This window comes from Ochotona princeps, chromosome 24 (assembly GCF_030435755.1).
Source record: "Ochotona princeps isolate mOchPri1 chromosome 24, mOchPri1.hap1, whole genome shotgun sequence".
Classification (NCBI taxonomy): Eukaryota; Metazoa; Chordata; class Mammalia; order Lagomorpha; family Ochotonidae; genus Ochotona; species Ochotona princeps.
The window spans coordinates 36,374,254-36,446,342 of record NC_080855.1 but is presented as its reverse complement, the minus strand read 5'-3'; the positions used below and the strand labels follow the sequence as shown (position 1 = coordinate 36,446,342).

General features: G+C 44.3%; 1 pseudogene; it reads right to left on the bottom strand.

Moving 5' to 3' along the window:
- Positions 1–30,166: 30,166 nt before the first annotated feature.
- On the bottom strand, positions 30,167–69,170 carry LOC131483180 (TBC1 domain family member 12-like; annotated as a pseudogene).
- Positions 69,171–72,089: the final 2,919 nt, after the last annotated feature.

Here is a 72,089-nt window from a genome sequence, read left to right as displayed (position 1 = left end):
TACAATCACTGCTCCAATGATAGCCTTTACGGCATCTTGGACAAAGATCTGGGGCCTGCAAGGATTGCGGGGGTGATCTTCCTTGTCGCGGACTTTTGGGGCATTCTTTTTTAAAATGTCCAGGCTGTCCACATCTGAAACAGGTTTTGGGAGGCACCCTAGGGTGGGGCTGAGTGTGTTGAACAGTGGCTGCTATCACTTGCCCAAGGGCATGGGTGGAGTCAATATGTCTGCAAATTTTAAGATAATCATGCAGGGATGCTGTGGACCTGAGAGCATCCTGGCAATATTTATTAGCATTCTCAAAGGCTATATGCTTAATTACTGGCATAGCCAGTTCCACGTTACCAAAGATCTTAGTAGCAACCTGCATAATACGGTCCACAAATTTTTGAAAAGGTTCTGTAGGGCCTTGCAAGACCTTGGAAAGCTGGTCTCCTGTGTTAGCATTAGGCAAGGCCTTCCAGGCTCCAAGGGCTGCATTTGCTATCTGTGTATAAACTCCTAGGTCATAATTAACTTGTTGTTGGATGCCCTCAAAAGGTCCAGTGCCAGTAAGCATTTCAAGGCTTCGATCTGCGTGTCCCCCAGCTGCGTTCTGCTCAGCAAAAAATCTGCACCTATCTTGAAAGTCCCCTCTCCATAGGAGAAAGTCGCCACCATCGAGAGCAGAGTGGCACAATCGCATCCAATCACTAGGAGTAAGATTCAAACTCGAAGAGGATTCTATGAGTGCAAGAGTAAAGGGTGCCTGGGCACCATAATCTTTAACAGCCTGCTTTACATTTGAGGTCTTTAAATTGAAGGGGCTGATGCTCCCGGCGAGGGCGACCTCCTCGAACTGGGACCTCTATTATAGGGAAGCATCGAACCCCACCCACCGGCTGATCAGTGAGGCCGTTACTCCATGGCCGCGTGGGGTAATTATTGGGTGAATGGCCCACGGCTTCCTCCTCAGGAGGAGCGGTAGGGGTCACAAAATTAGGGGCATATGGTGGTGGTCTTGAACTGGACAATTTGCCAGAGGAACGTGCACCTATTCCTGCTTTCTTTAACTTTCTTTTAATGGCCCTAATTTTCTGCTTTAAGAAAACCTTCTCTTTATCCTTAATTTTCCGCTTTAAGAAAACCTCCTCATCTCGTTTGTCCTCACTCTCTTCCGAGGAAGAGGCCTCGTTCTCATCTGAAGAAGAGGCTTCACTCTCCTCTAAAGAAGAGACCTCACTCTCCTCTAAAGAAGAGGTCTCACTCCGGGTGACCTCACTTGAGGCCGTCTCATTCCAGGCTTCCAAGGACCGTAGAACTTCCCACCCCTGGATTTCTTCAAAAGTAGTCTGTACTTCTCTTAACTGTCTCTCAACTTTCACTTTATCAGTAAACAATGAATCACGGACTAAGCGCCACAAAGAAAAGTTAACAATGGGGAAATTATCTGGGTCTTTTTGTAAACAGGATTGTAAATTGGCCTTAACCTGTTCCCAATCGGGAATACTCAAGTTGCCTGAAAAAATAAACCAAAGACTGCTAGATTGAATGGCTTTAACAAAATTTCTAATCATTTTAAATTTAACTGGCATCCCCAGTTGATGTAGAAGTTCTTCAAGCTCGGTGGCCAATTTATCCCGGGAGAAGGCAGAACCCATTTTATCGTCCTTTTCACTGGATAAATTAAACACCAAGACCTAACTATACTTCAAAATAAATCTAAAACCTGACTATATTTCAAAATAAATCCAAAACCTAGCTATATTTCAAAATAAGTCTAAAACCTAACCATATTTCAAAATAAAACTAAAACCTGACTATATTTCAAAATGAAACTCCCTCCCCTACCAGTTTAGGAGAGACTTACAATACGTCCCACTTACCTGAATCAGCTGGCCAGCCTCCCGGGACGATCCTTCGTCATATCCTCTCTTTCTCAATCTCGGTGGGACCTCCAGATGTTGGCAACACCCGCGTCGCCACATACCCCAAGCTGAGCGGAGGGACTAGGGTTACAAAAAAGACAACGCAGAGAGACAAGATAACACGCAGTACACAGAATGCCGATCAATGATAGATTGATATATTGATCTTTATTGCAACTCCAGGCTTTCTTTTATACACTGACTAGCTCCTCCCAGTGTTTATCCAGTCCCCAAATGGCCACCCTAAATCCTTCGAGTTCCTCCCAGTAGTGGCCACCCTAAATCCCTTGAGTTCCTCCCAATGTTTATCCAGTCCTCTAGTGGCCACCCTAAATCCCTTGAGTTCCTCCCTGTGTTTATCCAATCCCTTTGCAGATAACTTGACAAATAGGAAGCAGGAACTTGTGGTTAAGCCAGTGGCTAGATGTATCAGGCCAAAATTGCTCATCCTGTTACCCTCTGAGAAACAAACTAAGCTGTGGAATTAATCCTTGGGAGACCGGGGCCTGCAGTGGATCAGTCTTCACCCTGTATGCCCGCTCTCACCCCTCCCAGGATCTGGTATCCAATAGAGGTGGAGTTCTGGTAGGAAGCCAGGCTGTTCCACATCCCATCCAGCTCCCTGCGTGGTGCCTGGCTAAGCAGTCCAATCATGGCCCAGCTTTTTTTTTTTTTTTAAACTGTGCCCTCTATGATGAACCTCTGAGTCACTGGGGACATACACAACACTGGTGGACAATCTTGATCTCCCAAATACAAATTATCAAGCCCTGAGTTAATAGCGAGCAAGTGGCAGGGCATGTCACAGTGTTGGTTCTGTCAAGCAAGTTAGGATAAGGTCAATGGTTGAGGCATCAGTGGATCTAGTGAGTGTTACCAAAACTACAGAGTTAGTCACTGGCAATAGGATAAAGAACCATCAGTAAATTAATATTTATTAAAAGCATGGATGGTTGATGAGTAGAAGATTTAAGTGTGGAATGAAGGAAAAAGAGAAGAGAAAGGTGATATCCCCACTCCAGATTTATTCTTTGGTTATTGGAAAGACAGTGGTATCACAAAGAGGAAAGGGAAGTAAAAATAAATTAAAAAATAGGAAGGAAGCGAGCAGAGAGTGGATGGCACAGGATCTCTCAGCTGAGTAGTGTTTGTGGGACATTCAGGTGGAAATGGAGCTGTTCGATGTGTGAGGTGGAGCAGCAGATAGTTTGGGAAGTAAACTAAAAGAGGGGTGGTCTCCTTGGTCCATTGCATTCACTGCTAAAGGAGAATGTCTATGCTGAGAGGAGCTATGTGCCTAAGACCACCTTTTTTTTTTCCTTTTTTTTTTTATAAGATTTGTTTATTTTTATTGGAAAATCAGATATACATAGAGGAAGAGAGACAGAGAGGAAGGTCTTCTGTCCGATGATTCACTCCCCAAGTGATCGCAAAAGCCGGTGCTGTGCAAATCCGAAGCCAGGAACCAGGGCCTCCTCTAGGTTTCCCACACGAGTGCAGGGTCCCAAGGTTTTGGGCTGTCCTCCACTGCTTTCCCAGGCCACAAGCAGGAAGGTGGATGGGAAGTGGAGCTGCCGGGATTAGAACCAGCACCCATATGGGATCCCAGCGTGTTGAAGGTGAGGACTTTTGCCGACAGGCCATGCCCCGGGCCCTAGACCACATTCTGATAAAAGGATATTTACACTTCAGAGTGAAAAAGTACTTTCCCTTGGTGCAATCTTTCCTGAAGGACAGACCTAACTCCTATGAGCACAGTCTCAGCCTTTTCCATGAGAACACGAACTTGACTGTTTTCCAGGTTTATCTCTCATTGACCAGCCTTTGAGCAGCTTGGGGGGAGCAGGCAGCTTATTGCCTTTCTCTGACTCAGTGAAGAGCATACTCCATGGGGGCTTCAGTGACCTCCTAGCAATGGCCAGTGAGCAGGCAGGGAAGGGAGAAGGTCCTGGACAGAAGGTGAGGGTAGAGGTGAGGATGGAGGTAGAGGGTAAAGGAAGAGAGAGGAGTCAGGAGTTTACCACTTTGTGCTGCCAGAGACTGCTCCCAATTGTGACCACTTCCAGTACGTCCTGAAATTGGAGCTGGCATTGGAGGTGAGAAGCAAATTCTCAGAAACCAGGAACGGTCCTAAGCTGTAGCACCAGCAATGATGCAATTTTATGTTTGGGTTCCTGGGTGTACAGAGCATCTACATGTAACACCAGTGAGCTTTGAGCTTCCAGCTCCATGGTCAAGAGGCAGTATGCTCTGTGGTGCTGATACAGCCATTCACCTCTCAATAAGTAGCATTAGTAAAGGGAGTCATGAACAATTTCAAAGATAATTTAGCACCAGAATTGTCTTTAGTTCAGTCTAGTATGTGTGTCCAAACACAAATTCACCCTGGAGTCTTCACAAAGCTCTATCGTGGCATGCACCCTTTCTGTCAGTGACGTCAAGATACTTTCCTGCAGCCTTCCTCCCAACCACTTACACTGCAAGACCCTCCATTCTAGGGACACTCCTAGGATTACGAGGCTGTGGGCAGCCACGCTCAGCAGCATGACCAACTAAGTCCCAAGGAAAGGCAGGTACAATCCTCTGAGCCCAGTCATGGCACATTTTCTGTAAGACATCAGTCTGTGGTTTGCTTTCTTGTAGTCAATGTGAGTGAAATGCAGCAAAATCATCCATTTCTTTTCCCTGGTTTAAAGGGTGGATAAGTGGCTCCTTTATAGGTTCAGAGGGAACTTCAAGCTTCTGCCTGAGATGCATTGTAAGTAGAGAATGGGGAGAAGCAAGTCTTTGTTCTAGAGCTTGAGGCTTGACCAGAAGCAGCAGTAGAATGGTTTTTGAGTGACTAAGGGGAAGAAGGGAGGGTAAAGAATTCACAGGTGAGTGGGACAAGAGAAGTGGCTTCCCTATCTCCTGGCACCTGCTAGCGAAGGAGAGCTAATACTCTGATTTTCATACTGTAAGGAACCAGAAGGAAGTTGGAAGAAACTTGGCCACCACTCTTGAGTTCGTGTCTAGGGAGGGGCAAGAGGAAAAACAGGGTACACCTAGGAGAAGGTGGCAACAAAATCAAAGCTGAAAAAAAGTGTTTTTTGCTCATGCAGTAAGGAGAGCTCTACTGCCAAGGCTGGGCAGAAAGACAGGTGGGAGGGCAGTACACAGTAAGAGCTTTTCCTGGATCATTCTGTGCATGCAGCAGATGAAGTAGAGCCAGGAGCGATCAGGCTTGCATTGTGGGGTAGGACGAAGATGAAGGAGGATAAGCGATTGAACAACAAGTGGAAACTCCTAAAGGATGAAACCATGCATGACTGCAAGACTCTGCCTACTGGATCCAAGGAGAAAGCACAGTCTTACCAATACTTGTCAATCACCAGCACATTGGTTACTCACTTTCCTGACACTCCAGCCAACGTACCGAAACTGCATGGGGTTGGTGCTGAAGAGACTAACACCATGCTGGTCAGAAATCTCTGACTTCTGCTGGGGAAACTTCTGTGCACTGATAGAATTCTGGAATGAATTGGAGAAGTTGATGAATGGCAGAAACAACACCAGAAATGTTGAATCTCTCTCTAATTGGAACATCGCATTAGTGCAAATTTTCATATTTGAGGATGTTTATAGAAACTTTTCCAAAGTATGAATTAGAATAATATTTGATATATGAATAAGAAACCAGCATAATAAGTAGCACTGTTTGAAAGGTCATTGGAGGGCCATGGATCTGCTTGTAGTATGAAATTTTTGTTCCCACATCAATTGGAGCAGGTAAGCATACTGCCCTGAAGTGTCATTGCAAGTAATAGTATTTGGATTTTCAACCTGTTTGTCTGGCTCTGCAGTTCTGATCATTTGGCCTCACACTTGTAAGGCTGGAAGCAGGTTTTTTAGGTTCTTGAAACCAAAGTAAACTGTCTGTTGTCAGAAGAGGTCTGGGGCATGAGATAAGCTTCCCGCTGGTACCTGGATGGAAGCACTCTGCCAAGATGCTGAGCCTGATGGGGTCTGCTCTGTAACTCAGTGCACATCTTGGAGGGGAGGTAGACAGGAACAGCAGTGTTCTGGTTCATTCTGGCCCCACATGGAAATGCCAAATATATTTTGCATGAGTTTCAGGAACCCTGAACCTGAATGTTGTGTTGAGCCATTGTGAATTGAGGCTTTGTAGAAATAAAGTGTTCCAAGCTGGGGAATAGACGGAAAAGAGGGAGACAAAGTGACCTTTGTGGATTTTCAGTTATACCTCTGAAGGCTTACTTAGGATGTTTTTGTCATTAGTGTAAAAAGTTCTCATCTTAACAGCAAGTAACAGATGTGATTGTATCTCAACGAAACTTGATACATAAAACAGGTGGGAGATGATGTTTGCCTTATGGACTACTTTTAGCTAATCAGTACATATCTTGGTTTATTTTATAAGGCCTGAGATATGACTCATTGGTATGGTTATCAAAAATACATAAATAACATCTTTACCTAGTATTCCTTAGGAGTACAGGGTCTGGAACAGCAATGAAAAACTATCATGTTTCTGATTCGCATTTTCTCTCAAGAATTTAAACAAAACTTCCATTTACATTTTGAAAAGAAGATTTCCCAATTACCCTAAACAAAATAATCTCAAGAATATTAATGTGTGAGATGAGTTGGTCAAATGTACAAATCAAGTTACAAAGGAAATAAGCAGTTAGCAGTAGTTGAACATTAGTTAATTTTCAATAACCTTGCAAAAACGATCACAGTGTGTGTTTGGCAAAATGTGCATGATTTTGCTTGACACACTTTCATTCTGTGTACCAGCATTCAAATAGTGGCTTCTGTCCACAGCATCAGATTCCTGCTAGTGCAGATGTGGTAGGGAAGGAGATGATTTTACAAATATGTGAATCTTCGGGTCTCTGTCACCCAACGTGGAGACTCAGATTAAATTACCAGCTCCTACCTTTTGCCTGGCCCAGCCATGGCAGTTTTTGTCATTTGGAAATAATGAGTCGATGGAAAGGGCCTCCTCTCTCTGCTTCTCTGCCTCTTTAATATTTTTAAAATAAAAATGAATATCATAATATAAAAAAAGAAAGAAAGAAAAACGTTCTCATCTTTCCCTACATCAGCTTCTCAAACTCCAGATCATTGTTTTCTGTTGGATTAAGCTGTTAGTTTTGTAGATCCTGCAGCAGCCACCAAGTCAGAATACCTTACCTGATTTAAGTGGTTCTGCCATTAGGCTGGTAGAGCCTTTCATTTCCTTGAAATCTTTTGGTGAGGACAGGGTGTAGAGGTCCTGGTGGCAGAGGCTCTAGGGCTCAAGACAGCAGGAAGGGATCTGTGCTTCCCACTGTAAAGATCACGGAGCCCTAGGCAGCGAGAGTGACAGCTGTCAGCCAGCATTCCCACAGGGTGGAGGCATACATTTCACTGATATTGCTCAATACTCATACATTGCAAGAGGTGGCTTAACACACTGCACCACATTACCAGCTCTGAGAAACATGTGAACAACTTCACTGAGACAAACCTGAAAAGTATCCTTTGGTTAATTTTAGTACATTTGTAACAAATGCACAATTATTAACACAGTCTCAGTTTAGACTGTTTTCATCAGTGAACATGGGAAATGCTGCCCTTTGCTTTCTGTATAATGTTTAGTCTAGACTTAATTGTGCCTGAGGCAGATTCTTTGTGATTAGCAATCACTCTTGCAACTTTATTCAATTGGTTCTCTGATATTACAGATGAGAACTCCTCAAAGTGAACAAAGAGCATTTAATAGGAATGCAATTGTATAATAATGCAAATGACATTATTGTGGCTATAGACAGAAACCCCAATTTAAGTTTAATTTTCAGGAATGCTGAAAGAGGAGGAAATGAACATTGAAAACTGATGTGTGTAGTAAAACAGAATCGGAATATATGAGCAAATGTGGTTATACTGCTGCATATACTGCTGCACCGGTCTGAGTATTTGCGCCTTGTCCTGCACCAAGACCTATTGATCCATTGAAATCCTGACTTCCCAGGGGATGACTATTGGAGGTGTGGCCTTTGGGAATTGATGAATCATGAGAGTGCAGCTTTCATTCATTCCATTAGTGCGCATACAAAAGAAACCCAAGGGAATTCCTTCACGTTTTCCACCACGTGGCAAATGCAGCAAGAAGGTGCTGTCCATGAAAGGTCTTCACTGAACACCATGTGGATGGTGCCTTCCTCCAGTATTCCTGAACCAGCAGAATTTAGACTAACACATCATGGCTGCTTACAGGCCTCTTAGTGATGTAGTGTTGGGGTGGAGCAGCCAGAGGAAATACAGAATTTTGTGTCAGTGTGTAGTTTCACCTAAATTCATAGAAGCTAATCCGCTATGAAAATATTTGTAAAAAGATTCATTTATTTTTATTTGCAAAGACAAGGAGAGAGAGAAAGATCATCTGACCCCTGGTTCACTCCCCAAAATTCTCCAATGGCTTGAGCTGAGTCAATTCAAACCGAGGAGCCAGGAGATTCTAATAAGTCTCTGCCATGGGTGAAGGGTTCCCAAAACTTGGGCCAGCTCTAATCACTTTCCAAGGCCTCCAAGGCCACAAGAATGGACATAGATTGGAAGTGGAGAAGTCGAAACATGAATTAGCTCCCATATGGAATGTCATGCTTGGAAGTGGAGGATTAGCCAATGGAGCCATTGAGTCAGCCCCTATCGTTATACCAAGTTCTAAGCATGGTAATATATTTTTTTCCTTCTTAATTTTTAAAATTTCTGATTCTTGATGAACTTAGAGACTAAGTATAGAAATGCATGCTTGTAGCAGTCAGAATAACTGCAGTAGCAAATAATTAAGTTAAAATATATGTGTTACATCAAAATTCTTATTTTGAATGTTATAAAACTTCCAGTTATTTTAGTTACCGATAAGAATGTTGCATTAATTGTTGCCATAAGAAAGTAAATGTTGGTATCTTTTATGCCATTTTAGCTGCTTTTAATTGTATAATTCATTGCTGCAACTGTACTTACAATGTTGTGCAGTCATCATCATGATTTATTTCTGGAACTTTCCACTGCCCAAGTGGAAATACTATATACTAAGTGACCATGTCCATGTTGAATTTGGTAAATTTTACTATGTTGCTATAGACTATTTTGGTTTGTAAATTTTACTGATTTGGAAAGTAGAGACTTCATGCACAAGTTTGCTTACAAATGCTAGCTGTAGTTAGGCTGGAGACTGAAAGGAACCAGGAACAATTCTGCGGTGTCAACAGGGTTGAAGTATTCAAATTATAAACCTGTCACTTCCAGGATCTAATTTGGCAGGACATTGAAATCAAAATCTGGAGCCAGGAATGCTATTCAGGTACTCAATCATGGGTGTGGATCTCTTAACTATTAGGCTAACTTAATGTCCACTTCCCTCAAATGTTTTGTAGTGCATAGATATCTTCCTTTAAGCAGTAGAAAAATGTTAACTCCTTTTACTTTAATGAAATCATTTGGTCTGTCAACACTGATGATGTAAAACTACACTCTACATTTTTCTTACAGGTTTTACTGCTCAATTTTGTGGGTGACCACATGTGGATCGCCCTATGTGTGATGTTTGAAGGCCAGTGCCTGGCATGAGCTACATGCCTAGAAAACTTTGCTGACTGCAAAAGGAGAAGGAGAGATGTGTGAGAGAAAAGGAGAGACACAGAGAGAACAAATACAGAGGAGTGGGCATTTGGCCCAGCAGTTCAGCTGCTGGATATGATGTGCACACAACAGATTTCAGCAATGTGGGGTCCTGGCTTCATCCCTGATCCAGCTTCCTCCTACAATGTAGATTGAGGGAGGAAACCTGTGATGGCTGTGATGGCTGGAGTGACTGTGCCTGTGCTATCCCCATGAGAGACCTGGATCAAGGTCCTGGCTTCCAGCATTAGCCTGGGCCAGCCATGGCCATGGCAGACATTTGGGAATGAACCTGAGAATCAGAATTGTCATTTTCTCAAATGAACATAATAAAATAAAGTAAAAAGCTATAGATGGTGACTCAAAAATGGGACAATTGTGGTGCTGAGAAAGCAATTGTATATCCCTCAGTTTGCATTGGATCAAACTCCTAGTTAATTTTGTAACTAATATTGGGAACAGGAAAATGTAAGTAGCAATGTGTGGCTGTGAACACTGTATCTGATATCGTTTGGGCTGTCCAGTAATCGTTTTTGTGAATATTTTGTCCGTCAAGGTATTTTGTTGCCCAAACTGATTTTTGGTACATTTTCACAATCTTTCCAGTATCCATTAAAATATATAGTTAAAATTATGATCAGCCTGGTGTGGCTTTGTGATAATATGTACATTGTGATTCTAACCAAAGAAAAAGTGTACAGGGCATTCTATGTAGCTGGAGAATTGTGTAACACAGCTCGAAAGAGAACAGACTGATTGGTACTAGACTGTGCTCCTTATGTCATGGCTCTGTTGCCTGCTTACTAGCACATTCAAAATGTGGGGGCTCAAGAATGAAAAGACTTTTGAGATGGTGTTATGAAATAAACACCTCAAGTGCTCACTCTTGATTGTAGTAATACATATTTCATAGTGAACACAAATTCTTACACTGTTGACTCATAATCCCATAAGAGTCTCTAGGGAAAGTTCCTGGATACACTGTTCTCATGTGTTTCTCAGTGAATAAATTTAAACAGTGGCTCAAAATTGCCAAGGAGATTTTAACCAAGAAAACCTGTGTTCAAATAATTTTTGTCTTGAAAATCTTAAATGCATCTTCTCATTGTCTTTTGTCACAATATCTTTTGATCAAATCCAGTGAAATTCTCTTATTTTTTGGTGGCATTTAGGAGTAGGTTACTTTCTTTGTCTAGGTGCCTGATGATTTGTTCCCTTGGAGATAAATAATACTTTCTGAATCATGATCATTTTCAGTTGATATTCCAAAGTTATATTTTATTTCATAAAATATTTTGTCATATTGGTTTTACAAATTTTCTTCCTTTTCTCAGTGTAAGTTTTTAAAAGATTTTGTTATTTTTAATGGAAAGTTAGCTTTACAGGGAGAAGGAAAGGCAGAGAGGAAGAGCTTCCATCAGCTGGTTCACTCCCCAAGAAGCTCAATGGCAGAGCTGAGCTAATCTAAAGCCAGGAGCCATGAACTTCCTCCAGGTCTCTGACATATGTGCAGGGTCCCAAGGCTTTGGGCCATCTTCTGCTGCTTTTCCAAGCCATGAGCAGGGAGATGGAAGGGAAGTAAAGCAGCTGAGGTGTGAAGCAGTGCCCATATAGGATCCCAGCGCATGCAAGGCTACAGTGATGAGGCCTTTCTTTGTGTTTTAAGACATGCTCTTGTGCCCCGCAAACTAGACTAGTGGCAAAAGTTCTTGCCTTACACTTGCCAGCATCCAATACGGATGCTGGTTCTAATCCTGGCGGCCCTGCTTCCCATCGACCACCCATTTTGTGGCTTGGGAAAACAGTGGAGGACTGTCTAAAGCCTTGGAACCTTGCACTTGCGTGGCAGGCCTGAAAAAGACTTGTGGCTCCTGGCTTTGGATCAGCACAACTCTGGGAATTGCGGCCCCTTGGAGGGTGTATTGACATATGGAAGATCTTCCTCTGTGTCTCTCCTATCCTCTATAAATCTACCTTTCCAGGCTTGGTGGCATGGCCTGGCAGGTAAAGTCCTCACCTTGAACACACCGTGATCCCATATGGGCGCTGGATCTAATCCCGGAAGCTCCACTTCCCATCCAGCTCCCTGCTTCTGGCCTGGGAAAGCAGTCGAGGATGGCCCAAGCCTTGGGGCCCTGCACCCGCATGGGAGACCTGTAAGAGGTTCCTGGCTCCCATCTTCGGTTCGACACAGCACCGGCCATTGCGGCTCACTTGGGGAGTGAATCATCGGATGGAAGATCTTCCTCTCTGTCTCTCCTCCTCTCTGCATGTCTGACTTTGTAATAAAAATGATTAAATCTTTTTAAAAAATTTACCTTTCCAATAAACATAAACATAAATAAATCTTTTTTCACAATTGAAATTTTCTTATTTCACAAATAATATTATTTGTCCATCTCCTATAAATTTCACTTTCTCAGATTGAATTTTTTGGGGGGGATTTTAGATTTTGCTTTCTGCAATCCTCTTCATGTATTATGTCACTGTAGATTCACTTTTGTATTAACGTTTTTTTTTAACTTATTTTTTTAAAAGATTTATTTATTTTATTACAGTCAGATATACAGAGAGGAGGAGAGACAGAGAGAAAGATCTTCCATCCGATGATTCACTCCCCAAGTGAGCCGCAACGGCCAGTGTGAGAGGACTTTAGCTACTAGGCCATGCCGCTGGGCCCTAACTTGAGTTTTTGTGACTGAAATGAATTGTTTCTTTTTTCTCTGTTCTAGTCACCTGTTTCCAAGCTGTCACAAGTATAACTTTTATAGTTTTATCATTATCTTATAGTATTTTAGCTTATTATGAAGTATTTGCTTCAGTGTTCATCTTTATTTTTTATGTGTATCTTTTGATGAGCATGACTGCCTCTAGGGTCATTATTATTCTTTCATACACTTATTGCTTCTTTTCTGCTTTTAGTTTTTATTTGCACAGATTATGTACTAGTGGAGTTTTAGTGAATTATTCATATTTGCATTATACATGTAATATGTAATACATATAATATATATAATATATACATGCATATATACTTGAAATAGCTACCAGACTGAAAACATCATCCCAAAGCTGTTCACCTAGAAATTCCTTCAACATTTGATTGCATTACCAGTTAGCATTACCAAAGCCTTCACAAAATGAGTTAATTTCTGAGGGTTCCAACAGTAGTCTCTAGGCTAGAATGGCCTGAAGCCTCTCTGTTCCCACACTCCTTAAGTCACACTCATTACACTAACAAGGGTCTGAAGCTATTTGGTGTGAAGCCAGTTAATACAGCACCAACAGAATTAGTGTGCTCATGTGTTGTTTCAGACAAAACTGCAACATCAAAACACACCATAAATTTGTTTATCAGGGCCCAGTACAGTAGCGTAGTGGCGAAAATCCTTGCCTTGTAAATGCTGGGATCCCATATGGTTTTGCTACTGCACTTCCCAACTACACCACTTCCTATCGAGCTCCCTGCTCATGGCCTGGGAAAACAATAGAGGAAGGCCAAAAGCCTTGTGACCCTGCACCCTTGTGGGAGACCTGGAGGAAGTTCCTGGCTCCTGGCTTCGGAATGGCTCAGCTCTGGCCATTTGGGCCATTTGGGAAGTCAACCCTCGGGTGTGAGATATTCCTTTCTTTGTCTGCTTCTCTCGTATATCTGCCTTTCCAATAAAAATAAATAACTCTTTAAATAAAAAATTAGTTTAGCAAATAGCATGTTAAACAGGCATCACTCATAATACTCAATGACTTAGTTTAAACTGAAAACAAAATCTAAACTTAACAAGTTTAATGTCAAATTACCAATGATTAGTAATTCATTATCTACTATGCCATTCAAGTTGGACTGAAAGAAAGTTAATTTGGGCCAGGTAAGTAGCCTCCTGGCTAAAGCCCTCGCCTTGCTTGTGCCGGAGTCTGATATCAGCGGCTCATATCCAAGGGCCCCTCTTCCCATCCTGCTCCCTGCTTATGGCCTGAGGAAGCAGATGAAGACAGCCCAAAGCCTTGGGTTGGTGCATCGAATGGGAGGTCTGGAAGAAGCTCCTGGCTCCTGGCTTTGGATTGGCTCAGCTACAGCTGTTGCAACCATTTAGGGAGTACATTAACAGACAGAAGATCTTCCTCTCTGTTTCTGTACCTCTCTATATATCTGACTTTACAACAACAACAACAAAAATCTTAAAAAATAGTTATTCTAGCTTTTCTTTTAATCTTATTTCCATTGATTAGAAGAAAAAAGACATCTAGTTTTGTAAGTCATGGATTTAGTACATATTAAGATTTCAAATTGCAATTGGAATTAACAATTTCTTCTTCTATAAACAGCAGGGAAATTTAAACATATATATAAAGCTTTGTCAAGTAGTGTGCTGCTTCAGAATGCTTGTAACTCATTACCTTTTGCTCTTATCACTAAAATATCTCATTGATATTTTGAGTACTCCCAAAATCAAGTAAAGTGCAAAGAAGTTTGCTTTTATCATTTATTTAGTTTTCTTTATGTTAAAATACTAGATGAACAACTTGTTCAATGAGGGGGACAAATGGCAAAATTCTTTGAGTCATAGGAATTTCTTTTTCTTATTATATATTATTTTTAATTCATTAATTACATTGTATTATGTGACACAGTTTCATAGGTACTTGGGTTCTCCCCCACTTCCCAAACCCTCTCACCATGGTGGTTCCTCCACCTTGTTGCATAACCACAGTTCAAGTTCAGTTGAGATTCCCCCATTGCAAGCATACACCAAACATAGAGTCCAGCATCTTATTGTTGTCCAGTCAAGTTCAACGGCTTCTTAGGTATACCCTTTCTAGTCTGAAGGCAGAGCCAGCAGAGTACCATCCCGATCAAATAAAAGCACTAACATACCATCAAAAAAATTTACATCATTATAGAATTAATTGACATAGTAATGAGTAATCAATATATTAAAAGTAAATGCGAGTTCCTAGCCACCTTCTGTGACCACCTCACTTACATTTCAATTTTAGTTTATACACAACATATAACATTCATAACATAACATGTTATACATAACATCATATCATATTAAATTAAGGCAAACATGTGGTATTTAACCCTTTGGGATTGGCTCATTTCCCTTAGCATTATGGTTTCCAGTTTGGCCCATTTGGCCACAAAGAACTGCATTTTGTTTTATTTAATAGCTCAGTAGTATTCCATGGAGTAGATGAACCATAGCTTTCTTATCCAATCCTCTGTTGATGGGCATTTTGGTTGCTTCCATGTTTTTGCAATTACTGATTGTGCTGCTATGAACATAGGAGTGCATGTTGGTTTCTCATAAAACAAGTGTTCTGGATATATTCCTAGGAGTGCTATTGCTGGATCATATGGTATGTTGATTTTGAGTTGTTTGAATGTTCTCCATACCGATTTCCGTAGAGGCTGTACCAGCCTGCAGCCCCACCAGCAGTGGAGTAGGGTTCCCTTTTCCCCGCAACCTCGCCAACAAGTGTTGTTGGTGCTTTTATTCATGTGGGCCAGTCTTACTGGTGTTAGGTGGTACCACATTGATGTTTTAATTTGGATTTCCCTTATTGCCAGGGAACTTGAGCATTTTTTCATATGCTTGTTTGCCATTTGGGTTTGTTCCTTTGCGAAGTGTTTGCACATTTAACGTGCCCATTTTTTGAGTGGCTTGTTTGTTTTGACATTTTGGTTGTTTCGTATATCTTTGTATATTCTGGAGATTAGCCCTCTATCACCTACGTAGTTGATGAAGATCTTCTCCCATTCTATGGGTTGCTTTTTACTTTGTTGATTGTTTCTCTAGCTGTACAGAAGCTTCTTAGTGTGATGAGGTCCCATTTGTTTATTCTGGTCTCAATTTCTACTGCTTTTGGAGTCTTTTTTAGGAAGTGAGGGCCTACCCCTAAGTGTTGCAGTGTGTTTGCAACATTTTCTTCCAAAAGTTTGAAGGTTTCTGGATGTAGGTTTAGATCTGTTATCCATTTAGATCTGATCTTAGTGTATGGTGAGAGATGTGGATCTATCTTTGTGTTTCTGCAGGCTATTTACCAGTTGTCCCAACAGCATTTATTGAACAGACCCTCCCATTTGCCTGGATTGTTGTTTGTCTTTTTGTCAAAGATTATTTGGCTTTACCTGTTTGGGTTCCCGTCTGGTGTTTCTATTCTGCTCCATTGATCTTCCTTTCTATCTTTGTGCCAGTACCACGCTGTTTTGATAACCACTGCCCTATAGTATGTCCAGAGGTCCAGAACTGTGATTCTCCCTGCCAACTTCCTGTTCTTCAGAGTGGTTCTAGCTTTCCGTGTTTTTTTGTGTTTCCAGATGAACCTTTGGATCATTGTTTCCAGTTCCATGAAGAATGTTTTGGACAATTTGATTTGGATTGTGTTGAATGTATATATTGCTTTAGGCAGTATAGACATTTTAATGATAGTGATTTTACCTATCCAGGAGCATGGGATGTTACTCCATCTTTTGAGGTCTTGTTCAATTTTTTTTTAAGTAGTTTGTAATTTTCTTCAAATAGGTTTCTTACATTTTTGGTTAGATTTATTCCCAGATATTTCATACTTTTCTCTGTTATTTTGAATGGTATCTTGCTGATTAGATCTTTTTCCATCTTGGGGCTGTTTGCATACACTATGGCTGTTGATTTTTCTTCATTAATTTTGTACCCTGCCACTCTACCAAACTCTTGTACAAGTTCTAGCAGTCTCTGTATTGAGTCTCTTCGCTGTTCTACATAAAGAATCATATCATCTGCGTATAGTGAGAGCTTGACTTCTTCATTTCCCATTTGGATTCCTCTGATTTCTTTTTCTTGTCTTATGGCCTCAGCGAGTACCTCTAGGACTATGTTGAATAGTAGTGGAGAAAGTGGACATCTCTGTCTTGTTCTAGATCTCAGTGGGAAGGGTTCCAGTTTTTCTCCATTCAGTATGATGCTGGAGTTGGGTTTTTCATATATGGCTTTGATTATGTTGTGGATTTTTGATCTATGCCTACCCTGATTAGGGTTTTTAGTAGGAAGTGGTGTTGGATTTTGTCGAAAGCTTTTTCTGTGTCTATTGGTACTATCATGTGATTCTTGTTTTTCAGTTTTTGGATGTGGTGTATCACATTTATGGATTTCAAAATGTTGAACCACCCCTGCATTCCAGGGATGAATCCTACTTGATGTGGATGAATGATCTGTCTGATGTGTTTTTGAATTCTGTTGGCTAGGATTTTGTTGAGAATCTTAGCATCAATGTTCATCAAAGAGATAGGTCTGTAGTTTTTCTTCTCTGTTAGTTCTCTGTCTGGTTTTGAGATTAAGGTAATGTTGGCTTCATAGAATGAGTTTGGAAGGGTTGCTTCCTTTTCTATTGTTTTGAAGAGCTTGTAGAAGATTGGGTTAGTTCTATTCGGAATGTTTTGTAGAATTCTGTAGTGACGCCGTCTGGGCCTTGGCTTTTCTTTGTTGGGAGGTCTTTAATCACTGATTCAATCTCTGCTTCAGTTATGGGTTTGTTTAGTTCCTTTGCTGCCTCTGGGCTAAGTTTTGGCAGGTGGTGTAAGTCTAAGAACTTTTCCATTTCTTGGTGGTCTTCTGATTTGTTGGAGTACAGTGCTTTGTAGTAATTTCTAATGATGTCCTTAATGGTTGCAGTGTCTGTTGTTATGTTGCCTTTTTCATCTTTGATGCTGTTAATTCTTGCCTTCTCTTGTTTTTTCTTTGTCAGTCTTGCCAGTGGGGTTGTCTATCTTGTTTATCTTCTCAAAAAACCAGCTTTTTGATTCATTGATTTTGTGTATCACTTTTTTATTTCTATCTGGTTGATTTCCTCCCTTGTTTTGATGATTTCTTGTTTCCTGTTGTGTCGGGGGCTCTTCTGCTTCTGCTTTTCCAATTCCTGGAGGTGTGTGTTTAGTTCCTGTATTTGGCGCCTCTCTTGGGCCTTGACATGAGATTCAATTGCAATGAGTTTACCCCTTAGCACTGCTTTGGCAGTGTCCCACAAGTTTTGGAATGTTGTGTCAGAGTTTTCACTGGTTTCCATAAATTTTTTGATCTCATCTTTAATTTCTTCCCTGACCCATTTTTTGTTTAATAGCATATTGTTCAGCCTCCAAGAGTTTCTGTATTTCCTTGGTTATTTTGAATTGCTGATTTCCAGTTTCATTCCGTGGTGGTCTGAGAGGGTACATGGTATGATTTTTATCTTTTTGAAGTTATTTAGGTTTGCTTTGTGTCCTATCATGTGGTCGATCCTGGAGAAGGTGCCATGCACTGCTGAAAAAAATGTATAATTTGTCGCCTTATGGTAAAAAATTCTATAAATATCTATCATGTCCAGTTGTTCTAATGTTTGTATGAGCTCTGTTGTTTCTTTGTTGAGTTTTTGTTTTGTTGATCTGTCTATTGTTGTTAGTAGGGTGTTAAGATCACCCGCTATTATTGTGTGCATATCTATGTCTCCCCTTAAGTCCGTAAGTAATTGCTTCACGTAGCTAGGTGCATTGGAATTTGGTGCATATATGTTCACAATGGTAATTACTTCCTGATGGATCAGTCCCTTCACCAATATATAATGTCTTTCCCTGTCCTTTTTGATGTGTGTCAGATTGAAGTCCACATCATCTGAAATTAAGACAGCTACCCCAGCCTTTTTTTCTCGTCCATCAATGAAATATCTGTTTCCAAACTTTCACTTTCAGTTTCTTAGAATCTCTTCTGGTTAGCTGTGTCTCTTGTAGGCAACAGATAGTTGGGTGCTGTTTGATAATCCATTCTGTTAACCTATGCCTTTTGATTGGTGAATTCAGGCCATTTGTGTTGAGAGTTAAAATTGAGAGGTTGTGATTTTGCCCTGCCTTACTTGTTTTTGTGGGTGTTGATATCTGTGTAATTGCCCTTCCTTGTGTGGACTTTAGTGGGGACACCTTCCTGTTTGCCATCTTTGCTTATGATTCGCCTCCTTTTTTTCTGGAATTAGTGCATTTCTAAGGAGATTTTGTAGAGCTGGTTTTGTGCTGGCATATTCTTCTAATTTCTCTTTGCTATGAAAGTATCTTATTTCGTTCTCAAATACGAATGAGATCTTTCCTGGGGACAATATTCTTGGTTGATAGTTATTCTGATTCAGGATTTGGAAGATCTTTGTCCATTCTCTTCTTGCTTGTAAGGTCTCTTCAGAGAAGTCAGCAGTGATCCTGATTGGTTTTCCCCGGTATGTGATCTTTTCTCTGCTTTGTACTTGTCTCAGGATTCTTTCTTTGTCTTCATTGGAGTGGAACTTGAGCACCATATATCTGGGTGAAGATCGCTTTGGGTCATATCTGCTGGGAGCCCTTTCACCGTCCTGGATTTGGGCTGGGTTCATGTTCCAAGTGTTTTGGAAGTTTTCCTGTATAATTTCGTCGAGCACCATTTGCATTCCTGACTCTTTTTCCGCTCCTTCAGGAAGGCCAATAATCCTAATATTTGATTTTCTGAGGTTGTCTTTCATTTCTTGTATGGTCTTATTGGCTTTGTTCAGACTTGTCTCCAGCTGTTTAATGAGCTGGGTTTGTTCGTTCTGTGTGTCTTCCATTTCAGAGATCCTCTCTTCTGCTGTATTTATTCTGTTGGTTAGGCTCTCAATTTTGTGCTCTAAGTCAAGAATTTTACTTTTCATTTGTTGTATTTCTGTGACTATGTAGTTCTTGAATTCCTTGAAGTCCTCCCAATTCTTCTCATTGCCTCTGACATATTTTACCATTGTTTTTTTGAATTCCTTGTCTGGTAGATCTTCCATGTCTTCATCTCGCATCTCCGAAATAGACATTGGCTTTTGATCCTTTATTGGTAGGGTGTTGGCTCTCTCATCTGGGTCTACCTTTTCTGGTATTTTTTCCCATTGCATTAGTGTTTCTTTTTTGAGAGACCTAGGAACCAGTGTGCTGAGGGGTCTCCAAGCACTATCCCATAGAGATCGGAGTCTGCAGGCGTGGAGTAGCAGGGTGTGGGAATTTTCAAGGCACTTTTGGTGTGTCTCCAGAACACTGGACTTCAGGGCGCCACTTCCAGGGCCCAGTGGATTCAAAGCGCACTCTCAGCTCGTCCCCTACAGGTATGCTACCACAGGGCTTGGGGGAGTGAAGGCACTCTGTGAACGCACCCTGTGTGCGGGACCACAGGGCTTGGAGGATTCTAGGTGCTTTCTCAGTGTGTCCCCAGTGCCAGGGACTGCAGGGCATGGAGGTTCCAGGTGCTCTCTGGGAACGCTTCCTGCACGCAGGTCCACAGTGCCCTCCTGGTGTGTCTCTCAATCATGGGACTATAGGTTGTGGGGTGTTCCAGGTGCTCTCTGGAAGCACCTCCTGCTCAGGCCCGCCCACCCCAGCGCTTGCAGGGGACCGACCGCCTCAGCGCTAGCACAGGACTGCCCAGCACAGACGTTTCCTGTGGGATAGCACCGCCCAGCTGAGAGCCAGACCGCAAAGGCACAGGGGAGTATTCAGTGTGCCTTTTGCCTTTCTCCTCAGTGCACAGGACCGCTGTGCGTCACCTCCCAGACACAGTTTTGGCAGTTTCAAGGCACTCGCCCTGTGTCCCCAGACGCTGGAATCTCAGGGGGGGAGGGGCGGGGAGATGAGCACCAAGGGTGTTCAGACTCTGTGCATGCCCCTGGGGTCCAACTCCTGAAGCCTCCGACCCACCACTGTCCCCACCCAACTCACTCAAACCTCAGGTTCTTGCAGTCTGCTTCTTCCTCTGGTGGGAACCCTTGCCGCGGGTGCGTCTCCTGGAGACTGCGTCTGGTGCAGGTCCTGGTGGGTCCCAATGGGACCTGGAGACTGCAGCGGTTGCAGGTCCTGGCGGGGCTTGGCGACTAGGGTAGGCAGATGCCAGCATGTCCTGATGACTTCGGGTCCTGATATCTGCAGTGGGTGCAGGTCCTGGCGGGTCCTGGCGACTAGGGTGGGCAGCTGCCAGCGGGTCCTGATCAGTGCTGGTCCTCACGGCCACAGCGTCTGCGGGTCCTGAGGTCTGCGGGTCGACTGCGGCTCTCAGCAGTTGCACTCAATGGTCACTGAGCAGGTCAGGAGCAGAAAGCCGTCTTCCCTGCCCTTTGTTTTGTTTTTCCCTGGTTGCTCTTCCCAGTTGTGTAGATTTTTTTGGCTCCACACTGCCCAGGGAACTTCACGTTCTTCTCCCTGTAGCTCTATGCTGCTCCACTAACGCTTTTGTCGCGTTCTAGCCCTCTCTGTCTATGAGCTCCCTCACAGTCTTCCTCCTATTTCAGCCATCTTGCGAGTCTCTCCATAGGAATTTCTTAAGGAAGAGAAAGAATTTTCCTTTTAAGTCCAGACAGAATATTATGGAGAAAATGCCTAAACAAATAGCAGTCTCCCTCCAAAATTCCCTTGTTCCCAGTAACCCAAAATTGCCCCAAACTGTGAATGAAATACAATTACCATGACTTTCCTAACAACCGTAGTTACTCATCCTTTGCCTATGATGCCTTCAAAGAGTTTGAGCTGGAGACAATATCTATACGATCATATTCTTGGAAGAGAAAGCAGTATGTAAGAGTCCTGCTGTGACCTCCAAGTGCCATTGTGGCACCTGTGCCATCATCAGTCTTATAATTTTAAAGATTAACTTTTCCCAGCAGGACTATTGTTCTTGTATCCTTCTTTAATATCCCTCATTATAGAAGCAAAGATCTGAGCCCATTTTTGGTGCAATTCTGCTTCAGAATTGCAGTACTATAGTGGAACTCTTTTTTATATGTATGTGAAATCTTCTATCAGCTTTGTTAGGAATGATGCTATAGGGCCAAAACCGATAGCGTAGTGGCTAAAGTCCTCACCTTGCATGTGCTGGGATCCCATATGGGTGACTGTTCTGATCCCAGCTGCTCCACTTCCCATCCAGCTTCCTGCTTGTGACCTGGGAAAACACTGGAGGACGGCCCAAAGCCTTGGGACCCTGCACCATAGATCTTGCTATTCAGGTTACTCCTGAGGAGTGAACCAGTTGATGGAAGATCTTTCTCTCTCTCCTTTCTGTAAAATCTGCCTTTCCAGCAAAAACAAATATATCATCTGTAAAAATAAAAGAAACTGTGCTATGTGAATAAAGTTCATTGTACAAGAGTATCTCAGATTCCTAATCCAGTCTCAGACAAAAACTGCTCCCTATCTCTGCTAAATACATTCCACACTCAACAGCCAGACCAAGTGGGAAGGGTTTGGTGGGCAGTGTCCAGATCTATTCTATCAAGTACATATCTGGTGTAAGACTGTAAGATTAAAATGAAGAAATAATTAGCAGAGATGTTCTTCAAAGAATACTTCCAATGTAGCAAAACATTTCAATGTTGTGCTGTGATCCCCATGAAAAAAGGCTAACTGGCATGGCTAATTGGGAAGATTTTTTTTATTATTAAATTTATTCATTAATTACATTGTGTTGTAATTTCATAGAAACTGGGATTCTCCCCCCACTTCTCCACACCCTCCCCCCCATGGTGGGTTCCACCACCCTGCTGCATAACAATAGTTCAAGTTCAGTTGAGATTCCCTCTTAGCAAGCATATGCCAGGCATAGAGTCCAGCATCTTATACTCCAGTCAAGTCCAACTACTTATTGGGGAGACCCTCTATGGTCTGAGGGCAGAGCTAGCAGAGAATCATCCCGATCAAATAAAAGCACTAACATATTATCAGCAAAAAGTAACATTGGTATAGAATTAATTGACATAGTATTGAGCAGCCAACATGTTAAAAATAAAATCGAGTTCTTAACCACATTCTGAGATCACCCCATTCACGTTTCCATTTTAGTTTATATACTACATATGACATAACATCCATAACCTAATATGTTATGCATAACATCATATCATATTAAATTAAGGCAAACGTGTGGTATCTAACCCTTTGGGATTCGCTCATTTCCCTTAGCATTATGGTTTCCAGTTTGGCCCATTTGGCCACAAAGAACTTCATTTTGTTTTTTTTTTAATAGCTGAGTAGTATTGCATGGAGTAGATGAACCATAGCTTTCTTATCCAGTCCTTTGCTGATGGGCATTTTGGTTGCTTCCATGTTTTTGCAATTACTGATTGTGCTGCTATGAACATAGGAGTGCATGTTGGTTTCTCATAAAACAAGTGTTCTGGATATATTCCTAGGAGTGCTATTGCTGGATCGTACGGTATGTTGATTTTGAGTTGTTTGAATGTTCTCCATACTGATTTCCATAGAGGCTGTACCAGCCTGCAGCCCCACCAGCAGTGGAATAGGGTTTCCTTTTCCCGCAACCTCGCCAACAAGTGTTGTTGGTGCTTTTATTCATGTGGTCCAGTCTTACTGGCATTAGGTGGTACCTCATTGATGTTTTAATTTGGATTTCCCTTATTGCCAGGGAACTTGAGCATTTTTTCATATGTTTATTTGCCATTTGGGATTGTTCCTTTGTGAAATGTCTGCCCATTTCCTGTGCCCATTTCTTGAGCGGCTTGTTTGTTTTGGTGTTTTGGCTGTTTTGTAGTTTTTTGTATATTCTAGAGATCAGCCCTCTATCACCTACGTAGTGCGCAAAGACCTTCTCCCATTCTGTGGGCTGCTTTTTTACTTTGTTGATTGTTTCTCTAGCTGTACAGAAGCTTCTTAGTCTGATGAGGTCCCATTTGTTTATTCTGGTCTTGATTTCTACTGCTTTTGGAGTCCTTTTTAATAAGTCAGGACCTACCCCTAGATCTTGCAGAGTATTTCCAACATTTTCTTCCAACAGTTTGAAGGTTTCTGGATGTAGGTTTAGATCTTTTATCCATTTACATTTGATCTTAGTGTATGGTGAGAGATGTGGATCTATCTTTTTGTTTCTGCAGGCTATTAACCAGTTGTCCCAACAGCATTTATTGAACAGACCTTCACATTTGCCTGGATTGTCATCTGGTTTTTGTCAAAGATTATTTGGCTGTATCTGTGTGGGTTCCCTTCTGGTGTTTCTATTCTGTTCCACTGATCTTCCTCTCTATCTTTGTGCCAGTACCAGGCTGTTTTGACAACCACTGCCCTATAGTATGTCCAGAGGTCTGCAACTGTGATTCCCCCTGCCAACTTCCTGTTCTTCAGAGCGGTTCTAGCTATCCATGTGTTTTTGTGTTTCCAGATGGACCTTTGGATCATTGTTTCCACTTCCATGAAGAATGTTTTGGGCAATTTGATTGGGATTGCGTTGAATGTATATATTGCTTTTGGCAGTATAGACATTTTAATGATATTGATTTTACCTATCCAGGAGCATGGGATGTTACTCCATCTTTCTAGATCTTGTTCAATTTCTTTTTTAAGTGGTTTGTAGTTTTCTTCAAGTAGGTCTTCTACATTTTGGTTAGATTTATTCCCAGACATTTCATACTTTTCTCTGTTATTTTGAATGGTATTTTGCTGGTTAGATCTTTTTCCAACTTGGGGCTGTTTGCATACACTATGGCTGTTGATTTTTCTTCATTAATTTTGTACCCTGCCACTCTACCAAACTCTCGTATAAGTTCTAGCAGTCTCTGTATTGAGTCTCTTCGCTGTTCTACATAAAGAATCATGTTATCTGCTCATAGTGAGAGCTTGACTTCTTCGTTTCCTATTTGGATTCCTCTGATTTCTTTTTCTTGTCTTATGGCCTCAGCAAGTACCTCTAGAACTTCATTGAATAGCAGTGGAGATAGCAGACATTCTAGTCTTGTCCCAGATCTCAGTGTGAAAGGTTCCAGTTTTCCTCCATTCAGTATGATGCTGACGTTGGGTTTTTCATATATTGCTTTGATTATGTTGTGGATTTTTCCTTCTATGCCTACCTTGGTTAGGGTTTTTAGCAGGAAATTGTGTTGGATTTTGTCGAAAGCTTTTTCTGTGTCTATTGGTACTATCATGTGATTCTTGTTTTTCAGTTTTTGGATGTGGTGTATCACATTTATGGATTTCAAAATGTTGAACCACCCCTGCATTCCAGGGATGAATCCTACTTGATGTGGATGAATGATCTGTCTGATGTGTTTTTGAATTCTGTTGGTTAGGATTTTGTTGAGAATCTTAGCATCAATGTTCATCAGAGAGATAGGTCTGCAGTTTTTTTTTTTTTTTTTTTTTTTTTTTTTTTTTCTGTAGGATCTCTGTCCGGTTTTGGGATTAAGGTAATGTTGGCTTCATAGAAGAGTTTGGAAGGGTTGCTTCCTTTTCTATTGTTTTGAAGAGTTTGTAGAGAATTGGGGTTAGTTCTTTCGGAATGTTTTGAAGAATTCTGTGGTGAAACTGTCTGGGCCTTGGCTTTTCTTTGTTGGGAGGTCTTTAATCACTGATTCAATCTCTGCTTCAGTTATGGGTTTGTTCAGTTCCTTTGCTGCCTCTGGGCTAAGTTTTGGCAGGTGGTAGAAGTCTAAGAACTTTTCCATTTCTTGGTGGTCTTCTGATTTGTTGGAGTACAGTGCTTTGTAGTAATTTCTAATGATGTCCTTAATGGTTGCAGTGTCTGTTGTTATGTTGCCTTTTTCATCTTTGATGCTGTTAATTCTTGCTTTCTCTTGTTTTTTGTTTGTCAGTCGGGCCAGTGGGGTTGTCTATCTTGTTTATCTTCTCAAAAAACCAGCTTTTTGATTCATTGATTTTGTGTATCATTTTTTTATTTCTATCTGATTAATTTCCTCCCTTGTTTTGATGATTTCTTGCTTCCTATTGTGTGTGGGGCTCTTCTGCTGTTGATTTTCCAATTCCTGGAGGTGTGTGTTTAGTTCCTGTAATTGGTGCCTCTTTTGGGCCTTGACGTAAGCTCCAATTGCGATGAGTTTACCCCTTAGCACTGCTTTGGCAGTGTCCCACAAATTTTGGAATGTTGTGTCAGAGTTTTCATTGGTTTCCATAAATTTTTTGATCTCATCTTTAATTTCTTCCCTGACCCATTTTTTGTTTAATAGCATATTGTTCAGCCTCCAAGAGTTTCTGTATTTCCTGGGGCATTTTGAGTTGCTGATTTCCAATTTCATTCCGTGGTGGTCTGAGAAGGCACACGGTTTGATTCCTATCTTTTTGAAGTGATTTAGATTTGCTTTGTGTCCTATCATGTGGTCCATCCTGGAGAAGGTGCAATGCACTGCTGAAAAAAATGTATAATCTGTGGTCTTAGGATAAAAAGTTCTATAAATGTCTACTAAGTCCAGTTGTTCTAATGTTTGTCTGAGCTCTGTTGTTTCTTTGTTGAGTTTTTGTTTTGTTGATCTGTCTATAGTTGTTAGCAGAGTGTTAAGATTGCCCACTATTATTGTGTGCATATCTATGTCTCCCCTTAAGTCTGTAAGTAATTGCTTCACGTAGCTAGGTGCATTGGAATTTGGTGCATATATGTTCATGATTGTAATTACTTCCTGGTGGATCAATCCCTTCATCAATATATAATGTCCTTCTCTGTCCTTTTTGATGTCTGTCAGCTTGATGTCTAAATCATCTGAGATTAGGACAGCTACGCCAGCCTTTTTTTCTCGTCCATTGGCATGAAATGTCTTTTTTCATCCCTTCACTTTCAATTTCTTAGAGGCTTTTCTGGTTAGATGTGTCTCTTGTAGGCAACATATAGGTGGGTGCTGTTTGATGATCCATTCCGTTAATCTATGCCTTTTGATTGGTGAGTTTAGGCCATTTTTGTTTAGGGACAATATTGAGAGGTGTGATTTTGGGCTTCCATGAGTGTGTATAAGTGTGCAAGTGTGTATTTGCGAGTATTAGAGTTTCTGATTGGTTGACTTTCCTTGCATGGATTTTAGTGGGGAGGTCTTCCCATTTGCCATCTTTGATTTTGGTTTTCATTTTTTGTTTCTGGGTTTAGCACCTTCCTGAGGAGATTTTGCAGAGCTGGTTTCGTGTTGATGTATTCTTCGAGTTTCTCTTTACTGCTGAAGTATTTGATTTCATTCTCAAATACAAATGAGAGCTTTGCTGGGTACATTATTCTTGGTTGGCAGTTGTTTTGTTTCAGGATTTGATAGGTTTTACCCCATTCTCTCCTTGCTTGGAGCGTTTCTTCTGATAGGTCGGCTGTGATTCTGATTTTCCTTCCCCTGAAAGTAATCTTATCCTTTCTTCTTACTTGTCTTAGAATAGTGTCCTTATGTTCACTTGAAGGTAGCTTGAGGACCAAATGTCTGGGTGACAATCTGTTTGGATCGAATCTACTCGGGGTTCTTTGTCTTTCCTGGATTTGTGCTGGATTTATATTTCCAGTATTCTGGAAGTTCTCCTGTATTATCTCATTGAGCACCCGTTGCAAGCCTGTCTCCTTTTCCACTCCTTCAGGTAGGCCTATTATTCTAATATTTGATTTTTTGAGCTTGTCTTTCATTTCCTGTATGGACCTATTGGCTTTCTCTAGATTTGTCTCCAACTGTTTGATGAGCTGCTGCTTTTCATTCTGATTGTCTTCCAATTCTGATATTCTGTCCTCTGCTGTGTTCATTCTGTTGGTTAGGCTTTCAATTTTGTGTTCTAGATCGAGGATTCCCTTTGTGACTTGATTTATTTCTGCAGTGACATGGTTTTCGAATACCTTGGACTCTTCCCAGCGCTTCTCGCTGTCTCTGATGAATTTCATCACTAGTTTCTTAAAGTCTTTATCTGGTATTTCCTCTATGTCTTCATCTTGTATCTCAGATATTGGAATTAGTTTTTGGTTGTATTGGGAATGAGTGCTTGATCTTTCTTCTGGGTCAATACTTTTTCTGATACTTCTCCTCATTGTGTTTTTGCTTCTTGTTGTTTTGGGAGTTTAGCGTCTGACTTGTTTGTCCACAGCCGTTGCCCTCAGTGCTGTAATCTGTAGGAAGTGTGATCTACCTGCTGCTGTAGGGGTGCTGGCATAAGCGTTATATTTCTTACTCTATTGGGGACAGCAGGTGATGGTGGGGTTGTTTTTGGGTTGCTTCGTTTGCGCCTGGGTTTATATTTCTGCCACCTGGCTCCGTTGCAGCTAGTTGATTAGGAGTTGTCCTATATGTGCCAATAGGGGTGGAGTGTAGATGATAGAATTTGTAACCTTGGGCTTCTTGTCTTTGCTCTGGGTAGTTGTATAGCTTGCGGTTCTACACCCAGCCTAACCCTCACAAATGTTTAGCCTTGTTGGGAAGCGCACTGCGGTGGCCCTGCTTGCCTGTGCTTCTTCTTGATTTAGCAGATCGCTTGGGTGGCACCACCACCTCTGAGGCTCCAGCTGAGTAGAGTAGGGGGTGCTGCCTGAGTCACCAGCTGCTTGCTGCTCAGAGTTTGTAATCTACAGCCCTGAGCTGTGTCAGGAGGCTTTGTGGGCCAGCCCTAGTGCCAGGCCCCTCCCCCTGCAGCTCCCACTCAATGGGGTTGCCCCAGTGAGATCCACTCTGCCGAGCTGCACCACGGCTCTGGGTCACAAGCCTGGCACAGCAGGGATTTCCGCCTCAGTGCCGAGCCAATACACTCCTTCAGGGCTTGAGGTTACCACCGCAAGGGCCTCTGCTGCTCGAAGCTTGAAATCCCCAACCCCGGGCTGGGTTGGAAATTTCTGCGGGCCACAGCATTGAACTCTGCTCTCTAGAATTCCCACTCATATTTGTTACTCCGCTGAAAGGCGCAACACTGCCTACCGCCACCAAGCAGGCAGGCTTTTCTGAGCAGGCTCCCACTGAGAGAACCTGTCTGGTCGATTCCACTGAGCCGGCTATGGTTTGGGGTCACTGGCTCAGCCCAGCAGGGCGTGCTGCCTGATTCACCAGCTACTTGCTGTTCCGGGTCTGTAGATCACAGCCCCAAGCTGGGTCAGGAAGCTTTGTGGGCCAGCCCTAGTGCCAGGCCCCTCCCCCTGCAGGTCCCACTCAAAGGGGTTGCCCCACTGAGATTCACTCTGCTGAGCCAAGCCGCACCTCGGCTCTGGGTCACAAGCCTAGCACAGCGGGGGTTTCTGCCTCAGTGCTGAGCTGAGACTTTCCTTCAGGGCTTGAGTTTAGCACAGCAGAGGCCTCTGCTGCTCAAAGCTTGAAATCCCCAACCCCGGGCTGGGTTGGAAATTTCTGCGGGCCTCAGCGCTGAACTCTGCTCTCTGGAATTCCCACTCAGAAGTGCTGCTCTGCTGAAAGGCAGAACACTGCCTCCTGCCACCAGGCAGGCAGGTTTTTCTGAGCAGGCTCCTGCTGGGAGAATCTGTCTGGCTGAATCCACTGAGCTCTGGTTTGGCGTCTCCAGCTGAGCCCAGCAGGGGATTCTGCCTGAGGCAGTGGCTGTTCTCTGCTTTGAATTCACAGCCCTGGCCCCTATAGGAAGCTACTTTCTCAGTTGCACTTTCTCAAAGGTGGAAGCAGAGCCCTGAGAGGCACAGAGCTGTGAGGGGCAAGCAGCCGTGCCCCTACTATTTTGCTCTTCTGCTCAGGTCATGAGGTTCTGCCGAGTGTTGCCCAGCCTCTGGAGCTCAGGTTGAGCCCAGCAATAGGATCCACTGGATTCTCTAGCAGCCATTCCACTGTTCAGAGCTGATATGGGGATTTCTGAGTCCCGGTCCCACAGCACTGCTCCTGTTCCCTCTGCACTCTCTCAAAGCTGCTGAGCAGTTGGGAGGCCTGCTTCTGCGAAATCTCCCCTGCTTGTCCTCCACTTCTGCAGGGGATGATGCCCCCTATGATCAGTCCAGTAGCCTCCTCTCGGGGCTCCTGCCCTCCAGTGGACTGGTGCCCCTGTTGGTGTGGGCGCCTATCCTTCCAGCCGCCTCTGTTTTCCCTGGGACGGTTGAGACTCTGCTGCCTTCCCCCTGCCTGGGATCGTGACTCATCAAGTTTCTCACAGCGTGCTGTATTTTCTTTCCCACTTTTTGTGGCTGTTCTTTCACTCTGTGTAGATCTTCTTGCTTTAGTGAGCTCCAGTGACCTTCCCACTCTTCTCCTACAATTTTGTGTTTCCTGGCCTGTTTCTCTGCTGGATCGGTTCCCCTCTTTCCCTACTCCACCCTACACCAGCTCTCTGCAGTCAGCCATCTTTCCCCAAATTTCCTAATTAGGAAGATTTGTAAATGCAATGAAGACATCTGTTTCTTCCTAAGTGAAAATGAGTGCTGCTGTGATGAAGGACAGCCCTTGGACATAGCCAACATCAGCTCTGTAATGTCAATGCCCGTAAGATACCATGTAAAATGTCATGATTCGGACCACCCTTCTGAAAGATGTAGACATGGAAATGTACTGGATACAACCTATCTAATTCCAGACTGGCCTCTCCATCAGCAATAAACACACCTTCTGTATCCCATTCTCAGAACATATTTCACTGAAACTTATTCTTTCTTATTTTTAAAGATTCATTTATTTTTATTGTAAAGGCAAGTAGACAGAGAGAAGCAGAAACAAAAAGATCTTCCATGCACTGTTTCACTCATAAATTGGCCACAATGGCTAGAGTTGAATTGATTCAAAGCCGGGAGCTAGAAGCTTCTTCTGGGTCTTATATGCAGGTGCAGTATCCTAAGGTTTTGGTCCATCCTCTACTGCTTTCCCAGGCCACAAGCAGGGAGCTGGATGGGAAGTGGAGCTCTCGGGACCAGAACTGGCGCTCATACCTGATCCCAGCGCTTGCTAGGCAAGGAGTTAGTTACTGATCCATCGCGCCAGCCCCTCCACCCTTCTTTTGCTCTTGAAATGAAGGTTTCATTGAGTTCATGACTGATATTTAGTTCATTTTTACAGCTAGACTCCATATTTTCCCACAACCACAAGGGGGGCAACTTCTGACATAACAATTATGGCGCTCTGGTGTGAATGGGTTACTTCACAACTGGGCACGTTTCACTCATCAAAATCACCATTGCATTTGCATAATTATCCTCCTGTTTAAATCGCTCTTTAATGAGTCGTTTTCTTTTATGCACTTGTGTTTTTAGCCTCAGCCACCATCTCCTCTCATTCTTGACGGTGACCTAAAACTTCTCCCACAGATTTGGCTGGAATCAGGATAGGTTAGAAAGCGTTCACAAGCAAAATTCTTAGGGACTTCTTTACAGGTCCTGTCTGTCCTTGCTTCCTATTTGTGCTGAATGATTTTGGAAGTTTCCTGAAGATTTTCTCTGGGAAGGATGTAACCAAATAATTATCAACCAGAAGCACAATAGCTAACTGATTAGAGTTCCTTATTCCTTTTTGGGGAAAGGTTTCTGGTGATGAAATCAGAGAAGCAGAAATCAGAGAAGCTCCTGTTGCTTTGTGTCAGGTTGGCCTTACCCGCCAATTTCTGCTCTGAGATGGCGAGCTGCAGGAGGCAGATGGTCAAGGGCGCTCTGGCAGCTGCTCACCTCCTAAGTGTCCTGGGTATTCGAGCAAACGTCAGACCAGCCAAGGCGCACTCAGTGCCCAAACCCCCACTAGCCTTCTCTGCTGAGGTGGCTGGGGGCACACCCTCCGTAAGATGCCAATCACTGAATCTCGGCTGCCCCAAGTTGTCGCAGCTAGCTGAGCCGGCCTAGTAGGCACGGCAAATGTCCGAGCGAAAAGCAGGGACACACGAAGACCATGATGGTGTTAGAAGTGGTGGGAGCTGTCTGCTCCTAAGCCTCTTTATTACCATATTATAGCCTCTTCTCCCCAAGCCCATTAACAGGACAATAGGACGCCAATGAGTCTGCAAAGGCCAGATGCTACTGCCATAGGCCCGATTCCTGAGTGCTCAGCTAAAGGAATGTAAATCAGTTCCTCAGCCCACAACATATTCCCCCTTCTGTATTAAAGCAGACTTGAATGCACCTGTCTTAGGTTGTGGACTCTCAGGTTATCAGCCTTACCCATCATCAGGAATCTCCATAGCATGACGGAGGCCCAGTCTTAGGTGGGTCCATTCCCGGTCCATCTTACCCGTCACTGGCTGCCATTCAACGCTTTGTCTGCTGCAGCTGCTCAAACCATACTTGGAGAGGCTGGCAACCCTGTTCCATGGCTAGGAGTGAATATCAGCTCAGTAGCAATGAGCAAACAGCAATTCCTGGGCTTGGGAAAACAAAGCACTTCACAGGTGAATCATACATAAAAGGCACAATGGGAGACAAGAGGCCATGAACTTAGGAGTAACTTAGCTCAGTAGCAATGAGCAGACAGCAGTTCCCAGGCTTGGCAAAACATTTAGCACTTGCACAGATGATAAAACAGAAATGCATACAATACAACAGAAAGGCATACAATGGAGTACAGGAGGCCTAGACCAAATCTAACAGCATCTGCTATTTTTTTTTCCAACAAATCACCCCACAGTCACAGCTTAAGCATGCCCACCCGCTCATGTTCATCAGTAAAGTCCTGTTGTTCCATAACTTTGGCAGTCTGTTCTGTGACCTTGTTCACAGTCACCACGGTAGCTGGTGGTGGCGGCTGTTGATGTACTGGCTATGATGGTCGCCGTTATGCCAACGTGTCTTTTATTCTTATCAGGCCAACATAGGCCTCTCCGTAAGTTCCAACAGGCACAGGCAGGATTCAGGTCAGCTGCAGGAGAACAGCAGAATCGCAATTGCCATTCCAGCATGCTGTCAGGGTGCACTGGAACTTCCTTTCAGAGACATCTCCTGTACTTAAGAGAGAATCATAGGGATAACACAAACAAACAAACAGAAGCTTCAAATTCAATGAGCTAAGGTTCACTCACAAGAGCGAGTCCTCAAGATCCTCTGCCATAATGGCGGGAGGAAAAACAAGAGAGAAAAACCTGTATTCATGGTGGGAAAAGCATTTTTTAAAGTTTCCTCTCAAAGCTGTTTCTCCAAAAACAAAGAAAATTCCTGGTATCCAAGGTACCTGGCCTTGGGACAAAAGGCCAGAAAGGTGTCACTGGCCAACTTACTTGGTCCCTTTCAAATGATAAAGAGACCAGTCTGAAGCCCTCCCCCTAGTAATGGCTGGAGACAGAAATGGGCTGAGGCTCCAGGTGGGGAATAGAAATGTAAATGTCACCCTAGTCTGTTGGGGAAGTAAGTACCTAATAAGATAAGCATTTGTCCTGGGAGAGACATGCTCTGGTGAATCCAAGACAAGGTGGGGAAAATATAAACGAAACAAAAGGAGTTCCAAATCAAAGCACGGATGGGTATTAGGAAGGCTCAATACTTCCTCCCCCATCCCACATGGCCCTCAGAGAAAAAAGTCCAAAGCCACCGATAAACTTCCGGCTTTGCCATCAGTCAGGGAACACGCTGCAGAACAGCGACAAAATACTGATATACTTATGTAATATATAAAGGCCTAATATACTTGCTTGTCCCGTTGATCTTCTGATTCAAATGCCATAATCTTGGCCAGGATCCGAGGTCTCACAAGACTCAGCATCAGAAGCTTGCCGGACAAGCCTCTCAGGAATCCACCTCGGACCATTTTCATTTTCTGGGAAAACACAAACTGATCCTTGCCCCCAAATGAGGACGGGATATGTGCCTTGCCACTTACCAGTCAAGAGGTCCTTCCACATAACATAACCCTTCTGCTTCTGAGATGGATTCCAATGATGATCTGCAGCAGACCGTCCTTCAGCATGCAATGTTAGAAAATTTAAAATAAACAATGCAAGATTCAAATGATCTTGGGGAGTGCTATATTCCCCCTTTTTGGTTTTAATAAGGTAATCCTTAATAGTACGGTTGGCACGTTCCACAATACCTTGTCCTTGAGGATTATAAGGAATACCTGTAATTAGTTGTATGTGGTGGGAGGCAGCAAAATCACGAAACTTGCTGCTAGTATAGCAAGGACCATTATCAGTTTTGATAAATTTAGGAGTTTCCAAGAAGGAAAAACATGCATAGCAATGGGCTAGAGTATGTCTGACTTGTTCTCCTGTTTGAGGAGTAGCTAAAATAAATCCAGAACAAGTATCGATAGTGACATGCACATACTTCAGTATCCCAAACTCTGGGATGTGTGTCACATCCATCTGCCAGACATGATTGGGCAACAGTCTTCGGGGATTAACACCATAATGAGGAACAGGCAAAAACTAAGGGCACACTGAGCATTGCTTCACGATGGTTCTGGCTTGTTCCTTAGACTAATGTGCAAACGAAGCGTGTTAGAATTCAAGTGAAATCTAGCATGTGCCTTTAGAGCTTCTTCAAGAGCTGAGGCCACCAATTTGGTGGCTGAATCTGCAGCCGCATTTCCTGAAGTCAAGGGCCCAGGTAAACCTGTATGGGCTCAAGTATGAGTCACAAAGAATTTATCTTTGTGGGTCCAAATACAGGCCTGAATTTTAGCAAATAGAGATGCTGCTGTAGAGTGGGAAGAAATTTGGCCCACATCTCCAGCACAGGAAGGGAATGGGCAACATATCCACTGTCAGAATACAAATTAAAGGGCTGCATGGAAAATGTTTGAAAGACGGCAAGAACGGCCACCAATTCTACAACCTATGCAGAGACAAAAGACGTGGGGATGGTGGTAACCTGGCCATCTACTACAAAAGCTGCCTGGCCATTTGACGAACCATCAGTGAAAACAGTTAAAGCTTCTGGCAATGGTTGAAGAGAGGTTACAAGTGGAAAAACAAAAGGATGCAAAATAAAAAACTGTACAATGGGGTCCTTGGAATAGTGGTTGTCAAAGTTAACATTTAAAGTGCTCAAAAGTATAGACCAGGTCTCTTCCATATTCTGCAACCACGAAAGCTGCTTCTGAGTGTATGGAACGATAATGGTATCGAGGACCTTTCCAAAATGTCTTAGGCTGCTCTTAGTGGCCTTCTGTATCAACTCTGCTATGGCCAAATAGCAAGGCACAATTGTCTTAGCAGGAGAGACATGCAAATGTTCCCACAAAATAGGACCCTGCTGATGAAATACTCCCGTAGGTATATATGAGGATGCTATAACAATAAATAAAAGTGGGGTACTGTAATCAATCCTAGTCAAATGGGATTGCTCAATAGCTATCTCAACCTTGTGAAGGGCGTGACATCCCTCCATAGTCAGCACCCTAGGGGATGTCGGAGAGGAGTCACTTTTTAAGATATCAAACAAAGGTTTCAAATCTGCATTAGTAAGTTTCAAACTGGGTCTCATCCAATTTATATCCCCTAACAATTTCTGAAAATCATTAAGAGTTCGCAACTTTTCTGTGGCTATGGAAATTTTTTGGGGTTTAACACAATTCTGAAAAAGTTGAAATCCCAAATAATTAAATGGAGAAACAAGTTGTATTTTTTCTGGGGCTATAGCTAATCCTGCTTTTTCTAACTCTTGCTGTAACTTACATGAACAGGATTGCAACACATGAGTAGATAGAGCTACCAGCAAAATATCATCCATATAATGAACAACCATAACAGAGGGAAAGCTGGCGTGCACCGGTTTTAAGGCAGCAGCAACATAAATCTGACACATAGTAGGACTATTAGCCATTCCTTGGGGTAAAAATTTCCATTGGTACCGTTCAAATGGTTCCTGCAAATTAACAGAAGGCACACTGAAAGCAAAACGAGGCGAATCTTCTGGATGAAGGGGAATGGAAAAAAACAATCCTTTAAATCGATCACAACAATATTAAAGTCTTTTGGAATGGCAGAAGGCAGCGGTAATCCTGGCTGCTGTGATCCCATTATCTCCATGGTAGCATTCACTGCTCTGAGATCCTGTAAAAGTCTCCACTTCCCTGATTTCTTTTTAATCATGAAAATAGGTGTATTCCAAGGTGAAGTGGAAGGGACAATATGTCCAGCTAGCTAGCTGTTCTTGAACTATTTCCTTAACGGTGGCTATTTTTTCTGTAGAAAGAGGCCATTAGTCAATCCAAATGGGTTGAGAACTTTTCCATGTAATCTTCTGTGGAGTAACCTCAGCCGCCATCACAATGGCCCCTAGGGAAAATGCCCTAGTCCTTTCTTATCCTTCTTATGCTCCACAGAGATTGGTTGAGTAATTCCTTGCAGCTTTCTTCCTATACCTTTTCCAGGAATGTAGCCATACCTCTCCATCTGCTGCATAGCTAATTCCTGACCAGATACTAATACTGCCCCCATTTGTTGCAAAACATCTCTCCCACACAGATTAACTGGCAGACCTGGTACTACATAGGGGGGGTAACATGACCACCATTTCCTTCCTTATCCCTCCAGGCTAGAGGCCTGGAGCTAGTTAGGGGGTTTTGGGTAATCCAAAATCCTTGCAAAGTGGTCATGGTGGGTGTAACAGGCCAACCTGGGGGCCAATATTTCTGTGAAATAAGAGTGGTGTCGGCACCAGTGTCTAGAAGCCCAGTAAATTTCTTTCCTTCTATACTCAACTCCAAAGTAGGGCGGCCTGCCATATCAGCGACTCAATAAACAGAGGCTTCACCACTGGAACCAAACCCTGCTTTCTTCTGTCCAGCCCTGCAAGCATTATCTGACTTCACTGTGGGGAGCAGCACTAACTGTGTTATTTGTGCCCCCTGGGGTAAAACTGGAACTCCAGCATGAACACTGGCTAGAACTTTAATTTCCCCTGTATAGTCTGCATTAATCACTTCTGGGGTAATATGAACTCCTTTCAAGGCCGTGCTGCTACATCGCAGCAGAAACCCTACAGTGTCAGGGGGTAGTGGCCCATAAATTCTTGTAGGAATAGCCTGTACCCCCATTTGGGGTGTCAATACGATGTAGGGGGTGGTATGGTTGTCCATCCTCCACTGCCTGGGCTCCCTCGGGTAAGGCCATGAATGGCCTTTGTCCCTGAGGAATAAACTGAATTGCTGCACCATAGATTGGTGCTTGCGGGGACCAGGGCTGGCTCCTGCTCCCATTTCCCGGCACAGATGGCTGCCTGGAGATGTCTATCTTGGACCTGCATTCATTTGCCCAATGTTTCCCATGTTGGAATCGAGGGCAAACTCCTGGGGACTGCCTGTCCATATTAACAGCCTGTGCACAATCTTGGAGTGGACAGTTCCGGCGGATATGCCCCAGCCGGCCACATTTAAAACATCCTTGTTTTGGGCGAGCTCCCGAGCCCACGGTTGTGCCATCATGCAATGCCTCTGCAATGACTGCACCCATTATCTGTCCTTTCCCGATGTCTTTACAAAGTTTAAGATACGTGTTAAGGGGCTTATGCTTCCAAGGTCTAATTGCTTCCTGGCACCATTTGTTGGCATTTTCTTATGCTAGTTGCTTTACAAAAGGCATGGCTTGATCTGCGTCACCAAATACCCTATCTGCAGTTACCAGTAGGCGATCTACAAATGCCTGGTAAAGCTCATCCTGGCCTTGGACAATTTTAGAGAGATGTAAATGTAGTGAGCCCTTAGGTGATAAAGACTTCCAGGCCCTCACTGCAGCAGCAGCGGTCTGTACATAAACCCCTGGGTCATAATTAATCTGATCCTGTACATTAGCAAAATTCCCCTCTCCTGTCAACATATCATGATTTCTCTCAGGAAAGCCTGCCTAGGTGTTTTGCCATGCTGTGTCAAGGCAAAGCTCAAAAAACTCAGATTTCCATATTAGAAAATCGCCCCCATCCAGAGTTGATTTACAGAGCTGTTTTCAATCAGCCAGAGTCAAACTGTTAGGTGCCAAGGCTTCAATCATGGAAATGGTAAAGGGGGTCGATGGGCCATATGTGGCAACAGCATCCCTCAGACTCTTTATGTCCTTAAAGGACAGTGCCAGATGCTGTCTAATTCTCTGCCCCTGCTGATTCTCTACCTCAACTACTGGAAAGGTAAAGCGCTTAGCAAGGGTAGCTGCCTCAGTGTCTCCCTGCTCCTGTGCTTGCTTTACCGCACGTTCCACAGCTGAAAGAGAAGTTGAAAGCGGGGGTCCAGTACAAGCCCCAACAGTACATCCACTCTGTTCCTGCCTCAACTGAAGGGAGAGGTGCTGAAGTTGCTCATTTAAACCTTTTACAACTGTGCTCAGACATGATGGCGCCAATGGCTCAGGCGGCACAGAGAGCTCTGTGCCGGTCCAAGAGGGACTTTTGTTTGGCACAAACTCTACAGGTGGAAGATCCTCAGCAAACTCACTTCCATCCTTTTCCTCCTCAGCCTCCTCAGAAGAGGACCATGAATCTTTTTCGCGCACTTTCTCCAGACCTTGTATTGTCTGGGGCTCTTTCTCTTATTTACCCTGTTTTGTAGCTGTCTCCTACTTTTAACGGACAATTTCTTACAGCAGGCTTCCACCACTGCTCGACGAGATGACCAAGCAATATTTAGCAAGCACCAGAGAAAAAGGAGGACTACAGTGAAAGCAAACCATGGGACTATGTCGCAGACAGTTTCAAAAAAAACTCTGCGAGGCCTTAAGCGTAGTGTCGGTGCCTAGTGACTAGAGCAGATCTTGGATTCCCTTAATTACCTGCATTTTAGAGAGTTCTTGCCCCATGATAAATTTTACTTATGCCCCTGCAAAATTTTTAAAACCTGCCTCTAGATTTCCGGGGTCCCTCAGATTGTCCCTCGTGCCCCAAGATGGGGAGAAGGTCTGGGGATGAAATTAATTATGCCCCCTAGAGTTAAATCCTAAACCTGCCTCTGAATTTCTGGGGTCCCTCAGAGTGTCCCTCGTGCCCCTGAACAGGGCGAAGGTCTGGGGATGAGATTAATTTGTCCCTCCAGAGTTCCAGGGGTCCCTCAGATAGTCCCTTATGCCCTAGCACAGGGAGAAGGTCTGGGGATTAAATCAGTTATGCCCCTGCAAAATTCCCAAATTCCAAATTCTTGATTTAGAATTCCTTAATTCCTAATTCCTTAATTCCTTATCTTGGTAGTTCCAGCGGACCCTCAGACGTCGTTTGCGCTGTGCCCCATGTTACGGCGCCATTTGTCACAGCTAGCTGAGCCGGTCTAGTAGGCACGGCAAATGTCCGAGCGAAAAGCACGGACACACGAAGACCATGATGGTGTTAGAAGTGGTGGGAACTGTCTGCTCCTAAGCCTCTTTATTACCATATTATAGCCTCTTCCCCCCAAGCCCATTAACAGGACAATAGGATGCCAATGAGTCTGCAAAGGCCAGATGCTACTGCCATAGGCCGGATTCCTGAGTGCTCAGCTAAAGGAATGTAAATCAGCTCCTCAGCCCACAACACCAAGTTGTCCCTGCTGCTGCTGCTGCTGCTGCTGCTGCTGCTGCCACTGGACAGGTTGTCCTGGAGTGTCTGCACAGCAGCTCCGCAGTGTGTCTTGCAAGCAGCATGGCCAAGTCAGACAGGCTGCCCGTGCTGTCCGCGATCTGGTCACCAGGGCTCTCCAGGTGGAGGTGATCATAGGGGCTACAGCAGCACGGCTCTGGGCTTGCTCCAGGTCACAACAGTCCTGGCCTGGCAGATATCCCGTGTCCCTGTTGGTCATGCCTCTCTGAGCCTGGATGCTTGATCTGGATCCTGATCCTGGTTCAATGTAGGACTGCAGCAGTCCTGGTCCGATGGCACCGGACTGTAGCAGAGCCCCTGGCTCCAGCTGTGCACCAGGTGCTGCTAGGGAACGCTAAAGGAGATGCAGAGGCAGCATCTGCACCTCCTCTTTCTTAGCCTCCTGGGAGGCGCCACAGCTGTTGAAGCCTCCTCCAAAGCAACTTTGGACCCATAACATCTTTTCCTCCTGGCAGTCAGGCCCCAGCAACGGCACGGGGACAAATTAGGAATCACTTCCCCAACAGCCATCCTGGGGTCCAATTGGCTGCCGCCAAAGCAGGTGTCATAGTCTCAATCAGGGAACAACTCTTCTTTTCGAATCCTGGATTCTGCCACAATGTTTCCAGATACACCCCTGCCACTTGTGGGGTATCCCGTTGGGCGAGAGCTGGCCCACATCTTCTAAAGTTTGCACTGGTTTTTATTTGCTCCTGTTCTTTTGAAGAAAGAGTCTTATATTCATCTAAGAAGTAGGGTTAATGCTTTATATACATCCAAGAAGTGGCATAATGTTTCTGATTTATTTGAAAGGAGGGAAGTAGGGAACATCTCACTCACTATTTTGCTTCCAAAAATGCTCCCAGCATCTGGGATTGTGTCAGCCAGGAGCAAGCACTTTCACTATTCAAATTTTAGCCTCAGCTAAAACAGCCTTCTGTTTCTCCCAGGTTGCAGGGTTTGGAACCAGGTGCAGAGGCAGGAGTCTAGACAGGAGCTTCACTGTGCAGTGGATGTGGCCTCTTACCTGCCAGACCCCTGAACCTGGCTGTCTGCTGAGTGCTTCCAACTCAGTTGCCCTCCTGCTTTGTTCCCTGGCCCTTTTCTGTGCTTTGTTCCTAGTGGCCGCATCTGGTTTTTCATGATTTTGACTTTTGGTTTTGTTATCCTCCTTGTATTCTCCTGTGTTTTGTGGAAATTCTTGAAGAGCTCCAAGATTGAAAATGGTCCTCCTAGCCATTTCTGTTTTTCGAACAGTTAAAATTCTTCCTTAATCACAAGTAGCTAATTTTATCTGTCCATCCCAAACTTTGATAACAACTTGGAAAATTTTGTTTACGTTAGGCTTCATTTCCATTTTTATTATTATTCATATAGCCAACAAATAAGATATATACATGCATTAAAATGAAAGAGTATTAAAGTTTCTCAAGCACCTCGTGTGTCATGTCATCCTTGGAAGAAGCATTATGTTTTTCTGCACACTTTTATCATGAACTAATTTATGTAGGGCCTCTAACAGGAAAGTTTGAATCATGCTTCATCTTGGAGGCATCTGTCACTCCTGTAAGTATTTCCTGGCTCCTAAAGTTGAAGCAAGCTTTACCCCATGGAAAACCATCATGTCTTCTGATGTTCGCAGCCATACAACTCACAATGAGGGAGCACATTTGGGGCACCAGCCCAGAAAGGCACTGCATACTTTAAAACAATTCTTTGATTATTCTGTCTTCATTTAGCCAAATCGCCAAGGAAACCTGGGGAAGTAAGTTTTATCTAAGATCATTTGGCTAGTGAATAGAAGTGCTATGGATGTATTCTTTTATGAAAAGTACAATAAAGAAAGAGATCATTAATTAAAAAATATGGTAGAACACTTCAACTAACATTAAAACAAAGACCGCTAGAGAGACTCGCAAGACGGCCGACATAGGGGGAAGGCTGTGAGGGAGCTCACAGAGAGAGAGGGCTAGAAAGCGACAAAAGCATAATTCAGCAGCATAGAGCTACAGGGAGTATAACGTGAAGTTCCCTGGGCAGTGTGGAGCCAAAAAAAATCCACACAACTGGGAAGAGCAACCAGGGAAAAACAAAACAAAACAAAACAAAGGGCAGGGAAGATGGCTTTCTGCTCCTGACCTGCTGAGTCACCATTGAGTACAACTGCTGAGAGCCGCAGTCAACCCGCAGACCTCAGGACCCACAGACGCTGTGGCAGTGAGGACCAGCAGTGATCAGGACCCGCAGACATCAGGACCCGCTGGCACCTGCCCACCCTAGACGCCAAGTCCCTCCAGGACCTGCACCCGTTGCAGTCTCCAGGTCCCATTGGGACACGCCAGGACGAGCACTGGACGCAGTCACCAGGAGACGCACCCGCGGCAAGGGTTCCCACCAGAGGAAGAGGCAGACTGCAAGAACCTGAAGTTTGAGTGAGTTGGGTGGGGACAGTGGTGGGTCGAGGCTCTGGGAGTTGGCCCCTCAGGGGCATGCACAGAGTCTGAACACCCTTGGTGCTCATCTCCCCGTCCCTTCCCCCCCCCCCCCGAGATTCCAGCGTCTGGGGATACAGGGCGAGTGCCTTGAAACAGCCAAGACTGTGTCTGGGAGGTGACGCACAGCGGTCCTGTGCACTGAGGAGAAAGGCAAAAGGCACACTGAATACTCCCCCGTGCCTTTGCGGTCTGGCTCTCAGCTGGGCGGTACTATCCCAGAGAAACCCGAGCACGCCTCTGGGCTGTGTGGTCCGATGCTAGCTCTGGGGTGGTCGGTCCCCTGCAAGTGCTGGGGTGGGCGGGCCTGAGCAGGAGGTGCTTCCAGAGAGCACCTGGAACACCCCACAACCTATAGTCCAATGTTTGGGAGACGCACCAGAAGGGCACTGCGAACCTGCGTGCAGGAGAAGTTCCTAGAGAGCACCTGGAACCTCCACGCCCTGCAGTCCCTGGCACTGGGGACACACCGAGAAAGCACCAGGAATCCTCCAAGCCCTGTGGTCCCGCACACAGGGTGCGTGCACAGAGAGTGCCTTCACTCCCCCAAGCCCTGTGCTAGCATACCTGTAGGGGATGAACTGAGAGTGCGCTTTGAATCCACCGGGCCCTGGAAGTGGCTCCCTGAGGTCCAGTGTTCTGGAGACGCACCAAAAGTGCCTTGAAAATTCCCACACCCTGCTCCTCCATGCCTGCAGACTCCGATCTCTACGGGATAGTGCTTGGAGACCCCTTAACACGCTGGTGCCTAGGTCTCTCAAAAAAGAAACACTAACACAATGGGAAGAAATACCAGAAAAGGTAATGATCCAGATGAGAGAGCCAACGTCTCACCAATAAAGGATCAAAAGCCAATGTCTATTTCGGAGATGCGAGATGAAGACATGGAAGATCTACCAGACAAGGAATTCAAAAAAATAATGTTAAAATCTGTCAGAGGCAATGAGAAGAATTGGGAGGACTTCAAGGAATTCAAGAACTACATAGTCACAGAAATACAACAAATGAAAAGTAAAATTCTTGACTTAGAGCACAAAATTGAGAGCCTAACCAACAGAATAAATACAGCAGAAGAGAGGATCTCTGAAACGGAAGACACACAAAACGAACATACACAGCTCATTAAACAGCTGGAGACAAGTCTGAACAAAGCCAATAAGACCATACAAGAAATGAAAGACAACCTCATAAAATTGAATATTAGGATTATTGGCCTTCCTGAAGGAGCGGAAAAAGAGTCAGGAATGCAAATGGTGCTTGACGAAATTATACAGGAAAACTTCCAAAACACTTGGAACATGAACCCAGCCCAAATCCAGGACGGTGAAAGGACTCCCAGCAGATATGACCCAAAGCGATCTTCACCCAGACATATGGTACTCAAGTTCCACTCCAACGAAGACAAAGAAAGACTCCTGAGACAAGTACGAAGCAGAGAAAAGATCACATACCGGGGAAAACCAATCAGAATCACTGCTGACTTCTCTGAAGAGACCTTACAAGCAAGAAGAGAATGGACAAAGATCTTCCAAATCCTGAATCAGAGTAACTGTCACCCAAGAATATTGTACCCAGCAAAGATCTCATTCGTATTTGAGAACGAAATAAGATACTTTCATAGCAAAGAGAAATTAGAAGAATATGCCAGCACAAAACCAGCTCTACAAAAAAATCTCCTTAGAAATGCACTAATTCCAGAAAAAAAGGAGGCGAATCATAAGCAAAGATGGCAAATAGGAAGGTCTCCCCACTAAAGTCCACACAAGGAAGGGCAATTACACAGATATCAACACCCACAAAAACAAGTAAGGCAGGGCAAAATCACAACCTCTCAATTTTAACTTTTAACACAAATGGCCTGAACTCACCAATCAAAAGGCACAGATTAACAGAATGGATTATCAAACAGCACCCAACTATCTGTTGCCTACAAGAGACACAGCTAACCAGAAGAGATTCGAAGAAACTGAAAGTGAAAGTTTGGAAACAGATATTTCATTGATGGACGAGAAAAAAAGGCTGGGGTAGCTGTCTTAATTTCAGATGATGTGGACTTCAATCTGACACACATCAAAAAGGACAGGGAAGGACATTATATATTGGTGAAGGGACTGATCCATCAGGAAGTAATTACCATTGTGAACATATATGCACCAAATTCAAACGCACCTAGCTACGTGAAGCGATTACTTACGGACTTAAGGGGAGACATAGATATGCACACAATAATAATGGGTGATCATAACACCCCACAAACAACTATAGACAGATCAACAAAACAAAAACTCAACAAAGAAACAACAGAGCTCATACAAACATTAGAACAACTGGACATGATAGATATTTATAGAATTTTTTACCCTAAGGCCACAGATTATACATTTTTTTTCAGCAGTGCATTGCACCTTCTCCAGGATCGACCACATGATAGGACACAAAGCAAATCTAAATTACTTCAAAAAGTTAGGAATCATACCATGTACCCTCTCAGACCACCACGGAATGAAACTGGAAATCAGCAATTCAAAATGCCCCAGGAAATACAGAAACTCTTGGAGGTTGAACAATATGCTATTAAACAAAAAATGGGTCAGGGAAGAAATTAAAGATGAGATCAAAAAACTTATGGAAACCAATGAAAACTCTGACACAACATTCCAAAATTTGTGGGACACTGCCAAAGCAGTGCTAAGGGGTAAACTCATTGCAATTGGAGCTCATGTCAAGGCCCAAGAGAGGCGCCAAATACAGAAACTAAACACACACTTCCAGGAATTGGAAAAACAACAGCAGAAGAGCCCCACACACAATAAGAAACAAGAAATCATCAAAACAAGGGAGGAAATTAATGAAATAGAAATAAAAAAAATGATACACAAAATCAATGAATCAAAAAGCTGGTTTTTTGAGAAGATAAACAAGATAGACACCCCACTGGCCCGAATGACAAAGAAAAAACAAGAGAAGGCAAGAATTAACAGCATCAAAGATGAAAAAGGCAACATAACAACAGGCACTGCAACCATTAAGGACATCACTAGAAATTACTACAAAGCACTGTACTCCAACAAATCAGAAGACCACCAAGAAATGGAAAAGTTCTTAGACTTCTACCACCTGCCAAAACTTAGCCCAGAGGCAGCAAAGGAACTAAACAAACCCATAACTGAAACAGAGATTGAATCAGTGATTAAAGACCTCCCAACAAAGAAAAGCCCAGGCCCAGACGGCTTCACTCCAGAATTCTACAAAAGATTCTGAACAGAACTAACCCCAATCCTCTACAAACTCTTCAAAACAATAGAAAAGGAAGCAACCCTCCCAAACTCATTCTATGAAGCCAACATTACCTTAATCCCAAAACCAGACAGAGAACTAACAGAGAAGGAAAACTACAGACCTATCTCTCTGATGAACATTGATGCTAAGATTCTCAAAAAAATCCTAGCCAATAGAATTCAAAAAATTATCCGACAGATCATCCATCCAGATCAAGTAGGATTCATCCCTGGAATGCAGGGATGGTTCAACATTTGAAAATCTATAAATGTGATACACCACATCCAAAAACTGAAAAACAAGAATCACACAATAGTATCAATAGATGCAGAAAAAGCTTTCGACAAAATCCAACACCACTTCCTACTAAAAACCCTAATCAGGGTAGGCATAGAAGGAATAATACACAACATAATCAAAGCCATATATGAAAAACCCAACTCCAGCATCATACTGAATGGAGAAAAACTGGAACCCTTCCCACTGAGATCTGGAACAAGACAGGGATGTCCACTTTCTCCACTAGTATTCAACATAGTCCTAGAGGTACTTGCTGTGGCCATAAGACAAGAAAAAGAAATCAGAGGAATCCAAATGGGAAATGAAGAAGTCAAGCTTTCACTATACGCAGATGATATGATTCTTTATGTAGAAGAGCCAAGAGACTCAATACAGAGACTGCTAGAACTTGTACAAGAGTTTGGTAGAGTGGCAGGGTACAAAATTAATGAAGAAAAATCAACAGCCATAGTGTATGCGAACAGCCACAAGTTGGAAAAAGATCTAACCAGCAAGATACCATTCAAAATAACAGAGAAAAGTATGATGTATCTGCGAATAAATCTAACCAAATATGTAAGAAACCTATTTGAAGAAAAGTACAAATTACTTAAAAAAAATTGAACAAGACCTCAAAAGATGGAGTAGCATCCCATGCTCCTGGATAGGAAAAATCAATATCATTAAAATGTCTATACTGCCAAAACAATATATACATTCAACGCAATCCCAAACCAATTGCCAAAAACTTTCTTCATGAAACTGGAAACAATGATTCAAAGGTTCATCTGGAAACACAAAAAACCACGGATAGCTAGAACCACTCTGAAGAACAGGAAGTTAGCAGGGGGAATCAGAGTTCCAGACCTCTGGACATACTATAGGGCAGTGGTTATCAAAACAGCCTGGTGCTGGCGCAAAGATAGAGAGGAAGATCAATGGAGCAGAATAGAAACACCAGACGGGAACCCAAACAGGTACAGCCAAATAATCTTTGACAAAAAGACAAACAACAATCCAGGCAAATGGGAAGGTCTGTTCAATAAATGCTGTTGGAACAAGTCGTTAATAGCCTGCAGAAAAAAAAAGATAGATCCACATCTCTCACCATACACCAAGATCAGATCTAAATGGATAAAAGATCTAAACCTACATCCAGAATCCTTCAAACTTTTGGAAGAAAATGTAGGAAACACACTGCAACTCTTAGGGGCAGGCCCTCACTTCCTAAAAAATACTCTAAAAGCAGTAGAAATCGAGACCAAAATAAACAATTGGGACCTCATCAAACTAAGAAGCTTCTGTACAGCTAGAGAAACAATCAACAAAGTAAAAAGCAACCCACAGAATGGGAGAAGATCTTTGCGCACTACGAAGGTGATAGAGGTCTAATCTCCAGAAAATACAAAGATCTATGAAACAACCAAAATGTCAAAACAAACAAGCCACTCAAGAAATGGGCACGGGAAATGGGCAAACACTTCACAAAGGAACAAACCCAAATTGCAAACAAGCATATGAAAAAATGCTCACGTTCCCTGGCAATAAGGGAAATCCAAATTAAAACATCAATAAGGTACCACCTAATGCCAGTAAGACTGGCCCACATCAATAAAAGCACCAACAACACTTGTTGGCGAGGTTGCGGGGAAAAGGAAACCCTATTCCACTGCTGGTGGGGCTGCAGGCTGGTACAGCCTCTATGGAAATCAGTATGGAGAATATTCAAACAACTCAAATTCAACATACCGTATGATCCAGCAATAGCACTCCTAGGAATATATCCAGAACACTTGTTTTATGAGAAACCAACATGCACTCCTATGTTCATAGCACCACAATCAATAATTGCAAAAACATGGAATCAGCCAAAATGCCCATCAACAGAGGATTGGATAAGAAAGCTATGGTTCATCTACTCTATGGAATACTACTCAGCTCTTAAAACAAACAAAATACAGTTCTTTGTGGCCAAATGGGCCAACTGGAAACCATAATGCTAAGGGAAATGATCCAATCCCAAAAGGTTAAATACCACATGTTCACCTTAATTTAAGAAGATATGATGTTATGTATAACATGTTATGTTATGAATGTTATATGTAGTATATAAACTAAAATGGAAATGTGAATGGGGTGGTCACAGAAGGTGGCTAGGAACTCGCATTTACTTTTTACATATTGGTTACTCATTACTATGTCAATTAATTCCATAATGATGTTAATTTTTGTTGATGGTATGTTAGAGGTTTTAATTGTCTGGGACGATACACTGCTGGCTCTGCCTTCAGACTAGAAAGGGTATACCTAAGAAGCCGTTGAACTTGACTGGACAATAAGATGCTGGACTCTATGTGTGGTATATGCTTGCCATGGGGGAATCTCAACTGAACTTGAACTGTGGTTTTGCAACAAGGTGGAGAAATCCACCATGGTGGGAGGGTTTGGGGAGGGGTGTGGAGAACCCAAGTACCTATGAAACTGTGTCACATAATACAATGTAATTAATGAATTAAAAATAATGAATAATCAAAAAAAAACAGCAACGAAGACCCCTAATTCCTGTGCAGTAGTCTAGCAGCTCAAGTCTTCACCTTGCATGTGCCAGAAATCCATATGGGCAAGTGTTCCTATTTTGACAAGCCTTTTTGCCATTTCTCTCTCTGCTTGTGGGCTGGGAAAAGAGTTCAGGGTGGGTTGAAGTCTTGGAGTCCTGCACCCATGTGGGAGACAGGAAGAGGATCCGGGCACCTGTCTTTGGATTGTCATAACTCTGGCCATTGCAGCTACTTGGAAAGTAATCAATTATCAGAAAATCTTTCTCTCTTCCTCTCTGTAGATCTAACCTCCCAATAAAAATATAAAATAAATCTTTAAAAAGAAGACCTCCTGGGAAATAATTTCTCTAAGTTTGCATAATTGTTTTCTTCTTTCATAAACATAAAGTTGTGTTGTGGCTTTCATCATTTTCAAACTGATACAGAAAGTCTGAATAGTGGACGTATTTTTTTAAATTTTGGGGGACTTTGTTTTAGTTTGAAAGGAGTGGAGAAGAAATATGATGCTACCACCATTGAAATCTGTGAACAGATCCATGTGAGGGTGGAACCACTTCACTTACGATAGGAAGATAGTGTTACTGATGTAAAAACAAAACAAGATGTTTCCCATTGAAACTCAAGGAAGGAATTGGATATTATACTCAGCATATACTCAGCAGATTATTGGGACACACCTTAGCCAAATACCTACGTTTACTGTAAGGGTACATGCCAAGTAATCAGAAAGGTTGTTGAAAGTTTCACAAGGGAGCTAACTGGGCAAGACATGTCGTTCTTACCCCTTTCACAGCATATTTCACTCTGTGGATGTATTCTTTCTTTCAGAAGGAATTTTTAATTTTTGAAGCATTTAATCAGCAATTTATTTGTAAATCAATCAATAAACCTAAACATTTAGATAATCAAGACTACCTTGATTATCCAGAAGCACGCAGGATGACTCCATGTGAGGAGCTGAGTGCTGTGTGAGTAGCCAACTTTAAATATCCTAATGTACACCACCATTTCATTTGTACTACCAAGTCTCTGAATGCCTGTACAGAGTTCTAACTAAAGAATTGCAAATTGCAAGTTGATGGATCTTTGCTGTATTTGAGGACCACAGATGCAGCATTGACAAAAGACCAGGTGTCATAGTTAATATAATGATTTTATCTAATTGCAGCATCCACTCCTCACATTGCTGTATCAACTCACGTTTTTGGATGAAACTGGTATATCATCAAAGGATTGGGGGGAAAAGCACAGTCTTTGGCATGAAGCAATAATGTAGTGGTTAAAGTCCTCACCTTGAAAATGCCAGGATCCCATATGGGCACTGTTTCTAGTGCTGCTGGACCTGTTTCCCATCCAGCTTCCTGCCTGCAAAAGCAGTTGGGGAAGGCCCAAAGCTTTAGGACTCTGCACCTGCATGGGAGACCTGAAAGAGGCTGTTGGCTTCGGATTGGCTCAGTTCCAGCCATTGCGGTTGCTTTTGGGTGAACTATCAGATGGAAGATCTTCCTGTCTGTCTCTCCTCCTCTCTGTATTTCTAACTGTCCAATAAAAATATATAAAGCAAAAAAAACCCCATATTCTTAGGTCTCTGATCTTGTCATGATTGCCATGAACAAAAGTTTATAACCTTTGATGGAGGATTTGGTCTGTATTTCTTTCTTACACCACAAAAACCATAGCAAACCCTTCAGAAAAAGGCCTTCCATTTCATTAAAGATGGGCAAGAGGAGCTTAGTGCTGATTCTAAAAACAAACCCAGAGAGCTGCAGTGTTGTTGGAGATGCCCATCTACCAGTGTTCCTTTGTTGATGTGTCTGAGGGAGCTGTCATTCAAGAGTCCATATGGAATGTTAAGGACCCTTTCCTGAGCTCTTATGTGTGACCTGGCTGTACTGGATGAGTCGAAGTTTGCATTCCCATGTTTCCTCCATGTGGATCAGGAGGCTTGGCTGGGTAAAGAGGGATGACTTAATTGACCTGATGTTAGAGCTTTGTGAATTACCACTTAGTGTGCTTCTGCCATCGGCTCCTTGGGCACCTGGGTCAGGTTGAGTGGCAATGGTCTCTTTCCAAGAAGAACTCCATAGATTTCTTATGCAAGGTCCGTGGTGAGGGTTAATCAGACCATGGTTTCCACAAGTGGCTGGAAAATGTCGTGTTTAACCAATTGCATATTTGAGGTTGTTTTGTTGTTTGCTTTTCTTTTAAAAAGTTATTTATTTATTTAAATATTTGGGGTGATGGGGAGAGAGAGCAAGCGAGAGAGAGAGAAAAAGAAAGACAAAGAGAATGAGAGAGAGATACTCTACCCACTGGTGCAGTTCCCAAATGGGCTCACCAGCTGTGGTTGAGTCTGCCTGGAAACAGGAACCAGAAACTCCATCTGGGCCTCCCACAAGGGTGAAGGATCTCAAGAACTTCACCTCCTATGGTGCTTTCCCAAGTGCATTAGCAGGGTGGTGGGTCAGAAGTGGAGGAACCAGGACTCAAACAAGTGCTCCTTTTGGATGTTAGTGTCATTGGCAGTGGCTTACCTTACACTGGCCCTGCTTTGCCTTTCCAATTGAATGTTCTCTATGCCTCAACTTAGGCAATGGTCCAAAACCAGTCAGTTCATCCATGAAATGCCTACATGCCTATAACAGAGAATTTTCACCATCTCTTGCCATGGGACCTGACTTGCAGCAATCTATATTTAGATCAGAACTAATTATAAAGAAGTACAATAATTTTAACAGTAACATCAACCATCTTTTTTTGTGTGTGTTATTTAGTTATGAGCAAAGTGTATGGTAAGCAGTCCATTTGATGGTTTACTAATTTCCTCGTTGTTGAGAAGTCCGAGTTGATTCTGTATTTAATATGATAACCATTCGTGTGCTGTGAATTGTATTAAGAGTTATGTATGGCAGAGTTGATGCTTACTAAATGTACAAAATGGATTGATGAGATTAGCCAGTTAAATCTTTTCACCAGTAAGGCACTCAACAGCCCATGAGATATTTATTAAAAATGTCAAGTAAATCCTCTTATTTTTGTATCATAGCGTCAAATAGCAGTAAAATAAACGTGTTAAGATCCTTAATCTACTGCTTTGTTTCACTGTAAAATTTACCTTTGTTAAAATTTGCTTCTGTTCAAATTTGTTGAGACCGCACGTAAAAGTATCCTAATATTACTTTGGCTGGTATTTTCTACTTACTGTATAATATTTTGGGAATGCAAATTTTATTTGAATGTCAACTACAGTTAAGCATGTGCCATTTGTTTTTCTTACTCAGGTTTTGTAATTTGATGGAATGTTTTTATCACAATTTAATAAATGTTTGCTTTATTTAATAAAAAAAAAAACAGTCAGCATAGATGGGCGGAAAACTCAGTAACAATAACAAAAACAATGCAGTTTGATTTAACAAAACTCACAAACATGTCAAAAAACTCACTGGAAGACCAGATTCTGCTCAATATTATGACAAGGCAGGCAGCACTTACTGCCCCACCCAGCAATGGAATACTGGAGGTTGAGGCTTCAGTATGTGTGAGTATATGTATTTGTGTGTGTCTCTGTGTGTGTATTTATAATGTAGTGTGTGCACATGACTTTGCTTCCCTGTAGAAATTTTACAATATGATATAAAATTTACCATAACATGGGTACCGAGAGCAGTCAACATTTGTTTCCTACAATGCAAAGGTCAGTCTGTCTTTCATAGGACAGTCTTAAGAGGTGACAAAGGCTATCTTAAGACACCTCACAGCAGCATCAGAGTCCTCCAATAGCAAAACATCTGTTGAGCACTCTCCTGAAATGTGGAAATATGTTGCCTTGAATCAGCCTACAAACTTTCTCTGTGAAGATTCTGAAATGGAAAAATTGTAATATCATAAGACTCAATAATGAAGCTATGCTAGGAAGAAAATCTAGATTATCCTATTGAAACAGCAAAATGTCAGGACATGAAATGGAACATGAACAATGTCCTGGAAAATTTGAGAACCAAAGAATAAACAAAAGGTTGTACACAAGTTGCTGAATGGCAAAAGTACATTCACTAACCCTTGAAGGAACATACTTCAATGAGCCGAAATTCTCGCCAAGTAGTGAAGGAAAACCTACAACACTCTCACTGTCCAGCCCCAATGTCCCAGACTGACTAAGATGGCTTACAATGTAACCCACCAGACCCTGGCTTTAGCAATCGCCCCATGCACCTGGGAGACACCACCTCTTGTTCCATGCCAGCCTCACCACCATCAATCCTGTTATCCCCATTTCATCACCCATGGCAGTCCTTGACCCATACTTGTTCACCCTAACCCTCCCTAGCACATCCTCATCCAACCATCAGTTCACTTTTGCTCACCCGTACTCAATTCAACAGAACCTCTTCTGACCTTACTTTCTCTCACCTTCCCTCAGCCCACCCTGAGCATGCCCTCTGTCCACTCTCGCCCTGTGGTTGTGATCATGTCCTAGTTGGACAGGACCCACAGCCCACCCTAAGCCTGTCTATACTCTCCTCTGCCTGCCTGCACCCACCTTTGGCCCACTCTCACCTTCCCATGCAGAACATCAACGCACAATTGCCCTTGCTCGACCCACCCTTGCTCCATCCTCTGCCCTAAGTAGCCTTACTTCCTCCCACAGACACCATTTCACTCTTTGCACCCCTGTAAATTCCCTCATCTGCATCTGCTGTGCTCTGGAATTCCCTCATCTGAATCCAGTGTTCCCTTGTAAACCCTTCCCCAGGTCTTCTCCCAACAGGATATGATCTCTACCCAGGAGCTCTCCCTGCTCTGCCTTTATCCTTGACATGACGCTCCCTGTTAGCAATACACAGGATGATGTCATAGAGGATGGTGTCAGAAGGTGATAGCTTCATCTACGTTTTATGCAGATGGCTGTAACTGCTCTCCCTGGGACTGAGGGCAGGATAGGTGCCAGCCACATAGGGGAGCACATTCACCCTGCTGGGTGCTCCTCCCATGGTGCACACTTCCCAGCCCATCAGGTTATAACAGGTCTTAATGGGACAGTGTTAGGGGCTCAGGCTGAACATGGTCTAGCTTTAAACTAACCCCACAGCAGGCACAAGTGCATGAAAAACACTCCTGGAATTAATTGCTGAAAATAAATCTGACCCTAGAGGTCATTGTCATGTGTTTTACCCTAACCACACAGGTCAGGTAAAAAAAGGAGGCAAATTCCGCAGGACACAATGTGCAATGCATGATTCTTCTGAGTTCATGAACCTTGCCCTGAATCCTTTCTGGGGCTTGAGATCCTGACTAAGGACAATATCACAGATTGCCAAGGCTTTTTATGCTCCTATATTTCTTCTTCCATTTCACTCACATTTGATTAGGTATAGGATACACTGCATGTATATAAGGTTCTATGCGTATTTCCATCCATGTACACTCCATCTGATGACCCTTCAGAGATGGTGCCTTGGTCTCTGAGTGTCCTTGCATGAGGATTGCATGTTGGAACCTATGGCATTGTGTCAGACCAGTCTTTTGATTGGGGACTGTCAAGATACAAACACAGTGCCTCTTGGGCTCTGCCATCATGTACCTGTGGGGCATTCTATAGGAGTTTGATAGAGATGAACCACCACACACAGGAACAAGGAAGAGGAAGCAGCGAGGTGCCATAGCACATTGGTAGCATCCTGTTCTACCTGCTGAAGACAGAGCAAAGACAGGAAGATGGAAATTAAGGGCTCCTCGAGTTCTCAATAATCTCAGTACTATGTCTGTCATACCGAAGGCCTGTACTGACTCATAGGCTAGTACTGGCAGTGACAGGACAGAGAGTCTAGGGAAATTGGAAAAGCACCCTGGTCTGCCTGCTGGTCATTGTGCTTTCTGGAGTTGTGGTGTTGTTGGTGATAGGCTTCAGTTTTTAATTTTCTGACACACAGAAATCAAAATCATTGAACTGATGCAGAAAGATATTCCAATCCTTCAGCAGAATGAAACAGAGAGACAAACTTGAGGCCACAGGGCCTCCTGTTGCATGACACAGGCAAGACCCCAGGTGTGGCTTCACATTACGATTCAGAGTCCAGCATTACACATTTCAGTGATGCGACAACATCACCCTCTTGTATCTCCAAAAAGTGAGACTTTCTTACCCACATTCACAAAGGACCTCTTTGTTGGTACAAGATATTAAAAGCCATCAGTTTAGATATAGTTACACACACAAAGAAATCTTTTTCATTCCTTCTCCAACTAATTGCCTTTGAAATAAATTCTTTTAAAGAACAATGCTTGAATGAAATATTAAAGCTGGTCAACTGAATATGTTTCTCCACTGTAATTATAGCATTTTATTTATTTTTACTGGAAAGGTAGATTTACAGAAGGAGAAGGAGAGAAACAGAGGAAAATCTTCCAGCAACTGGATTACTCCTAGCTGGCTGCAATAGCTAGAGCTAAACCAATCTAAAGCCATGAGCCATTAGCTTCTTATGAGTCTTCCACATGTGTGCAGTGTCCAAAGGCTTTGGGCCATGCTTTACTGCTTTCCCAGGCCACAGTCACAGAGCTGGATGGGAAGTGGAGCAGCTGGGAAATGAAGCAGCACCCATATGGGATCTCAGTGCTTAAGTGGGAGGATTAGCTAATTGAGCGACTCTGTTGGGTCCAGTTTTATTGTTGTTGTTTGTTTGTTTGTTTGTTTTTTGTGTGGTTAATGAGGTTGCCAGGGGCAAGAGTTTGCCACAGCAGTTATAATGCCACCTGGGATGCCAGGATCCCATACTGGAGTACCATGGTTCCAGTGCTGGCTCTACTTTTAACCCAAATCCCTGTTATCATACACTTTTTTATAAGGCTTGTTTTGTTATTTATTAGAACGTCAGATATACAGACAGGAGGAGAAACAGAGAGGAAGATGTTCCATCCGCTGATTCACTTCCCAGGTGGCTGCAGTTATTGTTGCTGAGCTGATCTGAAGCCAGGAACCCAAAGCCTCTTTGTGGTGTCCAACACAAGTGCAGGGTTCCGAGGCTTTGAACCACCCTCTACTGCTCTCCTAGGCCACAAGCAGAGAGCTGAATAGGAAGCAGGGTTGCCAGCATTAGAACCGGTCCCCATATGCGATCCCAGCACATGCAAGGTGAGGACTTTAGCCACTACCATAGTGCACCAGGCCCTAACATACACTTTGTTAGTGAAAGTACCACTGTCCATACCAACCACAGGGGATTTGTATGACACTTTCAGAAATTTAGACTTTGGAAGAATGATACAGAAGATGCAAACTATTCTTCAAATTACCAAAGGAGTAAATTAATTTTTAAAAACACGTGTTCATCTGATTTTGCCATGGTTTTAGATGCTGACATTGTGAGTAACTCACTGGGATTTATTTTAGTTGTAACAGACATCCAATGGGTAACTACATTTCCATGTACCACTTCTCTCTATCAGGTAATGTTAGTTTATACCATATTTGATATTTTATGATTAACTTGTCCTTACATACATATCGTGAAAGCTCTCATAAATAAATTAAAACACAGGTATACTGTATTATGCTATGCAAAATACACATCTTTTAAACGTGTGTTCAAACTATTATTTGCTTAGGTTAAGAATTTTTCTTGGTATATTCAGTAATAGCTTGAAGTGACAAGCTGGGAAAACCTGAATGTAGTTCCTTCATTTAAAAAGATATCCACCCCCTTGGACCCATAAGGGGCAACGGAGCCCCCAGGTTAGCAGCCATGGGGGCCGCCTCAGAGCTGGACTGAAGTCCGAGCTCCGCCCTGCTCCCGCTAGTTGGGAGTGGGTACCTCGGGTGAATTCCATTCGCCAAACCCACAGCAGAGAGGCTGAGGGCAAGTCCTCTGTTCTGGACGGCCAGTGCGCCAAGGGTGCTGGCCGCCCAGTGGCGAGCTCAGAGATTTTTTCGATATGGAAAGCTTTTTGGGGACACCCATCAATAGGCCCAACTTTGGTATAGGGGAGACAGGATTCCTCGCAGTGCCCAGGAACAGAGGCTTGAATCTCTAGGACAACACACCCACCACCCTCGTTGGATGGTAATAGAATACAGGTCAGGCCAATTTGCTACTCTGCTTGAATCCAGGATGCGAAGCCACAGTGTATAAGGCTGAGGATAGCACAAATGAGGGACTGCCACAAGCTGAGTCAGAGCAACCACTGGCAGGCATATGATCTATGGCTAGTAACAGGCCCAGTCTGGGAGACAAGCGGATACGCTGACTAGGTTGAGGCTCCCTCCAAGGGGAACGTGTGCGGGAATGGGGGCTGTGTCCTAACCTAGTTGTAGTCTCCCAAGGCACTAGTGTGGGCTGGGATTGGATGCACCTGACTGTGCCGGACCCCGACACCGTCTGGTGTCCTGGATAACCAGGATAAACATGAGACTGGCTAGGCTAGGTATCGACCCCCCACTGAGCCACTTGTGAACTGTACGTGGGTATAGACGAACCACAGCTGGGCTGAAACATCCATAACAAGAACCTGAATGGGGTGAAAGCCAGCCAGGTTAAGCCACTGTTCCTGCTTGGACAGGAGGTAAACTGAGAAGAGCTGGCTCAAAACCCCCCTGGTATGTGCATAACTTGGCAAAGGGAGAGGCTCAGAGGAAGGTGGCTGGGCAACTCCTCTGGCAAGATACAGACCCTCCAGGTCAGCGCAAGAAGCACAATAGGAAACAGCCCAGAATAGGCCATGGAAAATTTCCCATGGGCATACATTTGGCACGGGACAGGGGCAGACCAGGCTGAATCGGTGCATGTTGTCCACTGGCATATCCAGACACCAAACGGAGTGTGGGTTGGGCCAGGTTTGGTTGCGACAAAACCAGCGTACAATGTGGAATGTCAGGGCGAGTTTACCGGTACTGGATTTGACTGCAGCGCCCAACCAGCACACGTGAGAACCAGGAGGGGCAGAGCCGGCATCGGAATTTAGGGGCTGGTCCCCTCACCGGGCAGCTGCTCCCACTGGAGAGTGTGGGCTGGTTTGGGGACAGACCACACTAGGTAGAGCTGCAACACCTGTGTGCCGCATGGGAACTAGACCAGGGAAAAGTCAGACTGAGCAAATTATCCCATACTGGGACAAGCATAGATTAGAATGGATGAGGGGTGTAAGGACTTGGCCTCTGCACTGGCTGGCGGAAGCTGGCTCGGGGGACTGATTCTGTCAAGTCAAATCTTGGAACCACGCGAAAAATGCATAAACCGGGACAGTGAATGACCCAGGAGGGAAACAATGCGTTCCCCCCTCCTGGGTCACTGCTACCGCGGGAGGACATGATAACTTGGAGGGGGGCTGGGGTGGCTAGACAGAGAGGAACTCAACAGCATCTGTGGGGGGCTGGATGGCCGAGCTGCTTAGTCAGAACTAAGCTTTGAAACACAGGGACAAGTGCAAGAGCTAGATGGGATGTGGGAAAGACTGGACTAGTCTGCTATATATACAGGCGGACCAGGATAGGGGGCGGGCCTGTTGGGGGTTGTTGTGGGTCGCCCCGACTAGGCCACAGCCCTCACTGGCTGACGCAAGTGCCGAGTAAGTGCTGGGCAGAACCAACCTAGTCTGCAGCACCCACGGGTTCCAGAGCAACTCCAGTCCGAAAACAAACCAGCACAGGAATTGCACCTACAAGCTGATTGTGGCAATGAACAGCTGGACTCAGAACCCTAGCCAAGAAAAGACAGATGACAGAATGGGCCAATCAACCACCTCAGATATATGTTGGCAGCGAAAACCGGGGGAATGAAGACTCTATGATGGACAGTGTCAGCCAGTGAACTCTACAACGACATCATCAAAACGGGAGTGGCGAGACTGGCAGTGATTCATATCTAGAGAAATATTAAAATCACTAGGGGTTGATCACAGCTAAATAGTCTCCCCAAGAAGCTGTACATTCCATCTGGACAATGAGCAGCTGGACTATGTGCTTAGCATCTGTTTGCAAGGGAAAAATCTTGATTGAATTTGAACTGTAATGCTGCAACGGGGTGGGGGGGTCCACCGTGGGGGAGGGGCATGGGGAGGGGTGGGGAGGAACCCCAGAGCCTATGAAACTGTCACATAATGCAAAATAATTAATAAAAAAAGAAGAAAAAAAAAGATATCAACAATTGAATTTCTTAAAGATTCCTTCCTACATAGTAAAAAAAATGCACTATTCTTCTGTCTCTCCTTCTCAAATAATTTTTAAATATAACCTTTTAAAAAACAGAAAAGCCCAGCTGTATGTAACAACCTAGGTTGCATTGTATCTACACAAGTATAATGCTTTTGGGACCAAAGCAGCTATAGGCAGAAGAGCATTCTTGGCCTGATTAATGCCAAGTGTGTTTACTATACCAGCATGTCAGCATAGTTATCTTTTCAATTCTTATAATTGTTTCTATAAAGACCTGGAGAAACTTGGAGCAAGTGCCTGTTGTGCCACCCTGGACACTAGCATTGCTACAAGAGCATGGGGGATAGGTGTGCATTTGTTGGGGCTTGGCTGCATCATCCAATGGCATACAAATGGGATGGAGCTGGGTGTGTGCAAGGATGGGGAATCCCTAATCGGGTTATGGCTGCTGCTAAGGATAGGGAGGTAGCAAACCACATGTGATGGCAGCACCCATTGGCAAATACAAGAGCAAGGTCAGGTGGCAGTACTGGAAGGGTAAACCCCATTACTCTTCACAACTAGGCTGAACACCAGCCAATATAGAAAATTGTCAGGCCTGTGCTCAAGCGTGGGGTCTTCAGAGTCAGATAGACTAGGAAACACCACCCACTGGTGCATGCAATTTGGGAAAAAGGGATGGGCCAGATTGGAGTGGACTCTAGCATCTACTGACAACAACACCAGCCATCATTTTGAGCTCCTTGTGGAATGAACTACTATGTGCTCCAGGTCTCCTGAATGACCTCTTTTTACTCTAGAACCAACCTTCAAGGTCCATCAGGAAAACTCCAACCAATTCTGACCAGGCTGGAAAGGCCTGATCCCCCAACGCCTCCGTAGAGATCAGTCCCCCCTGAGTCATGACACAGCCAAGGGGAAGGAACTGCACAAGTGAAGCCCCACTCCTTCTTTGCAGAGGGCTTTCCTCAGTGGGAAGACCTGAGAAAGATTCAGGGCCAGCTTCCCCCAGATTTTGCCCTCAGGATTCACACAGGCCAAAGACAAAGGAGGTGGGGCCCGGCACCATGGCCGAGTGGCTCAATCCTGGCCCTGTACACATGCCAGGACCCTGGGATCCCATAGGTTCTCAAACATGCTAGTTTGAATATAACTGTTTCACTTCCCATCCAGCTCCCTGCTTGTGGCCTGGGAACACAGTTGAGGGTGGTCCAGGTACTTGGGAGCCTGCAGCCACATTGGACACTCCAGTGCAGCTCTTAGATCCTGGCTTCAGATCAGCTCAACTCCAGCCATTGTGGCCCCTCAGGTAGTGAACCAGCAGACACAAGATCATCTCTGTATCTCCATCTCTGTCAATCAGCCCTTCAATGAAAAGAAATCAATCCTGGAGAAAGACAGAGAGAATCAAATCAAAGATAAAAAAGACAGAAGCTGGCAGAGCTCATGGAAGAGTTGAAGGGAATACAGGTGAGGTGAGGGAAGAAAGCTTTGGGCAAGGCTTCCAGCCAGCAGCAGTGTCCCTGCAGGGCCCATCCAAAACCTGGTACAGTGCCGCCTAGGGAAGAAAAATCATGGCGCCTCCCCTGTCTGTCCATGGTGGCACCCCCTCCACATCCGCTAACCTACCTACACAGACACTTGGAGAAGGGGACCTACCCCGTGGACCACAAGGAGGCTTCACCCATCAGGGCAGGGAAGTGGCTGGCCTCATTACATGGCAACCGGTGCCTGGCGCACCTCCTTCTGGGAGATGACTTCAGTGATGCGGCACATGTGTGTTTGCTGTATGCATGGACACCTGCAGCTGCTGCCTCCTCCTGGTGTGTGTGGAGCTCTGGCCCCTGTCAGACCAAAGCTGATTTTCGGGCTCCCAACTGCCTTGTCACCATTGTCCACGCAGCCTGCATGGGGCATGTGCTGCTAAGGACCTTCCAAGACCCTAGCCCACCTAGAACTCTGGCAGTGGGGCCTGGATTATGCTGTGTCTGGCCAGCAGGTCTATCATGAACACCAAGCATCCTGTGGCCTTGGATGGGTCCCAACAGGAGGCCCCAATGCCCAGCAAGTCCCCCTGCTCACTTTTCCACCCCACCCCTAGCTGGGGTTCAAGCCCTGCTCTCTGGCCCTCTGGCCCTCTGGCCCTCTGGCCCTAGGCTCAGCACTGCACACTGCTGCTTTACCAGGGGTGGGGGGGACAGCAGGGAGCTAGCTGTATAGCAAGTGGCACAGCTGAGGATTGACTCTGTAGCCCCTAGGGGATGGCATCCTGGCCTCCAGAGGCTTCACCACAGCATTGGCTCCAGGACAGCTTTGTGAACCCATTTACATACCTCAGAGGACATGTGCATCCGAAGGGGTCAGTCAGCTTGGCTGCCTCTCCTGTTCACTGCAGAGTTTTGAGTCATGACCCTTACAGACTTGATACATCTTCAGCCACCTCCCCATGGGAGATGCAGGTCCTGATCCTTCATGGGCATCATTCACTCTTGTCTGCAAGCTCTCCCCGCCTGGACACAGAGCCCTGCACCTGCAGTTGAAGGTTTGGGTTTGGACAGACTATAATCTTTTTGTGAGGCAGATTTCCAGAGCATGGACAGAGACAGAAACAGAGGCAGAAAGATCTTCTGTGCACTGGTTCACTTCCCAAATGAGCTTCACTTCAGATGAGCTCATCTGAAGACGGACTTCTTCCAGCTCTCTCACACAGGTGCAGCATCCTTAGATTTGCGGTGATCCTCGACTGCCTTCCATGGCCACAACCAGAGGTCTGGAACGCAAGTGGAACAGCTAGGACAAGACTTGCTTTCCATAGGAAATGCCAACACCTGCAGGTGGACCATGAGCTCAGTATTCCACTTTGTGCAGCCCCTCTTGACAAATTCTTATGAGAACATTTGTCTATAGCACAGATCAACTACTTGCTCTCAGACTTTGACCAGCTCCCAATGATCAAAACAGAGACTCCCTAACAGCAAGCAATTTCTAGATCATTGGTTTTACACTTATTCATTTATTTATTTTTAAAGATTGCTTTATTTGAAAATCAGGATTACCAAGACACCTTCCATCTGTTAGTTCACTCACTAGATGGCTGCGGGGCCAGGGCTGAGCCACACTGAATCCAGGTGCTTCTTCCTTGTTCCCCATGTGGGTACAGGAACCCAAGGACTTGAATCATTTCCAGGTTTTCCCAGAACATGACCTGAGAGCTTGATGGGAAGTGGGACAGCTGGGAACTCAATCGTCTATCCATATGGCATGCCAGACACATGGCCAGCTCTCCTAAATTTCACTTTGTTGATTGATTTAAAAATTACAAGGTGGTTAAAGGCACTTATTTGGTAGGATTTATCAACTGTTATTTTACAACATATTTACAGAGATGGAGAGGTAATGAAATCTTAAATCTGCTGGTTCACTCCCCAAATAACCACAATGGCAAGATCTGAACTGATCCAAACTCAGGAGCCAGGAGCTTGTTCCAATTCACCCACATGGTTACAGGCTGCCTAGGACTTGGAACTATCCCTGCTTCCTTTCCAAGCTGCAAGCAGAGAGTTGGTGGAGCAACCAGGTCATAAAATGATACCCATATAGGATTGCAGTGCTTGCAAGGGAAGGATTAGTCAATGGAGCCATCATGCCAGGCCCTTCACTTGAGTTGGAAATAAAACACAGAAAAAGATTGAATGGTCAAATGTATTTTGCTTTGTGAGGCAGACACAGAAAGACACAGACTACCTTCTCTACACTGATTCATGCCTCCAGTGCTGGCATATGTGGAATCCAGGAGTCCAAAATCCATCTAGGTTTGCACTGGGGTTGTCAAGAACCCAGATTCTTGAGTCATTACAGGCTGCCCACCATGGTGTGCATGAGCTGAAAAGTGACTTCAGAAGGGCAGCAAAGAGTGGAAGCCCAAGCCTACCGAACGGGGTTCAAGGTGTTCCAAGCTGCAACTTGACTGCTGTCCCACAGGTTTGCCCCTCCATGGCTTGCCTTGGAGCTGGCCACAGAGCAGTATTGGGAATTTAGAGAGAAAAGATGGCTGAGTGCAGTGATTCAGCCAGCTCTTACTTTAATGGCAAGCAGAGGGGGCCCTTCTGGACATCAAGTTTTCTCCTGGGTGCACCACTTATGATGCAGTAGCCTGCTGATTGCCTGGAAAAACAGTGGAGGTTGACACAAACCCTTGGAACTCTGTACCAATGGGGGAGACCCAGCAGAGGTGCCTGGCTTCAGATAGTCTCAGCTCTGGCTGTTGTGGCCCTCTAGGGAGTGAAACAGCCAGCAGGTGGAAGATCTCTCTCTTTTTCCATGTCTCTCTCTTTCTCTAGCTTTTCCTTTCAATTCAGCCAGAGACATCTTATAGAAAAAGACCTCTCTCCATTCCGGAGAAGGCCTTCAGGCTGCTTCTTGAGATACCTGCATCCCTCCATCAGCATTCCTGGCTGAGTTGCCCAGTTCTGCCTCCTGAAGCTAGCCGGCTTCCCACCAACAGAGCCTGGGAGGCTCTTAAAATTGGCTTCCTACTGCTCTTCGGCAAGACCTCAATTGTGTTCCTGGCTCATGGAGCTTGCCCCAGTCAAGCCCCAGTCATTAAAGCTCCTTGTGAAAGGAAACTATATTGGGAGCTCCCTTGATCTTTAAGCCATCCTCTTGGAAAGGTCACTACTACAATTTCCGGGTCTCTGCAATTTGCTATTTTCCTCCAGGCCAACCTTCAAGAAACATTTTAAAAACTCACTTTAATTCTCACGTGTCCCAAAAGGCTTGATACCCGCAACTCCTCAGGATCTGCCAGTTCCCCTGAGTCATGACACACACTAGACCAAGGAACTAGACAAGTGAAAGCCCACTCCTTCGCAGAAGGCCTTCCTCACTGGTTAGAAGCTCCATAGGGATGACCCAAAATAGGTGGGGCATGCCAAAGATGGAAGAGGTGGGCCCAGGGCTATAGCCTGGTGGCTCAATCCTCACCTTCTATGCCCCTGCCAGAATCCTGGGATCCTATGGAGCCAGAGTTCTGGTTCGAGTCCTGGCTGCTCCACATGACATCAGGCTCCCTGCTTGTTTGCCTGGGAAAGCAGTTGAGCACGGCCAAGGCTCATGGGACCCTGCACGCACATGGGGCACTCAGAGAAGCCCCTGGCTCCTGGCTTCAGATTGGCTCAACTCCAGACACTGGAGTACTGAACCAGCAGACAGAAGATCCTGTTTGATTCTCTTTCTCCTCTGTGAATCTGCCCTTCAAAAACATAACAAAATTGTTTTTAAAAGGAAAAGAAGGAGTAGAAGAAGAGGAAGAAGAGAGAAAGGAGAAAATGTTGAAGAAGTCCCCAGTTTGCAGAACTAACGGAAGAGCTTGAGGGAATCCATGCAACTTGAAGTGAGGAAAGATAAGCTTGGGCAAACGTTCCTGCTGGCTGCTGGTGTCTACAGCGCCCATCCAAAACCAGGCACCTGTAAGTGCCAGAGCCCTATTGGAGATCATGGCCCCTAGGGTACCTGCTCCATCTAAGGCAAAACTTGGTGCCCATCAGTTAGAAAAATGATCGCACTACTCCCATTCCTCCCCCATGCCACACCTCCACATCCCTGATTCTACACACAGACATTGGGGTGGGGACAGATCAGAAAGCAACTCCCCACAGCATGGCTGGGAAGTGGCTTGCCTCATTGCCTTGCAAGCCTCCTTCTCCTCGGAGAAACTCTCAGTGACATGGCACATGCATGTGCACATGCCCACATGCAGGACCACCCGCAGCCCCAGATGCCTCTTCCTGTGTGCCTTGTAGCCCTGGTGCTGTTCAGAGCTGTGGACAGGGTTGGCCAGGGAACCCAACGCTGGGGCCTCTTGCTATGCCCTGCATGTCTACCTTGGAGCTGGCTGCATTGGACACTTCCAGGTGAGGCCGTTCCATGCCAACTGAGCCAAGGATGCCTCTCTTGCCCCCGATCACCTCTGTCTGGTGAGCGCAGCTGTCTTGGATGCTAAGAGACCAGTTCCCTTAAATGAGTCCCAGCAGGAGGCCCCAGCGGCCAGCAGGCTTCTGTGCTCCATTTTCCACCTCTAACTAGTGCTCCTCTGTGCATCTTATTTAATTCTAAGCCAGTATCCCTGGTCTTCTTTTGTTTTGTCCATCTGTCAAGTTCCAAGGCTAGCATCACCCTCTTACTTTCCCAGGCCTCATCCAGAGAACTGATTGGGAAGTAGAGTTGCTGTGGCATGATTGATCTCCATTTGGAATCATAGAGCATATATAGCTAGGAATTAGTCACTGAGCCATTGCACTGTTTCTCTGAAGATGTATTACACAATAGAATCAGAAATGGAGGAATCATGATTCCACATTTCAACATGTAATATAGGGGAGCAGCAGTCAAATGATTTTGATGCTGGTACATATACAGAGATCAGTGAGGATGAACACAAATCTAAGAAGTGAGACCACAAACATACAGCCCACATGAGAACTGAGAGTAATCAAGGGAGAAAGGTTCATCTCTTCTACAAATATGTTGGGATGATTGAATATACACTTCATAAAAGTAAGAGGCAAGATCTCCACATTTCATTTTATGGAAAAATGGGCTCTGAAGGGATCAAAGAGCAAAATCTATACCCAGAAACCATTCATTTATTAGAGGAAACAGAGGGTACACTCAACAATATATAGTGTAGGAAAATTATTTTTTAATAAAATGTATTTATTGTTATGGAAAGTCAGATTTATAGAGACAAGGAGAGACAGAAAGAAAGTCCTTCTACCCAAATGGCCTCAACAGCCAGAGCTGAACTGGTCAAAAGCCAGGAACAAGGAGCCCCTTCTGGGTCTCTCATGCAGGGACCCAAAGCTTTCGGCCGTCCTCCTCTCTTTTCCAAGCCCTCAACCTGGGAGCTGTAACGGAAGTGGAACAGCTGGGACATGACCTGGTGCTCCTCTGGCATGCTGGCTTATGCAGGGTGAGGATTTTAGCAGCTAGGCTATCATGTCAGGTCCAGGAAAATGACTTTCAGAAAATACACCAAAAGCACAAACTAATGAATGGGACAACATTCTGTGCTGCAAAGGAAATGGTCAAGGATGGAAGGAGACAAACAAGAGAATGGAAAAATGTTTAAAAGCTATTAGTAACAGGAGACTAATACCTGTGATATAAAAATGCTTCAGAACCTCAATAATAACAAAACAAACAATATGAGAAAGGGAAAAAAGACATGAGCAGATATTTTCCATAAGGAGAAAATTTAAAATGGTTGTTAGAGATATGAAAAAATGTTCAGTCTTTATAGATTTTAGAGAAAATGTAAATTAAATCCACACTGAGGTTCCAACTAATTCCATTGAGTACTGCCTGTATGCAGACATCTACTAACAGTAATTGCTGCCGAGGATGCGAGAAACAAGGCACCTGATTCCCTGTTGGTGTGAGTGCTGACTAGTGCAGCCTCTTCAGAATCACTATGGAGAGTGTGATGCAGATAATGGGGATAATAGAGAATTGACCATACAGCCAAGTTATCCCACTTCCAGAAATATATCCAAAAGAAATGTAATCTGCATATGAGAACGCAACCTACAACCCTTTTGTTAGAGCAGAACAGTTCACAATAACAAAGATAAGGAAACAACCAAGATGCCTGTCAACAAATGAATGGATAAAAAACTAGTGTACCTGCTCTGTGGAATACTACACAGCCATAAACGGAATCAAATCCTACCATTTGTAACAAAATGGTCACAACTGGACAGAATTATGCCTAGTGAAATAAGTACAAAAGGGTATGTACCATATATTCTCCTTCATGCAAATAATATGAACAATTTGGCTAAACAAAATATATAAATATGAGTAACCAGTGCATACAGATATCCTCTTCAGTGATTTGCATAATGGAGACCAGCATACCAGCAAGTAAAGATATATTCTACTTCTCAATCACAAATAAAAGTAGGACTCCCAATGAAACATTAAAATATACCTTTACAGTATATTTGGTATTTGATTTACTCCTTTGTCTATACCTAGCATGCCATGACACAATTAAATACATGAAGTCAAACTTGTAGCCCTTACTAAGGAACTGTACTACTGTGATAATTTTGGGGAAAATGGCAGAAAGAGAGCAAAGTGAAAGGAAGGGAGGAACCTTATACCAAAAAAAGTTTATTATGGAAAATAAATAATAGATAATAAGAAGAAATAAAATAGATACTTTGAAAAAATAAATGACTAGAGAAAGTGTATATGAACCTGGTGTCAGGACATCTGGGTATTTAAAACAATTTTAGTTGATCTAAAGGGAAGACACAGACTCCAATAGATTAACTTTGCAGGAATTCAACACTCCATCTTCATCAGTGGACAGCCTGACTAGACAGACAATTTACAAAGAAGCAACACACCTGATCCACACAATGGGCAAAGTGGGCCTAACGAATACCTACATGATGTCTCTCCGCACAGTTGCAGGACACGCATTCTTGTCATTATTGCATGAAGCTTATTCTAGGATAGACCATATACTAGGCCATAAAACAGCTTCAGGGGAAAAAAAAAGATATCACACCGTGTATAACTCCTGACCACCATGGAATGAAACCGGACCCTGGGTCTTGGTTTCTTCACTTTCTAGTATTTTTTAGTGGGACAGTGGCAGGCGAGTAGACCACTTTCAGCCAAGTTTAGAGAGGATTGCATTCCACCCCCATCTCCATCAGCATATGGAGACTAATCTCTGTCTAATACTCTTTCCTTTCTTTGGTACAGTGAATGTGATGTGTCTTAGTAACTATATTCTCCTACCCCTCCTTAATCAAGGTGCAAACAACATCACTCTCTGATAATGATATTAAGTTCTTTAACTTTGAATTTTACATAATCAGTATCATACCTAACATTATACCTCTGAATTGGGTATCACTCACATGAGGGCATACTTAGAATATTCAACGTAGCTGAAAATTTACTTCTCATTCATTCACAATGAAGCCTAAGTACTGAGCACAGGACAGGTAAGGAACCAGAAATGGATTCCATTCCCTCGCCCAAAGACAGACGATTCAACACTAGTAAACTTGTGCCTAGCAAGCATAAAATTGAAAGTATCTCGTTATACTTGATGCTAGCAGATAAAATATTTCTGTTACCCACATTTCTACCCTGCGAGTCAGCCTCATAGACCAGAATTCCAAATGCCATTTTCTGACTTCCAGCATGATAGATGATATTTGTTTCTGTAGTACAACCCCACGGATACCGTTGCACGAAATTCTGACACTTCTTATTTGTGTTACAAAAAACAATAAAGAAGTGTGTAATTCTCCATTTGCCATCTCCCCAGCCTTCACCGATCTCTTTGAGACCTTCTAGAATTGGTCAGTTGTGGTTTCCTCCCGTGGACATCCTTGCTGTTCACTGTGGGATGAGCTAGGCAACGGAGTCAAGGGCAGAAAATTTGAGGGCAGTAAGTAAGAGATCAGAGATGCTGTCAGTGCTAACAGATTCCATAATGGCTGGTAGCATTATAACCGGGGAAACAGCCTCTAAACTCATATGGAAAGCAAAAATGCCTTGAACACCCAAAGGAACCTGAAGCAAGAACAATACAGGAGTCATTACACTCTCTGATTTTACAATGTATTACCTGATGCCAGAGCTATCTAACTTAAGTCATACATAGTCTTTGACAAATCAAACTTGATTTGTGTAGATAAGAAAAGTTATATACTGATCATCCCTATCATTGTTCTTCCTAGAGCTGACACATTCATTACAGATATCATGTGTTTTTATTCCATTAAAATAAAATGTGGCTAAAAAAGAAAAAAAAAGTATTACAGAGCAACAGTTAATAATACAGTATGATATCAGCCAATATACAGACACATAAACCACCAGAACTGAAGAGAAAGGCCAGACTCAAGACAACACATGCATTGTTAACTCATCTTCAACAAAGGTGCCAAAAACATACAATAAGGGGGGGTGGATAATTTCTTCACTCAGCGGGATGTAGGGGAAAGATGGTTATTCAGATGTAAAAGGATGACATTGGTAGCATAAGCAATTTCAGTGTAGTATTTGCTCACCAGAACCAATGTTTTCAGACTAGCGGTGATGACAGAACTCAGGAACATGTGGGATCTGACTCAGGCACTAGTGCTGTGGCACAGTAGTTTAAGCCTTTGGTGAATTCTGTCCATCACAAAGGGGAGACCCACCGGGTTGAGTCAGGGACTAGATGAGGCTTGGCGGTGGTCCTGGGCAGCTGATTGTTGTCAGCTCCAGGTGCAGATCCACAACCCTGCCCTCCAGGCCTGGTGCCTGAATCCCTGCTTCCCTGCCTCCTCATTGACAAGCCACCAGCCCTGCTATTGCAGCAGGCCCGGGAACAGGAGGCAGGTCCACTGCAGGCCCACAAGGCCACCCTGTTGCTTTGTTGTAGGCCTCTGGCCTCCCCTGGCATCACAAGGATAAACTCACTAGCACTTTCCAGGCCGTCAAGACGGAACCACCACAGAGACTCCACCATGGCCAACGACACCAACGGCCACCACATCTTGACCCTCGGCCCTTGGCATCTCCATTGCACAAGTGCCCAGCCAAGGAGCGGCACCTGCCCCATAACCACAGGGCACCGGCTCAGATAGGCGGCTGTAAGAGAGACAGCTGGTGGGGCTCTGGCTGCGGGCATCGAACTTCAGGCACAAGGGGAGATGGCCTTGGGCTTTGAGTTGCCCATCATAATGCTTTTTTCTGGGTTAGTTCCTGCCCTGTTCCGGCCACATAGCAGCGGGGCACACCAGCCGGGGTGTTCCACAGGCATGGCAGCACATGCCTGACGACTCCGCGGTGATCATCACTGCATTCAGCGTGGGGTCTGCAATTCGTGAAGCTGCCCTTGGTGAGGAGGAGTGGAGGCGGGCAGGCCACTGTCACTGTCCTGCAGAGTGACTAACGCACTTGGTTATGGCCGTGGGCAGCAGGAACACGGCTGCACTGAGGGCGAGGGCGCCACTGCAGATGCTCTTGTGTGCTTTGGGATGAGAGAGTCTGCACTGCCTCCATTCTTTGGATGCCGAACAGACTATGGGTGCGGGTGGTGGCAGGAATGGGCTACGGGGCTTCCTGGCTGTGGAGTCCCCAGCAGTGCACACAGACCGGATGTCTGGCAGGAGCCTCGCCAAGCACAGAGGCATCCACAGCACTCAGGGCATGTTGCCCCTGGTGCTGCTGATGTTTTCTTGCCAAAAACTGTGCATTGGGTCCTCTCCTGCCCCTCACTGGCCAGGTGCGGGATCAGCGGGCAGTGGGCGCTGAGTGTGCTGCTGTATTCCAGGGTGCCCTGGGCAAAAGAGCTGCGCTGCGGGGGTGGCCGCAATGCCTCCTCTCCCTGCCCCATCGTGGTAACCATGAGAGTAAAGTGTTGTGGGCCATGGCGGGCTGCTGGCCCCCGTGGCACTCGAGGTTCCCTGGACACATACCAGGGTGGATCAAAAGTGTCCCCCAAGGAGTTTGACCTTCCTTCAGACTGCATGACAATGGGAGAGCCTTGTTCCTTAGTAAAACAACAGGTAGGAGAAGCCTGTCATGTGTCAGCACCCAAGCCCTGCTCTGCCTCTCCCTGGGTGCTTCTCGACAGGTTTGGGGTACCAGCATCTCACCTGGAACTTGAACTCAGGCAGGGTGGGCCGCTTGACGGCTCTGGACATTCCTCACAACCAGGTGCTCACACTGAGAGATCATGTCCTGGTTTTCGCAGGGTTTCTAGGCTAGTTTCCTGGGCTAGGATCTGAGGAGCATGGGTAAGGACCTTGGCCTCCTGGGCCTTTGGGGCCCGAGCAGCGCCATCTGGTGGACGCTGTCTAGTGGCCGCTTTAGGGTGAATTTAGAAAGGACATCACCAACCCCAGGTCAGTAGGAGAAAACGGCCGCCCCACACCCACAAACTGGGGACTTGCAGCATTTCCAGGATGGACAAAAACCTGTAAACCCTAAGTATCAGATTTCCAGATTCGAGCTGAAGCCGGATCTTGCCTCTCTCCCTTCAAAAATCGGGTCATCACGTTGGTTGAAAGCCAATGTGGCCTATGTGCATTAAGCATGCAGTTAAAGAAGAGGGTCTTGCTACGTTTAATGCTTTTTTTTGTGTGTGATGGAGCAAGCATCTTAAAATAAAATTAACTTACTCCACTTTTTGTTTTCACTTTATGTCTTCATTTCCAAGTGATCATGCGAAAGTAAAGGCACAATGGTCTGTTATCAGTGTGGAAAAGAATGTTCCAATGGTGTTGCTGGGGTGATTTTGATAGTTCCACAATGCTGTTTTTGGCTTCACTGCTCCAAGGTTGAGGAAATCCTTCCAAGGTCTGTTGGTTGACAGAGTCCACTCTAGTGCATCCACTCACCCAGACAGCTTCCTGTGAGAGTTGTCCAACATGTTCTACTCTCATCTTCTTACATAGAACTTGACATCCCCTGCAGACCCAAATGAGCTGGCTGTCATTTCCCTCCATGCCTATCCAAAGTAGGAACCAAACAAGGACCCGAGAAAACTCCCCTCCCTAGTCCCCAAGTAAGTTTACTGTTCTTCTGTATCTGCAGACAGCTCAGGACTCCTGGATGTTGTTCTGAGGACCTTGGATCCTGCAAGGAAGGATTTGGACTTCCTTCATCCCGTGTGGTAGATCCAAGTGTGAGTGGATGACCTCGGAGTTATTGGCTTCCGAAGGCATTCCAATTCCCCATGGTCTCCTTGGCAGTTGGGATGTAGTCTTTGGTGCTCATACTGATACTCCTTGGTGAGAATCCGGGAGTCTTCAGGGTTGGGATACAAGCCTTCTCTTGTCCACCTGCTCTGCTCTCGGGTCCCCCACTGCTCTGTGCATATGATCTCCGGTTAAGAGGTTGTCAGGATTGCTCTCAATTCCCCCTATATGTCTTTGTAGTTTAACTATTGTCTAATACTGATTCGAGTCTGTTGTCTATCAGTTACCAGTTATGATCCTGGTAGGTTATATTTCACGTCTTCCTTACACAGTCTAAGAAGATGGAAGATTTCTCTGATCTCCCACCCCATTACAGAATAACATAGGGTGTTAAAAGTATATTAGATTTTACAGTTCTTTGATGCAGTTCATAAGCAGTCTGGCTCACATTGATTGTTGGTTCATTGGTTACATCACAATATCTTATTGCATGTGAAATAGGCTGTTTGAGGTTGAGATAATATTGCATTTTACAGGTACTGTTTTCCATATTGATATCATATCATCTTATATTAAAGCAAACATGTGGTATTTAACCCTTTGGGATTGGTTCATTTCCCTTAGCATTATGGTTTCCATTTGGGCCCATTTGGCCACAAAGAAATGCGTTTTTTTTTTTTTTAATACCTGAGTAGTATTTCATGGAGTAAATGAATCATAACTTTCTTATCCAGTCTTCTGTTGATGAGCATTTCGGTTGCTTCTATGTTTTTGCAATTACTGATTGTGCTGCTATGAACATAGAGGTGCATGTTGGTTTCCCATGAAATGGGTGTTTTGGATATATTCCTAGGAGTGCTATTGCTGGATCATATGGTATGCAGATTTTGTTGTTTGAGTGCTCTCCATACTGATTTCCATAGAGGCTGTACCAACCTGCAACCCCACCAGCAGTGGAGTAGGGTGGAGTGGGCTGTGGGGAAAAGGGAACTCAATCCAAATCTTATACATTTCAGGGAGTTCTGTGATCCAGTCTGACATGACTTGTATCCAGTACTGGCAGTTGCTATTGGATGCTGTGACAAAGACCAGTGTGTTGGCGCTTACTCTGGCCCTTGCAAGCACCATCGGATGCATGGTGGTGACTAGCCTGGGCCTCCCCCAACCCCAGCTCACAGGCAGGCTGATGGTTTTCACAGCCTTGCCCAGTCTGCTTCACCCCAGTCCTAGATCTCACAGCATTTCCAGCAGGTTTGCTCCTGGTCTAGGGTCTTGTGTGTGTTGATGGGTACTGCAACCCAAACTAGCATGGCCCATGTCCTCTGGTCATTCAGTGGCAGGTGTTGCAGCCTGGCTTTGTCCTCTCTGCCCCAGTCCCAATCCATACTGGGTGGTGCTGCAGCCTAGTCCAGCCCAGACAGCACCAGTCCTAGCACTTACGTGTTGCATTGCAACCCATTCTGGCAAGCACCTCATCCTGACCCTCACTCTTGCCAGTGGGTGTTACAGACCCCCAAACTGCCCCCCCCATAAACCTGACCCACTTGTATGTTGGTGGGTAATGCAACTCAGCCTCGCATGGACTGCCTACAGCTTTGGTTCTGGTGCTTACCAGCTAGAACTCTGTCATAACAGGGGAGTTCCCCAATCTCCTGTCAGACCAGCTCCCAGGCTGGGTTCTCGAGCATACCAATGGGCATTTGGCTTAGCCAAATTTGGGCCACTTCAAGTCAAAAGATTCACTGCAGCCTTGCCACATACACTTGTTCTGGCTCTCATGTGAATACAGCCAACACTGCCTGGCCCACCCCTAGACCTGGCTCTTATGTGGATCAGGGGTGCCACAAACTAGCTCAGCCCATCCCACACACTGGCACTCATAAACCCCAGCAGGTGTTGGAGCCTAGCTTAGTCTGGCACACT